The sequence below is a fragment of the Silurus meridionalis genome, chromosome 8 (assembly GCF_014805685.1).
Source record: "Silurus meridionalis isolate SWU-2019-XX chromosome 8, ASM1480568v1, whole genome shotgun sequence".
NCBI classification, from domain to species: Eukaryota; Metazoa; Chordata; class Actinopteri; order Siluriformes; family Siluridae; genus Silurus; species Silurus meridionalis.
The window spans coordinates 22,965,811-23,037,899 of record NC_060891.1 but is presented as its reverse complement, the minus strand read 5'-3'; the positions used below and the strand labels follow the sequence as shown (position 1 = coordinate 23,037,899).

At 36.7% G+C, this 72,089-nt stretch overlaps 3 protein-coding genes across 4 annotated transcripts in view; all 3 read right to left on the bottom strand.

The window, feature by feature from the left end:
* Positions 1–16,205, bottom strand: part of ryr2b (ryanodine receptor 2b (cardiac)) — an 88,621-nt gene extending 72,416 nt beyond the window's left edge. The window contains 27 exon segments of the mRNA XM_046855680.1: positions 249–423; positions 676–884; positions 1,417–1,564; positions 1,680–1,839; positions 2,130–2,213; positions 2,756–2,859; positions 3,446–3,550; positions 3,634–3,853; positions 4,247–4,439; positions 4,940–5,181; positions 5,677–5,810; positions 5,934–6,052; positions 7,105–7,200; positions 7,556–7,691; positions 7,783–7,966; positions 9,210–9,331; positions 9,417–9,584; positions 9,824–9,980; positions 10,815–10,889; positions 11,845–11,941; positions 12,347–12,461; positions 12,613–12,725; positions 12,997–13,075; positions 13,170–13,244; positions 13,706–13,810; positions 14,101–14,217; positions 16,069–16,205. Coding sequence (XP_046711636.1) covers positions 249–423; positions 676–884; positions 1,417–1,564; positions 1,680–1,839; positions 2,130–2,213; positions 2,756–2,859; positions 3,446–3,550; positions 3,634–3,853; positions 4,247–4,439; positions 4,940–5,181; positions 5,677–5,810; positions 5,934–6,052; positions 7,105–7,200; positions 7,556–7,691; positions 7,783–7,966; positions 9,210–9,331; positions 9,417–9,584; positions 9,824–9,980; positions 10,815–10,889; positions 11,845–11,941; positions 12,347–12,461; positions 12,613–12,725; positions 12,997–13,075; positions 13,170–13,244; positions 13,706–13,810; positions 14,101–14,217; positions 16,069–16,119 — 3,583 coding nt within the window. The 5' untranslated portion in view covers positions 16,120–16,205.
* A 4,659-nt stretch (positions 16,206–20,864) lies between these two features.
* Positions 20,865–46,524, bottom strand: actn2b (actinin, alpha 2b). The gene is made up of 21 exons (XM_046855635.1): positions 46,300–46,524; positions 38,813–38,927; positions 38,599–38,718; positions 38,248–38,334; positions 34,214–34,301; positions 33,214–33,292; positions 29,740–29,821; positions 29,439–29,524; positions 29,203–29,295; positions 28,642–28,872; positions 27,722–27,869; positions 27,470–27,620; positions 25,713–25,821; positions 25,433–25,573; positions 25,125–25,307; positions 24,885–25,019; positions 24,229–24,408; positions 23,878–24,024; positions 22,706–22,771; positions 22,337–22,495; positions 20,865–21,666 (listed from the first exon to the last, which is right to left on the bottom strand). Exons 1-21 carry the CDS (start codon positions 46,423–46,425, stop codon positions 21,508–21,510), a joined length of 2,685 nt encoding a protein of 894 aa, XP_046711591.1. The 5' UTR covers positions 46,426–46,524; the 3' UTR covers positions 20,865–21,507.
* A 2,220-nt stretch (positions 46,525–48,744) lies between these two features.
* On the bottom strand, positions 48,745–54,246 carry LOC124389997 (procathepsin L-like). 2 transcript variants are annotated; one of them, XM_046855667.1, is made up of 7 exons: positions 54,096–54,246; positions 52,314–52,456; positions 51,482–51,676; positions 49,803–49,994; positions 49,423–49,585; positions 49,218–49,323; positions 48,745–49,054 (listed from the first exon to the last, which is right to left on the bottom strand). In XM_046855667.1, the coding sequence occupies exons 1-7, from the start codon at positions 54,193–54,195 to the stop codon at positions 48,874–48,876; spliced, it is 1,080 nt and encodes a 359-aa protein (XP_046711623.1). In that variant the 5' UTR covers positions 54,196–54,246; the 3' UTR covers positions 48,745–48,873. The 2 variants fall into 2 exon arrangements, with proteins under 2 accessions (XP_046711623.1, XP_046711624.1); XM_046855668.1 differs by lacking the exon at positions 52,314–52,456 and having other exon boundaries at positions 54,096–54,198.
* Positions 54,247–72,089: the final 17,843 nt, after the last annotated feature.

The window sequence follows — 72,089 nt, the reverse complement described above, 5'->3', positions numbered from 1 at the left end:
TAATTTTTCACAATTATTATAAATATTTAAATAATTAAAAACACAACAATTAACTCTATATTCAATCAAGTAATGCCACACAAAATTTAAGAGCAGTAATAAAAGGTAATAACAGGTTTATTAAATAGCAATAATAATTAAATAATAATGTGTGTAGTCTTTGCATATATATATATATATATATATATATATATATATATATATATATATATATATATATATATATATATATATATATTAAAACTTACCAACAGTTGCATTGAAACCTTTGGAAGCAATTTCACAACCATGAATGTTCAATTGTAGCTTTCCATTTAAAGTAACCATCATAGTTCTTCGATTTAAATCCAACAAACAGCCAGTCACATCCCCTTTCTGCCAAACATGACCAAATGGGATGGTGCAGCCATGCCACCACAGACCCTACACAGAAAAGACCACATATAGTGTCATGAAAATAAGTTGCTATATACAGTATGTATTAAACCTAGAATTACTTATAGAAATGTACTGTAACAAAAACATTCAATTGATTAACCAATTAATTAAAAAATCATCAATTTGCATATATATATATATATATATATATATATATATATATATATATATATATATATATATATATATATATATATATATATATATTAACATAAGAAAAAGTGCTTGTTATAATACCTTTGAGCCATCAAACACGAAGGCCTGCTCGTCTGACCACAACTCCATATCAGGTTGACATCCCACTTGAGCCCAGCCCACTCTCATCTCTCCACCAGTGACTGCCTCAAACTCAAAATACCATTTCCCATCATGCACTGCAAAAGTCTGCTCCACGCGGAATATGCGAAACCTCTGCTCACTCGCAGTCTTCATGTCAGGACCCAGGTCTAGAACCAAAATCATCACGTGAGTAATGCTTTCCAATTGTGTTTACACTTCCTGTTTCCTGTAAGTCAATTTAATTTAGTCATCTAGTTACATATAATTACTCTTGTTCTGTCACATTAATGTTTTTGTAACATATTTTGTTGTGTTTTGTCATTCAATTTTTTTAATTATTTATAGCTCACAATTAGTGTGAGAATAGGATGTCTGTCAACTGTGGACTACTTATTCAACCAGATATTAAATATTAAATAACCTATAAATAGGAATTGTTGGATGATTCATGATCTACTGCTAGCTTCTGCGTACTAACATAGTCTTATCTACAAAGAAATAAGGAACGCACAAATGGACCAAAAAGACCATTAACCCCCAATTTCTCAGTTGTATAAATAAGACAATTGCAAGACCCAATGTATAAAAAGGTCTACCAAATGCCATTAATATAAATAATTATTTTTTGATTGTGTTAACCAACCAGATTATTATTGTTGTTTATCAGTATCTCTGATCCTTTGTGTGTCAGTAACTCACACTGCTGTTGCTCTGATGGTTCAACAGTGTATCCAAAACCAAGCAGAGTTCCTAACATATCCCTCGCTGGCTCTTTAACACAATTTCTGCTTCTCTCATCTAACAGTGAAAATGGCACCAACTGAGGGCTCCTCTTCTCCTTAATGTCCTGGAAAAATGTGAATGTTACTATCAGTAGTGTTTTTCAAAAAAAGGGTTCCTGTTGGATTGAAAAACATAAACATAATATCCATAAATATACACATACTGAATAAAGATAATACCTGCTGTGGTCCGTAGCTCCAGCCCTGCCTAATGTGCTCTCTGGCCCAGATGTTATGCTCGTTCTCAGCCAGCGCTTCTACCAGAGCTTCCTGAGCAGCACTGAGAAAAACGCCAGACTGATCCACCGGAGCTGGCCTATAACCATTCCACAATTCATACCTGCACAGGTGGAAGATTTAGTGTTTGAATGTAGGACCATTTAATGCATCCTGCCTCTTAGTTATTCTGGTCTTAGCTCAGTCATTCCACCCCTCCATCACACGCTGCCTCTCACTTTTTTAAGTATAAAGGTATAAAGTATAAAATTAAGCATAATAAATAAGGTTAAAACAATAAATATAAGTTTAGTGATAGGCTCTTACTTATTCATACTCATATTGTATTCTTTCTTTCTTTCTTTCTTAAAAAAAATAAATGCTTATTTTGAAAGCTTTTTGTTTGAAACGTACTTGTTCGAGAGCTGGAGATACTTCACCTTCACCTCTGCATGTTCTTCAGACAGTCCAATATGAGCTCCAAGAGCTAACATGGATCTACAGCAATACAAAAAACGATGTGACACAGGATATAAGTAGGAAATTGCTGAGACAAGGGAAAAACTATCTTCTCAATATATCTTCCTGTTTGAGTGGCTGTCAAAAGTCTAATATTTAATTGTTTTGAGAGACACAAGGATGTTCCCTTTTTGTTTTTATGCAAAACGGTATGAAGATTTCTTTTGCCCAAACAAAGATATAAATGTACAAATGTAAAAGTTAATTTTGATTAAAAAATCCTTATTTAGCCTAAATAACAGCTATACACACTATTGGTATCCGGACAAGTACTTTTTCAAACATTTAACTGAAATACTTTGCCAAGCCTCTTGTAAAACTTGCCAAAGTTGTTCTACACTAGTTTTACACAGATTTCATTCTGACCTTGCAATCCAGTTCATCCCAGAGAAGTTCAATAGGATTTAGGTGCAGTGACTGGGCAGGTCAGTCCATGATAGATAACACTCCAGTTAACTCTTTGCTCTTTAAATAATGCATACAGAGCTTAGCCATATCCATCAGGTCAAAAAAAACAGTACCTTAGCATGTGTTCCGCAGCCTGGAGTTTGTTGTGTTTCTCCTGATCTGGAAGTCTGGAAAACTCCACCAGTCCAGGGTGAACCTGTTTACTGTCATCTCTCACCTTCACAACACACACACAGAGTCTATTCAATGTGAATACAGGTTCTTTCTATCCATCTATCCATCCATCCCTTTCTCCATCCATCCATCCATCCATCCATCCATCCATCCATCCATCCATCCATCCATCCTTCCTTTTCTTTTCTTACTACACTTAGTCTCTAATTATGTTGTATTTTCTATTTTTGTGCCCTTTTCCTTTTTCTTTCTTTCTTTCTTTCTTTCTTTCTTTCTTTTCTTTCTTTCTTTCTTTCTTTCTTTCTTTCTTTCTTTCTTTCTTTCTTTCTTTCTTTCTTTCTTTCTTTCTTTCTTTCTTTCTTTCTTTCTTTCTTTCTTTCTTTCTTTCTTTTCTTTCTTTCTTTCTTTCTTTCTTGCTTTCTTTCTTAAGTTTTCCTTTCCTTTCTCTTGTTTCTCTTGTTATCTTTCTTTCTTTACTGTGTTAAAAATGTCTTGTTTTACTTAGTATTTTTCACTTTGTCTCATCATTCTTTCTGTTTGTCTGTTCATCTTTTCCCTGTCACGTAGTTAGGTTAGGTTATGGTTAGGTTGTGAGAGTGATGTAATGCTGTAGTTGTGTTTGGACTCACCAGCCCATGTGTCCAGCCATGCTCACTTTTCTCTAACAGCCAGAGCTCATGCAGATTCTCAGCTAATTTCTCTCTGATCAGCTCAAGCTGAGGAGGCAGCATCACCTGATTCAAACACACATACACACAGGTTAGAAATCATGATACTACTAAAAGGTAAAAATTGAGGTATCATCAGTGTGTCTCACCTGATTGGTATCCACTGGTGTAGGGGTAAAGACAACAGGATCACTGGATGCCACAGGGCCTAAAAGTTCACGCCCGCCGTTTCTGTGACCGCGTGTAACCTCCTCACACAGCTCCAGTCTGCAGCGCCCTCTGGGGAGTAAAGCCTCAGCACATGGTGAGAATCCAGCAGGAGGCAAGTATTTAAACTCCCCCTGCTGGCCTCCAAACAGCAAACGTACCCTGCAACAAAACACCACAAAATGCTCAATGATCTGTAATGTCCAGGGCTTATCTTAGTTTCTGAAACAGTTTATACTCGCACAGCATGATCAATACAAGGAATTGATTACATATAAGGCATATTGTAAAGTAATAACAGTTTAAATATTTTTTTTTTTTAATACTGTAAGTATTCATTTTTTTTAATTGTGGAAATAAAACACTGCTCAAAGAAAATTATTATTTAAAGGTTTCTAATATTTGATATCTTATAAATTCAATTTTTAATTCAACAACTATGCATGCAGTAATTTTTTTTCTAGAAAATAAATGAATAATATAAACAACAAAACATTTGAATAAATAATAATTCATCATTTGGAAGATAGTTTAGTTTAAGAAGTTTAATTTCACCTGACTCCAGCGGAGAAACTGACGACAGGAAACATGAGTGCGTCTGTGTTGAAGCTCTCCAGCATCCCCTGCACAGGCTGCCCATTCACTCGGAAAGAAATACATGCCGCACTGAGGTCGAGGCAACAGCTAATGACATCCTCTTCCCTCAGCAGATGCTGATTAGCCGAGCTGACCCTGTGACCTACGCCACCTGCACACGGGTTACAGTACTGCAACTAATGCTTTGGCAATGTCTGATTACTGAACTTGAACCTTTTTCACTATAAAACACTTATTCAAATGAAAAGGAGAGGTAAATACTGTTTAAAATTGTAAAATATATATATATATATATATATATATATATATATATATATATATATATATATATATATATATATATAGTATACATTTTTTATTTCAAAAAGGTACAAAATAAAACAGTAATTCTTTAAAAATATTATTTTAAAAAGTACAAAATTTGGAAAATGTAATTAATTCAATAATTTAAATGTAAATAAAAAAACATTAATGAAAATGATTAACACTACTACTACTAAGAAGGAAAATAGGTTTTGATTTTTTGTCTTGAATGTCAACTGTAAAGTTTACCTTAATATTTATTACTTAATAAAAAAGAAAATCCATAAATCAGTGCAGTTCATTTGTAAAAGATTTTTCGATTTTGTTTACATTTCTGTCTTGTCTCACCTGTCCACAGGTGCAGGCCATCAAATCCATATGAATGCAGATCATCTCCAACTCCATTTGATCCCCAGCCGTAACCTCCTGTTGGAGATGGGTGATAGCCTGCGCTACAGGCCCAACCCACTCTCAAGTGAGTCGGCTCAGGTGTCACAAAAGGCTTTGCCCTCTCAACCACCACCTCATAATACCACTTCCTGTACTGGGAGGAGTCGTCTCCCATGCAGAGGTAGATGTTTGAGCGAACACTGAGACCAAGCAAACAACAACATTTCTGAGCTGAGGAAACAACACTCAACATTCTGCTTCGATATTAAGTTTGAACAATTTGAACATGACTACATAAGGTACTTTGGTGCACACTTAAAGTGCACATGTCTACTGTAAATACTGTGATATATTGTTGGCGATATGTAATCACACAAAATATTTACACAAAAAAATTCATATTAAAACAATCAGGTAAAATAAATAAAAATATAATTCTTGGTTTACGTAAAGATTACTAAAATGTGAAAAAAATTATTGTTGTCTAGATTATAAATAAAATGTAACAAAAATAAATCTAAATAAATCCGCATGCATTTGATGTCAAGAAGTAAAATGTGATATCTTTCTTTAATAAAGTGTTGAAAAATAACTTTATTTTAAGTCTTATTTTTTTGGTTTGTTTGTTCATTTGTTTATTTATATGTTTTTGTTTATTTCTTTTTTATGTAATAAATATCTTTCAAAAAATGTACCTGGTGACATAATTGACCAGGCGGCTCTGCAGTAGTAAATCTCTCTTAGGCAGCAGTGTGTTACAGATCAGGTGCTGATTAGAGCGAACTGCTGTACCGTGACACACACACAATGAACACAGCACCTCCAGGATCTGTACACACACACACACACACACACACACACACACACACACATGCAAGACATCTCAGTGTATGACTAGGTTACACACTATGAGCAACCCCCACACACACACACACACACACACACACGGTACCTTGTGGTTGCGTCCATGTTTGTGTAGGAGTGTGATGATGGAGTGAACATGTCCTTCTTTAATAAAACTTAGTGCTTCTGGACTTTCCATTAACACACAGTGCAGCACTTCAAGAATTCCTGCAGCAGACGGAGGAGCAATTAGCCATTATACTGTTATCACAGCTGATCTCTCTTTGCCCTGTATTTATTTTAACAATTTTATCATCATGCTTTTTAGCATGGTGTGTATTTTATATCACTTTCAATTTAATTATTACGTTGTGTTATTATTTAATTAAAAAAGTAACTATACAAAATTGTACTATACTTAGAAGCAGTAGAGCAGTTCTAATCTCTATACAATCAATATACTGTAGTTCCCTATAATATAAATGTATATTTATAATATGTATAATAAAAGTTTGGACACACCTGCTCATTTAAAGAGTTTTCTTTATTTTCATGACTATGAAAATTGTAGATTCACACTGAAGGCATCAAAACTATGAATTAACACGTGGAATAATATACATAACAAAAAAGTGTGAAACAACTGAAAATATGTCATATTGTAGGTTCTTCAAAGTAGCCACCTTTTGCTTAGATTACTGCTTTGCACACTCTTGGCATTCTCTTGATGCCTACTTTGAAGAACCTACAATATGACATATTTTTAGTTCACTTTTTTGTTATGTATATAATTCCACATGTGTTAATTCATAGTTTTGATGCCTTCAGTGTGACTCTACAATTTTCATAGTCATGAAAATAAAGAAAACTCTTTGAATGAGCAGGTGTGTCCAAACTTTTGGTCTGTACTGTATATGCAATTTTTGATAACATTTATATCTATCTAACATCTCTTCTTTTAAGGGTACACTATATATTATAGAATTTGTTATATTAAATTTATATTGTTTTTTTTAAAAATATTATAAATGGCACAAGTATTGCTTTTATGATATTAGCTTTTTTATGACAGAGCAAAATAATATGTATGACTTGAAATGAAAAAAAATCGCCACATGAAAATATATATTTTTTTTATTTAAAAAATCTCATTCAACGTAACCTTTAAAATTGTGTATGTAATAATAGTTTTTTTTTTTCTTTTAACATAGTATTTATTTATTTTGTTACTTTTACACTAAACTGTGGTTACTAATGAGAATAATTAAAATAAAATTTACCAGTGGAGGCCTCAAGTTTCTCCAGTCTGCTGATTAACCAGTCCAGAGAGCTGGAGAAGTGAGAGCAGTTGTTCTCGTTCCCCCGAATCAGTGCCGCTACAGGGGAAAAAGTCAATAATAATAATAATAATAATAATAATAATAATAATAATAATAATAATAATAACTATAACTATAATAACAATGATAATAATAATAATAATGATAATTATCATTATCATTATTATTATCATCTTTATTATTATTAACTATAACAACATTAAACTAATAGAATTAAAATCAAATTAGTAAAATCAAGTGAAAACAGTCACAGTACAATCTTTGTTTACATTCTTTGTAAAACATAGCATTCTAAACTTTGTATGTTAAAAAAAATAAGAAAGAAAAGTATTACTGATTATCAGAGGTTTTTGCTGCAAAATCATTCCAATAATGCAATTTTCATTTTTACCCAGAAGCTCATAGAAGGCATTTAAAATAGCTTCCCATGCATCCCCAGCCTCTTTCCCAGCACTCTCTGCAAAATGAGCTGCACTGCTATACAGGTGCAGGTGATCAATACAGTCTAGAAGCAAAGTAATTACACCCTGAGAGAGAAAAAGAAATTAGATACATAGATTTGTTTACATATTGCACATACATAAATCATGAACCCATAAGGCTTTGAAGCACTGTTACCTCCTCCTCAAACAGGTTCTGTCTGTTCTTTAGCACTCTGCTGCTGGTCTGTTTGCTCTCATGACTCCAGCGCTCGTCAGGCAGTCGGAAATAACCACTTAGATCGCACAAGCTCAGACGCAGCGTTTCTATTGGAAGATCCATCGCTGGAGTATTGGCTCTGTGATGAAGCTCATCCAGTCTCCTGGATAAAGTTAACAGTGACTCAACAACGACATCCATGAACTTAGCGGTAAGCGACATGACATCTTCAGTAGCTACCAAATCAGTACTGGATATAATGATAGGCGTATATGGCAGTAGAATGTAAAAATTTGCAATATGTGTGAAATCTTCTTAAAATAAAAAAAAAAAGGTTTAGAACTGAACATGTTATGAGAGGATTTTCTATCTTGGATGATGGGAATTTGTTCTTTTAGACACTTATTTTTGTCAAATGCAAATAAATAAAAAATATAATAAGAAGAAGAAAATGTAGATGATTTCAAGCATCAATAATATTTTGCCACAGTGCAATATTTTGCCAATATATTGTTTAATGTACTCCAAATTATCACTTAATTCATTGCAAATTAAGCTTTAATAAATAAAGCATGTATAGATTTTATTTATGTCTGTACTTTGAGAGTCACTAAAAGCTGGAACCAAATACCTTGTGTGTGTCCAATACACTTGACCAATAAACCTGATTTTGATTCTGATTCTGATTCTGATAAAACATGGCTTTCAACATCATTACTGAACAGTTTATAAAATAGCACTGATCCAGTGCTTACTCTTATACAATTGATGTCTCAGTGGTTAAGGCTGTGGTTTGTTGGGCCCTTGAGGAAGGCCCTGAACCCTCTCTACTCCATGATCTTTGTCTTCATTTTTTCCTTGTCACTGGTATGTTTCTCAATTTTGCATGTAAATGTTTTTTATATAATCTTTTTTAGTTTTGTTGCAAAGTCTTGTCAATATTATTGAGCCTTTTTCGGAAATTTTTGATCCTCGATTTTCTCCTTTTTTGAGTATTTCCAGATTGTGGACTGCCACCTTTCTTGCTGTCATGTCACAGCAAACAGACAACTCCATTTTCCAGCAAACACTCAGTTTTACTTAAAAACACAGCCATTAGGGTTGCACAAGCCAGTGCACTCTTAGTGCTGGTCCCAAGCCCGGAAAATGGGGAGGGTTGTGTTAGGAAGGGCATCCAGCGTAAAAACATGTGCCAAATCGAACATGCAGATCACAAATACGGATGATCCGCTGTGGCAACCCCTAATGGGAGTAGCCGAAAGAAAGTTACTCAGTTTTACTTAAACCCCACCCCATGTGTGTTAGTCCCAGGTAACTTCCCATTAGCACTTCATTTCTTTAACTAATTAATCCCCACTGTGAGTAACTTAACACAATATACAGGCTTTAGAATTGATCATTTCTACCATATAAAGCTTGTAAACAGCAGGGTTGAGTTTCGAATGAGACTGGCAGCTTTACATTCCTCCATTTGCGAGCGAGAGAGTGTAAGTCCATCATCCATGTGACCTTCTGAATGTAGAATGGCCTGGAAAAAAATTTGTAATAAAGTCATATTTTTAATGAAGCCAATTGTAAACTGTTTGAAATCTTTCAGGTTTCTTTCTGTTTACTTGTTTATGCAGCTGGGTCTCTTTCCTCTTCGAATTGCAGGTCTGGTAGGTGAGCCATAAACCTGAGCCCACATGCTGGACCAAACAGACTGAGTCACCATATTTGATCTCTGGTGTTCCCATTCCATCTTTCTTCTGGACACAGGGTGGGAATTCTTGACCAGCATCCTACACACAGATGGGGATTAGTATTAGGTTTTCATTATTTTCCCACATCAGGTTTAACTTTCAACATTTGAAAATAGATTTACTTCAGTAAAAGACAAAAGACAAATCTTGGCCACATTAAGTTGTTCTACCAAAATGTTTGATACATTTGATTTGATACAGATATTTACTCAAAAGTTTGCCTTCTTCTAATTCATTTCTAAAATCATTAACAAGACTGTAATTAGTTATTCTATGACCTTGGTTAGGCGAAGACAAAAGGCTGTGGACTTGACATCAGCGTGTTCTCTGTCCAGGAGCAGCAGGCCACGGTCTGGGGTCAGGCCCAGGTATTTTCCGGTGGTCATGTGATACAGACGGAATGGCTCCGCCCAACGTATGTGGCTCCCACTCCAGCTACGCACATACACCATATCACTACACTGTATATAGTATTAGAAGGTTCACCAGCCTTGCAGCTGAATAAAACATTGACATTTAAAATATTATCACACAGTTTTGCTTGCCAAAAATAATTTATCCTTTAGTCTTAGATAATACATAAAATTGTAGTTATATATAAAAAAAAATTATATTAAAGCCACAGTCTGTCATTTTCTAAAAATGTTTTTAAACCCAGTAACAAATATAAATAAAGACCTACCAAAAAAGTGGCAAAACCTATTTTTAAATTAAAAGGTAAATATTATTAATTATTATTATTATATTTAAAAATAGATTGCCTTTCGTTTGTTTTGTTCACTGGATACATTTGCAGGCCTAAAAATGATTTTTGAAAAATGAAATTTTTTTACAAAACAATAAAAATAAACCCCCCCTCAATTTTATTTTGAATTTCTAATTCAGTATTCATTCTCCTTAACCCAATGGATTTCAAACCAAAATGGTCGCTCATAGCATCAACAGTAAGCAAATCTAATAAACAATACTGTAATGTTTCTAATACAGTATTTATTATAGTGAAGAGGTTGCTCAGTGGTTAAGATTTCATCAAAAGTTCAGGAGTTCAAATCCCAGCACCACTAAGCTGCCACTACTGGGCCCTTGAGCAAGGCCCTTGCCCCTTAACTACTCAATTATATGAAATAGATAATTGTAAGTTGCTCTGGATAATGACGTCTGCTAAATACGTTAAATGTAGTACACTTTCTTATTAGTAATTGTTGGATCAATATCTAGAATATTCAATGTTTATTATCTAGAAAAACACGTTCTTGGTAAAGGACTTACCACACACGCAACATCTCAATCCTCCACAGAGAACGAGCTTGGGATGAGACGCCACCAGCTTCAAAATGAACAGTTCTGAAAATAAAGCATGAGTCTGTGATAATTCGTTGGACACAGTAAATGAGAAAATGAACAAGTGTGATTCAATGTCTAGTCATTCTAACACCACATGTCTGATTTAACAGTCATGATTCGAATTGGATAGTCGATGCTAATTAGTGTTCTACATTAGCTGCTATGGCAATGATAGAATTCCTAAATACTTCAGTTTAGGATACACCCAATTTGGGGTCAAAAAGATTTAAACGCAAGGAAATAAAAAAGAAGCAAAAGAAAGGTGTAGAAATAATTGACGCTGTCCAAAAAATTTACACAAATTCAGAGAAAACAAAAAAACAAAGAAACGATAACCTGAAAATTAAGACAATATACATTAAATACAACCATTGGAAGACATACATGAAACAAAGAGTGCTGTGAAATAATTACGATAATATACACAAGTGCTAATTAACCCTCAACATGTATCAGGTGCAGACAGTCACGTGACATCATGAGTGCTGGGATCAGGTGATGTGCAGTGGTGAAGGACTAAGTGAGAATGGGTAGCACAGTGATTAAGATGCTGACATTTTGACTGAAAGGTCATGAGTTCAAGTCCCAGCTGCATCAAGGAGCACCAAGCTGGGCCGTTAAGAAAGGCCATTAATTCTCAAGTGCTCTGTTGTATAACTGAGATAATTGTTCATATTTCTCGATACAGTATTACTGTTGTACCGGGCTGTTATTCTGACATTAAAAGTAGTTCCCAGTTACAGATTTGAACAATGTGTTATATCCATACAAAATCATCCAATATGATGTGACATTCTCTAATAAAACTTAAAAATATTTTTTTTCATGTATAATAAATATATTTACACCTCCTTGTTGATTAATTTAATACTACAAATCTAAATAATTTCTTTTTCCTTTTTACTTAATATGCCATATCATATAGCAGTCATTTCTAAGAGCCTCAGTCACTGACCTGCGCTCGTCCTGTGTGTGTCCAGTAGGCGAAACTGTCAAACACTCATCTGTGTGGCCATGTAGAAAACGTAGACAGTCTCCTCCCCTGAGGTGACCTACAAATCAAATTACACATGTTGTGTTAATGCTAAAGATGTTTCTAGAAATGTCCTTCTTTTCTAGAAGAAAAAGGGGCAGTTGTGTTAAATAAATAAATAACAACCTTCAACACAGACAAACTCTTAAAGACTAAACAACAGAGATAAACCAAATGTAGCTCATTAATTATTGTTTTTTATTACACTCTTTTTTTATATATATTTGGCATAATTGCTGAAAATAAGACAAATCAGCCTTACCAGTGTCCTTTTACGATTTTTGTCCTGAGATAAAAAAACTTACAATAATGCTAGAAATGTTTTCAAACTCAATAAATATGATCATGTTCGATATAAAAAAATATATACATGTACAAAAAATGTAATCAACAAATGAAAAAGAGGTGAGTTATGAGAAGAAACCTTGAGCTTGAGTCGAGAGAGAGGACACAGGAGCCACACTCCATAGAGTCAGCTGGAAAGCTGCATCCACACTTGCATTCATACACTTCTCATTTACATTACCCCATGAGACATGCTGAGAGAGAGCGCACGAGAGAGAGAGAGAGAGAGAGAGAGAGAGAGAAATCATTACATACAAATTTCATTGCCAATTCACATAAAATTGATAGATTTTTTCCCCAGAAAATGAAAGAAAGAGAGGTTTAAAGAATCAAATAAAAATGTACCAAGTATCTCTCAGAGGAAACGCTGACAAAGATGAGGTCATCACCCACTCTAACCTTCTCCCCCTCTGACCTCTGTTTGGAAGCTGGGTGGACCGTCCACCAACACGTCTCACCTAGTGAGAAGTAAAAAAGATTCGGCAGAGAAATAAGTGACTGAAATTCTACAGAATATCAGCATTTACTTGCCTAAGTATTCACCCCTCTAACCTTTGTACATTTTGTTGTGTTACATTTTGAAACTGTAAATGACACTTTAGGGGCAATTTGGTGCAGACACACTGTATATAAACACAATTAAAAGTCAATTTTACTACAAGCTGCAAAGGGGGATAAATACTTAAGCGATTGTTTTCCCATATAGTTATATTTCACGTCATATAGTACCTGCTACATCCTCCTGAAGACCAACATCAAATGCCAGCTTATCAACTGAAAGGCCAGAGGATGTCAGACAGCTTAGATACTAAAAAAAAAGAACAGAATATTCAACTGCTACCAAGCAAAAACAAATCAAAATGTAGTCAAATGACTTGAGCACTTTGATCAGCCTACAGTACCATGTTGCTGTGGGTGTGTCTGAGCAGAAGTGCCTGGCCGTAAAGGAGAGTGCGATGACCTGCGGTCTCAGCCGACTGAAGCAAAGCACATCAGATCAGGAATGACACAATTTAAACATTTTATTCAGTGATACACATTGATTTACAAATAATTAGATGTCTGTGATAGTCGCTTCACATATACAGATTGTAATCTTTTATTTCTTTAATTAGAAATGCATTATGAATTTATAGAAGAAGTCTCCAGCGTCTATTGTAACTATGCTTTCTGACATGTTTAGTTTCTGGGTTCTCTTTTTGGTCTTATTAACTTAAAAAAAAAAAACTTTATAGCTGCTATATTATACAGTAAGTGAGAACAGGAACTAACTTTTCGTTCTGCAACATGAAATGTAAATATAAATTGATGTGCATTTGTCTAGAATTTGTCTAGAATTTTTTCAATAATTAAATGACTGGCGTTATGTCCCTATTAAGATATATATTTATATTTGAATATTTCCCATTCAGAAGGCTATAAGTTCTGATCTTCTTACCCCTGCGTGTGGGTCCTCGTGGTTGGTGAGCATTTCCTGCAGAGCTCGCACTGACACACACCTGTCCAGCATGAAAACACACAGCGACAGGTCTGCTGGAACATTCTAAGAAGGAAAACACACCTTAGAATGCTGTACACTGAATTCTCAAGATATTACAGAACCTTTTATGGTACTGTAATATGGTTTAATATAAGTTTGTAGGTTTTATGTAGATAAACAAATGCTGTGTATTTGTAAAACTTATTCATGGGTCAACACCTGGTAGGTTTGTTAATATTTTTTTATTGCAAAGTGAGTGTGTGTGTGTGTGTGCGTGTGTGTGTGTGCGTGTGTGTGTGTGTGTGTGTGTGTGTGTGTGTGTGTGTGTGTGTGTGTGTGCATGTCTGTTTCACCTTGGAGTTTGAAGTGGATTCGAGGAAACACAGACGGCCCCCGAAACCATTTGCAGCCAAACAGAGCTTCTGCTGGTGGGGGACAGCCAAGGAACAGCGCAATACCAATTCATCCGACTGAGCAGCGGGCACACACACACACACACACACACACACACACACACACACACACACACACACACACACACACATAGTTTTTAATTATTTTTGTAAAAATATATCTCTGAATCTGTGAGTCTCAGTAAAGTAGGTGTGGCCTCTGTATCTGTCAGTCTCAGTAAAGTAGGTGTGGCCTCTGCATTTAACAATCAGAGTAAAATAGGTGTGGCCTATGTATCTGTCAGTCTCAGTAAAGAAGGTGTGGCCTCTGTATCTCTTAGTCCAGGTAAAGGAGGTGGGCCTCTGTGTCTATCAGTTCCATTAAAGGAGGTGTGGCCTCTGCATCCATTAGTCCCAGTAAAGAAGGTATGACTTTTGCCTCTATCAATCCTATTTAAGGTGTGGCCTCTGTATCTGTCAGTCTAAGTAAAGGAGGTGTGGCCTCTGTCTAACAGTGTAACAGTGATGCCTAACAGTTGACACTTTGATTATATTTGTATTATATTCAATATTTGAACTTTCATACACTGGATCATAATTCGAGTTTTTTGAAATTATATTTGGTTTGTACAAACTTTACACTGGCCCACACTTAATTTAAATAATATTAATGTCTAAAGTAGAAAAAAATATACAGAATGCAGAAAATATAAATATTTAAACATTGTCCATGTAGATAAATCGGGTGTGTTTGGCTAAATATGGGCTGAAAGAAAGATTATTATTATTAGACATTCAATACAAGGAAATTCCAACACCTCTCCGCTGTCCCATGTGCCATTACTGGGTCACTGATAACACACACACACACACACACACACACACACACACACACACACTTTTACAGTTAGTACATTCCACTCTTGTTCAACACTGTATATCATTTAAACACCGTGGCTGCTCAGTGGATACAAATTTCTACATAATTATATCATTGTCAACGTAAAATATTGACATCGTTACCATATACAGTGACAAGATTTCTGTTACAGAATGTGACTTTTTTATTACAAAAGTGTGTAGAAGAACAGAATTCTCCCTCGGCTGTCTGTGTGAGAGATAAGAGCCTGAGAGTGGAGAGCTTACACACCCGACACTCGTCCTACTCTTCTGATAACGCTGATTAAAATAGAGCTGAGAATCACAGCTATGTCCAGCATGTACAACACCTAATTTAGAGAAAAGTTATAAATAAGTAAGAGTAAAGTTTTTGTGTGATATAAAAGCTTTTTGGTTTAATAGGTTTAAATACTATATTTTAATAAATACTATGCTTCTATTAATTAAAACTATAATTTTTTTTAGAATATAGTATACTATTTATATAATATACTATATAAAATAATGTAAGACTGCAAAAGTATGTTTTTGCATATATTTTTATATATATACATTTATTATTTGTTTGCTTGTTTTTGGTTTTCTTTTGTGTTCATTCTTAATTGCACATAGAAAATCAATCAAATTAAATCAGAAATATAATTATAATAATTATTATAAACAACAATACAAACAATAATACAATATAATATTTTTTAAGAAATAAAAATCTAGAAAATGGCATTTTTATAATGTTTCAAATCATCATTAATCTTAACAGAATTCTAAACTTTAAATTGTACAAAGGGGACAAAGAATTACCAAAAAACAAAAAAAAGTAAAAACTGAAAATGGTTTTTAAATTATTTTAATAAAAACAAATAAATGGACCTATTTTTTTTTACAGTACAATAAGGAGTGACACTCTTCCCCGTATGAGTTTATCTGTTTATTGAACCTTTCAGATTTTCCTTGCTTTGATACATTTTCTTCAGATAAACTCTTTTTATTTAAGGAAGAAATAAAGATTTCATATGGAAGAAGACTTACTGTACGCAGGAACTGAACTTCATCTTCGCCATCTGTGGAAGCCATCATCATCCGTTGACTGCTACAGGAGAGAAGAGCTCGCAGAATGTTCAGTTGCAGGTGTGTGACAACACTGAGAACATCGCAGAGAGAAAAGACACAGACACGCACACACACACACACACACACACACACACACACACACACACACACATGGTTACTGATAACACCGAAGATCACTAAGCACACAGTCTGTTTGATAACAAGAAAGAAAAAAAAAGAAAGAAAGAAAAAGAAAGAAAGAAAACACACACACACACACACACACACACACACACATATATACACACATATATATATATATATATATATATATATATATATATATATATATATATATATATATATATAACACTTTATTTATAGTTGAATCTAATCTAATCTAATGCGTTGCGTTGCGTTAGGAAGGGCATCCAGCGTAAAAACGTGCCAAATCAAACATGCGAATGAGCCGCTGTGGCAACCCCTGATAGGAGAAGCCGCAAGAAAGTTATAATAAAGTATTTGAACAGGAAAATAAGTATTTAAACACCCTGCTATTTTGCAAGTTCTCCCACTTAGAAATCATGGAGGGGTCTGAAATTGTCATCGTAGGTGCATGTCCACTGTGAGAGACATAATCTAAAAAAAAAAATCCAGAAATCACAATGTATGATTTTTTAACTATTTATTTGTATGATACAGCTGCAAATAAGTATTTGAACACCTGAGAAAGTCAATGTTTATATTTGGTACTGTAGCACTTGTTTGCAATTACAGAGGTCAAACGTTTCCTGTAGTTTTTCACCAGGTTTGCACACACTGCAGGAGGGATTTTGGCCCACTCCTCCACACAGATCTTCTCTAGATCAGTCAGGTTTCTGGCCTGTTGCTGAGAAACACGGAGTTTGAGCTCCCTCCAAAGCTTCTCTATTGGGTTTAGTTCTGGAGACTGGCTAGGCCATGCCAGAACCTTGATATGCTTCTTACAGAGCCACTCCTTGGTTATCCTGGCTGTGTGCTTCGGGTCATTGTCATGTTGGAAGACCCAGCCTCGACCCATCTTCAATGCTCTAACTGAGTGAAGGAGGTTGTTCCCCAAAATCTCGCAATACATGGCTGATCATCCTCTCCTTAATACAGTGCAGTCGCCTGTCCCATGTGCAGAAAAACACCCCAAAGCATGATGCTACCTCCCCCTTGCTTCACAGTAAGGATGGTGTTCTTGGGATGTTACTCATTGTTTTTCTTCCTCCAAACACATTTAGTGGGATTATGACCCAAAAGTTCTATTTTGGTCTTATCTGACCACATGACTTTCTCCCATGACTCCTCTGGATCATCCAAATGGTCACTGGCAAACTTAGTCTTAGTGTATTACCAACAGTAACCTTGGAAACGGTGGTCCCAGCTCTTTTCAGGTCATTGACCAGCTCCTCCCGTGTAGTTCTGGGCTGATTTCTCACCTTCCTTAGGATCATTGAGACCCCACGAGGTGAGATCTTGCATGAAACCCCAGTCCGAGGGAGATTGACAGTCATGTTTAGCTTCTTCCATTTTCTAATGATTGCTCCAACAGTGGACCTTTTTTCACCAAGCTGCTTGGCAATTTCAACGTTGCCCTTTCCAGCCTTGTGGAGGTGTACAATTTTGTCTCTAGTGTCTTTGGACAGCTCTTTGGTCTTGGCCATGTTAGTAGTTGGATTCTTACTGATTGTATGGGGTGGACAGGTGTCTTTATGCAGCTAACGACCTCAAACAGGTGCATCTAATTTAGGATAATAAATGTAGTGGAGGTGGACATTTTAAAGGCAGACTAACAGGTCTTTGAGGGTCAGAATTCTAGCTGATAGACACGTGTTCAAATACTTATTTGCAGCTGTATCATACAAATAAATAGTTTAAAAATCATATATGCAAAAAAATACTTATTTTCCTCACTGTATATATATATATATATATATATATATATATATATATATATATATATATATATATATATACATTCAGTCCCAATTTGCTTTTATAGTTCCCTCCGCTCTTCTGGGACGATGTTCCGATAGATTTTGTAGTGTACCATCTTGAGATAACATCTCAATAAAATGCAAAGCACCCTTTGACAAATGACTATAAATTTTTTTCTCAATCCCTAATACTTACTATGATTTTGTACTAAAGATAGAATAACCCTTTATTATACATCAGGCCGTCGCTAGCTATAGGCATAGCAGGCAATTACATAGGGCCTCAGGCTTGGATGGGGGGCCTCCATAATGTAACAAACCTATACACTGGTTCACCAATCAAGATGGGCAGGCTCTTTATAATTGTATATAAAATAATTGTCACTCACCTGAAGTGGAACCAGTTAATATCACTGTTAACAAAGTCAGGTAGGTCAGTTTCAGCTGTGCGTCTCAAAAGCGGTGGCGAAAAAAACGAACGCATCCCTCGAGGGCTGCTCAGTGAAAAGCTAAACAGGCACCCAAAGAAAGCACAGCTCAAGATGCTATGTGAGCTGTCATCATATATTTTTTATTATAATGTACTACTAAAATAAATTGAGCCTAATTCTGCTGATTCGTGTCAGTTCCATTTGAAGATGAATCATTATTTACAGATGTTCTTTTATTTTTTTATTCTTTATTCGTTCTAAACAATGTGAGCGCCGTGACATGTTTAAACTTTACATTCACGCATGTATGACACGTTGCATCCCAGCTGATCGACAGTACAGTGACATTGTGTCAGGTGCTGACTTTCAAAATACTAAAGAAAAATTAAAGGTTTGTGAATAAAAAGAGCAATCGCAGCTCGGTGGCCATTGCCAAGGAATAATATGAAGAGCTAATCCAGATGATGTTTTTGTTGTTGACAATCATTTAAGTTTAATTAATAGGCACATTTAAGCAAATATATAAAAGTACTGATAACAGGTTTTGTATCAATAAAACGGTTAGAAATTATATCTGTTTCAAGACTTTTTTTTATATTTATTCAGAAAGGTAGTGAGAAGGAGGTCGGGCCTCCAATATAAATTTTGTCTAGCGGCTCCAAATGTGTAGAACCAGCCCTAATTATACAGTAGTTTCTCCAAATTCATCACAGGTGTGAAACTTCCAGGCACATGGATGTCAAATACTAATTAGTCAGAAGGTGTTGATTCATTTTCCAAAACAGCAACTCTGACAGTTGTTCCAAGTATACAAGTTACAGGTTTTGTATTAATGCATTAATATCTAACTTGTTGATATAGTATTTAAATAGGAATTGTTTATATTGTAAATATTATTTCATCTTTATAGAAGAAGTCTCTTGTGTAACTCACATGTAATAATTACCTTATTTACTATAACTGTAACTTTATGTATTCAGACAAAGGAGATTGTTAGTTTGTGTTTTTACTGATAACAAGTTATGTTTTTTGACTTATTAATTTAGATTAGAGAAAGGAATCTTAAACCTAACCTATACCTAAAACCTTACAAAAATATGCAACATATTACTTTAGAAAATGTGGTAAAAATGTAATAAACACTTTGAGTTGTTGCTTTTGGAGAATATTAATTACACAATCCCACAGCTAATTATTTTTCTGAATTAGGATGCCTAATAAAGTCCATTCGAATAAAAAATTCCTTCCCTAGCTACATACAGTATGCAAACCCTCATGTACTTTTCACCACATGGTTCAGCATTATAGCATTCACATTTTCTTCAATCAAGGATTGCCAGTATTTACAAACAATTAAGCATATAGTAGTATTTGAAAGTTTGACAGTCCTTTAGAATTGCAATATTTCTGCATAAATATAATCTCAAACATAGTCAGAATTTTACACTGTCAGGTTTAAGGCACAGAAAGACAAATCCCATCAGCCACTGCACCTTTTATTTTTATTTTACTTGTATTTTTGCATCTGATTTACATTTATGGCTAGTAAGCATTTGTTGTTCTTGGTTCAGGTTGTGGTTCTTGTTTCACTGTCTTGTTATGTAGAGTTTTTTTACTTTTTTTATGCACTGTAAATGGAAAAAAAATCTGCACTTGCATCTTTCTACGCCATATTTACAAAACAACAAGAATAAAATTAAACAAACGAGACCAAAATCTACATTATTGGGTAAAACCTTCAAATATTGCATGCACTGCTTGGGCTAAAGTTTGTAAGCACCTGACCGTAAGATTTTAATGTGCTTTTAAAATATCCCATTCCACATTTATTTTCCATTTGCTCCTATAATAACCTCCATACTTTTGGCAAGATGGTCCACTAGATTTTGGAGGAGGCCTGCGTGCAGTCAGTGTTTCAATTCATGCCAAGGGTCTTTATTAGAGATGAATTCAGAGATGAAGGCCACTCAAGATCTTCCACTCCAACCCATGTTAACCATATCTTCATAGAGCTGTCTTTGTGTACAGGAACATTGTCATGTTGGAACAGGTTTGGGGCTCCTAGTTTAAATAAAGGGAACATTTCATTCGACCACATCCAAGGCAATCCTATACAATTGTGTGCCTCCAACATGGTAACAGATTGAGAATCACATATGGTTGGAGAAAACAGGTGTCCCAATACTTTTGTCTATATATTGTATCCGTAAGTGACAAAAAAAAACCACTATATGGCTCCTTGCTTTGTTTATTTCCTTGTGCAGCAAAAAGAGCAATGAAATGACGTCTGTGAGTGAAATTTGTAATTGATGTTCGATTTCAATTTCAATAGAATGCACTGACCTCAAATCCACTGATGTAGAAATCAAACCAAGCGAGAGCATCACTCTTTAAAGTTTTATTTTATTTCACACTGACAATATGGAGTTCAATTCTTCATAATGATTCTTCATAATGCAACAGTATAGTGTGATGTTATTGGCCTTCTGGTTACAAATGTGCTTCAAAAAGACCATTTTTAATGTTAGTCATGTTTGATTTTTATACTTTATGAAAAATAAAATGAAAAATTTATACTTTGTAATCCCATGTAAACCACACACACATGCCTACTCTCAAAGCTGTATAAAGGTGATGCTTGCGTTTAAGATGTTATTGGAAATCAGATGAAAGAGAACCACATACACACACTTTGACAAAACAAAGACAAATGTAACTTAGATCTATAGCAGTGTATGTGTGGTAAATTCCAAACATGTATTACTGTGGTCAATATTTCCACCAATGGCTATAAAGGATTATTAAATTTTTCTTTTAATCCCCAAAATTATGTGTCCTTAATAATGTGTCAAATACCAAATTCAGGTAAAGATTCCAGCTCAATCTCTTTACAAATATAATAATATTTATCCTTATTTAATGGCATTGGTGCTGTTTACCTTCAAAGATCATGTGTGTGTGTGTGTGTGTGTGTGTGTGTGTGTGTGTGTGTGTGTGTGTGTGTGTGTGTGTATGAGAGAATTATTTTAAAGGTCGCTCTCGCCGTAGAGAGCGGTGGAGAAGGCGCTGTAGTCCAGAGCTCCCGGCACAGAGCCGGGTCCAGTGTAAGATGGCATCCTGGAGATGCAGTACTCAGCCTGGTCATGAGGAAGCTCTCGTCTTAACTCGTCTATCAGGATATATGGCTGGAGGAGACATTCAATTGGAGGAGACATTATGTGTCTTTAGATTATTTGTATATACACTGTGTATTATCTTAGTTATACATATATTCTCACATATATTGTACACACACATTAAATATACACAATATAGAAAAGATATTGGGACACCTGACATTTCCAAACATATTTGGTACTTCCAATACAATGTGCCTCCAATTTTGGTTCTGGATGTGGAAACATAAAATTTTCCCTTTATTTGAACTAGGTTTTAACATGCCCCTGTGCACAAAGCCAGCTCCAAAAACATATGCTTTACATGGGTTGGAGTGGAAGATCTTGAGTGGCAAAATATTAAGCTTTGAGATCAACCCTTCAGAACAAACTTCTCCTTTACAGAATTGAAACACGGACTGCCCTTGAGGCTACTGTATATGAGCACGAATGTCCACACCCACAATCCAGTCTAGTATCTTCCCAGAAGAGTGGATGTTATTATAACAGCAATTAGGAACTGTGGAATAGGGTGTTCATAAAGCACATATGAATCCTTTAGTCAGGTGTCCACAAACATTTGTCAATACAGTGTATATTGTGGTTTGACATGATCTGAAACTGATCAAGAGTTCGTCTTTTTAATGTGTAAATACACTCAGAACCATGATTATAGATACCCACACACACTCACTCTCACCTTGTCTGCAGCAAGGATCCTGAAGGATGCGACCACCTGATCTGCTGTGTCCGTGTCTCCAGTCTCCCTGGTCATAAAGTCGATGAAGGACTGGAAGGTTACCACTCCGGTACCATTCGGGTCAACCAGCAGCATTATTCGTGCAAACTCCACCTCTCCCTGAAACACACACGAAGAAGCAATCAACCCGTGTCCAAAATAGTAAATTGTAATTCAGCTTATTTAATATACACTACAGCTCTTCAGGAAATTCATCTTATTATTCAGTTGTTATAGATGATTTTACATATAGCTTTATATATACATGAATGTGAAACACAACAATGGATATTGTTGAAATTATGACTGTTTTGATTGGGTCATGCCTACCAGGTCATAGCCCATTGAAATGAGACAGGCCCTAAAATCGTCAGTGTCCATCGCACCATTCTTCTTCTGCAATGTCAAAGTTAATAGTAAGAGAAATGACAGACAAACAAAAAAGGAAACAAAAAATCTTGCCAATGTTTACTTTTGTTATTTTCTTATATTTAAATGTGCAATAATCGAAATAAAAAATAGTTTAAAGTAAACAGAGAACTTTACACATGTACAACAAACAAAGATTTTATACTTCCTGTATATCTTGAATGACAGATATCTCGTTCCATTCACAAACTATACCTACTTTTCTCAGTTTGTCTGAATTGTTGTTGTGTATTCAGATTTGTTAATTTGTTTTTGCATTTGTTATTTAGTTTTTTGCATTTGTTATTTTGTTTTCGGATTTGTTCGTGTTTTCTAATTTGTTAATTTGTTTTTCGATTTGTTAATGTGTTTTGCACTTCTCGGCCACCGTAGAGTGTGGGTAAATGTTTACTGATCTGAAAAAATATAACAGGAAGTTAATTGAAGCTGTACCTCAATTGAACACTTAAAACCTGGTCTGAGAACTGTAAAGAAGTCATTAGCTGAAATATTCAGTGAAGGCATAATAATTAACTGATCCGTGATTAATACCAGTCTGAAGTGGACATGAATAAATGACCTGATCTGAGTACAGTATCAGAGTATTAGCTATTGTTTTCAGTGTATGTATTAGAATTAAAGACTGATCTGAGGCCAGTACTATGCTATTTTTCGTTTCATGAATGTATAGTAACTAAAGACTGATCCTAGAACAGTATCAAGGAATGTGCTGAAGTGTTTAATGTATGTGTTATATACAAAGACTGATCTGGGTACAATAACAAAGAATTAGATGATAGTTAGTTAACATGATAATTCCGCCTTGGAGGCCCGCATTCGTGACGGCTCTTTGGTGCAGGTGTTAATGTTTACAAATAGATTAAAGACTGGTCTGGGTACAGTAACAGAGAATTAGCTTTAATGTTTGGTGTATATATTATAATTAAAGACTGATCTGAGTACAGTAACAGAGGATTAGCTTTAGTGTTTAGTGAATGTATTATAATTAAAGACTGATCTGAGTACAGTAACAGAGGATTAGCTTTAGTGTTCAGTGAATGTATTATAATTAAAGACTGATCTAAGTACCATACCCGATCAAAATGTTTGAAGGAGGATCGGAACTCGCTCATTTGCTCCTGGCTGATGCCTTTGGCATCACGGGTCAGAATCTGAGTCTCAATCTCATTAATGGTGCGAGCGATGGTGGTCAAGAGCAGCTCCCAACCAACACGGATATGCTGAAGGCAAAGAGGGAAAACATTTTTTTTTACAAATAAATAAAAGAACTTTCAATAAGAAAAAAGTTTGATATAGTTAAAGTTTATATAGTTAAAATATATTTTTTAATCAGGACATTTGATATGATTTGACTGGCACATTACTTACTAATGATGGTTTTGCCGATGTTTTTAATAGCTTTGTGTGCATGTGTGTATGTATACCTCCATAGTGTAATTGGTGTGTTTGTTGTCAAATATGAGAGACTCTTGAATGAGCTGGTGGTCTCCCTCCAGTTTATCGATGTTGTGTTTATAGCTGACGATCACATGCTCGCATTGCTTTAACTGTGTCATCTGATCCTCCAAAGTTCCTCCCAGTTCCAGGGAGCATCGGCCAATCTCCTATTAGTCAATACACACAATACACACACAAAGACTCATCTCATGATCTTCTTCAAAATTCTATCAATGCTGCAAATGCTCTGAATTAGATACTTTTATTAATTTAATGAGTTATAATTAATTATTAGCATTTAATCTGCAATAAATAAAATATTAGAAATGAGCAAATTTGAAAATACAGTTTAAAAATAATACCAAAATACATATTATATATAAAATATACTGAAAAAACTATTAAGTTTAGCTTGAATTTTTATCTATATTATATATTTATTTAAAGTTTCCTCTTTTTTCCTGATTCAGACCTCAGAATATTCAAAAAGCTACAATTCACATCATTTTCAATAGCATCAAAATACCTTTTTTTAACTCTATCATCTTCAGCTTCAGCTGCTTGTGAATGTGATTTAGCTTCTTATTTAGTCTCTTTTTGCATTTGTATGTAAAAGTTTGTCATAATGCACTAAATGCAGTACCTCCACCCGGCTTTGTATCCAGGGGCCGATGATGTTAGCTTGGGCAGCAAACTGGCGGCGGAGTCTCTCGTTAGCATGCTGTCGTGCTAGTTCCTCCTGCAGAGCACTATCTCTCTGAGGAACCAACTTCTTCACCTACACCCAAAAGCACACCCGCACAACACACACATTTAAATATATCTAATAGGAGTGCCCTAATATTTAGCAGTGTGTGTGTGTGCATGTGGTTTTGTGCCAAACCTTGTCCCACTTGCTCATGATCTCCTCGGTGCTGATGGTGCTGTAGGGGTTGGTGAGGTCACCACGGATACCGTAACTATTGAAGATCTTCTGCACTTCCTGTTGAATGCCAAGGATGGCCTGTCGCTCTGCATCTGCTTCTGGGAGAGTGGCTTTAAATTGTTCATGGGCTGTGATGAGAGTCTACACACACACACACACACACACACACACTCATATTTAAAACATTACAATTTATATGCATTTTTATGTGTGTATTTATATGTATATAAATAAATGCTGAATTCACTGTACATGTGTGCACACACCTGGACTTCCTCAATAGTGTGTACTATGAACATGTCCTGTAGGTCCTCCATGGCTCCCTCCATCCAGTTGTTGAAGGGAGCGGATCTCTTTGCATACTCTAGGAACAGCTGCTCCACTGTCTCTAGAAGCTTCTCAGTCCTCTGAACGCACACACACACACACACACACACACACACACACACACACACACACACACATGCACTATTCAGTATATTTTTCCAAACATTAAATTCTGTTGGTTATAAAAGAAAAATAAACACAGACACATAAACACCATACCTCCAGCGCCTCTCTGCGTTTCTGGGTCAGAGTCCCTAGCTTGTCCCAGACATCACAGATACTCTGACATCTCTGATTCACTGCTGCTACATCATGATAGTCCAACTCACTGACACACACACACACACACACACACACACACACACACACACACAGTGAGCAAAAATAAAAACAATGAAAACCTCAAAAAAATACAAAATTTGACTAAAATCTCAGAGATGCATTAATGCTTGTTTTAGGAAAAACATTAGCAATGCTCTAGTGTGCTGATGATACACAACATGAAGGATATAAAGAGGAAAAAAAAGATTAAATGTAACAATGTAAAAAAAAAGAATCCTGAGGAATGGAATTGGATTTACACTCCTAAATTATATATATATATATATATATATATATATATATATATATATATATATATATATATATATATATATATATATATATATATATATTTTTCTTTTTTCTTTTTAAAATACAAATTCTTTTATTGATTTTTAATCTACAAACAATTGTTCCCGCACAAGCTTTTTCTGTTTGTTTATAAAACGTTTAAGGAAAATGAAAAAAGTACAGTTTGTTACCATCAAAAGTCCAAAGAATATCATGAAACATTCAACTTAATATCTAAATTAAGAGACTCCTTTCATAAAAGTTGGATAAATACACATGCATATATATGTTATTCTCCTCACAGAACTCATCATAACATCAGTGTACTCGTGCCCCTTACAGAGTTTCACATCTAAGAGAAGATGAGCAATGTGCATAAGTAAAGCCTTATAAAGTCACACTCAGGGGCTCGTGTTGTAAAGGACATGCGCTGTTCCTGAAACAATCGTAACTGACAAGCTGCAGCTTTCTGCTTCGATGTACTGTACGAGGTCAAGCAGATTAGCGAGAAAAGCTACAAGGTGAACTAAACCTTTAGCTATGTAATGGAGGGGGAGAATGTTGGTATCATTATCACGTTCTCTGTCTGTCTGTCTGTCACACACACACACACAAACACACACACATTACTTTTGGAAACACACCCAGGCTCATGCTATCTTAGCAGGAGATAGCATGAGGTAAAATATGCTAGAAGTGGCACACAGTGTGTAACATTGGAAGTTATTTTGGGTGAAATATATGTGAATGTGCATCATACAGAAGAATGAAGATATTTATCGTATGGAAGCAGGGTCATATTATTATTTTTTTTGCCTGGAAACCGAATTGATAATACATGATTTAAGCCAGAACATTTGGGTAGAGCTTCTCATCCCATCAACACCTCTGACTGGAATCGATAATCAGTCAGCACAAAAATCTGCTTTGGAAGGCTTATGTTGCATTTGCAGGGTTTACATTTCATGATTTTAAATTTTAACCCCATGATTTCAATCACATCTGCCATTTTCTGCGTAGGTCAAATCCAAAATTACTTTACATTTATTTTCTTTGTGTATGATGCAGGATTTAACAAAACGCTGCCCCTTAGCTCCTTTAGAAGTATTGCTGAGAAACATTTTTTTAATAATTATGGAAAATGAAATGCTGCATGTGTTTATTTCCGCTAAAGATAAAAGTATTGCCACAGTCTTCAGTCTGTTAGTGGCAGTTTGTGCCTCTGTTATTTTCAATGAAAGAAAATTTTAATTAAAGTAGACCAAAGCCACATTTACTTCATTCTACATTCTACATTCTTTATTTGCACAAATCTGTCCAGATGTTATAAGTTTTTAACAGAAGTTAGTGGTCTAAAGTCGTACTTGAGTTCCTGTGCAATGGCAGCGATCTGCTCCACTCTGTCCTGGTGAGCTGAGAGATCGCTCTCGAACGCTTCGTGCTTCCTCAGCATAGCTCGAACTTCCATTAGTGAAGCAGATTCATAGTCTTTCTGAATCAAGAGCTCCTCCTTACCTGTTACACACAATCATACAATTCAAGTGTATGGATGCTATCTATCTGAATAAAATATTTATGTATTAGTTCGATTTTGAAGATTTTTCCAAAACAATCACCTGAGGCCCAGGTCTCATGGGTGGTGGCTTTCTGGCGAAATTTCTCAGCAAGGTGATCGACTCGCAAGAGTTTGCGTATTTCAGTCAGCAGCCACTCCTCATAGCCTTTCTCTGCCTGCTCCAGACCCTGCCAGGCACTTGCTATGTCCTATACACACCCAAACATCTGTCTGAATCTTCAACATTCATCTTAGGAGCATCTAAACTTTAAACATCCATGCAGTGAGTTATCCAGATGACAAAAGATTGGATAATGTGTTTATCGTGAGAGATGAAAATCCTGCATATAACAAAACTGTCTATTTACATCACAATTCACATCAGCATGAGGCGTATGTAAACTCTGGCAGAATACGAATTCACTTAAAGTGAGTTATGAGATTTCTGTCTGTTTCTGCATGTTTCGTTTATGTTTCGCTGTCCTATGAGAGCTGCACCATTTTGTTCCAGTCTTCTGTTAGTAGCTTTTTCTGCAGCTGTCACTGGTCACAATAATAATCACAATGGCGCTGAGAATCACATTTTGCTCACCAGAACTCATGACCAAATAAAAGGTTACAATGTGGTCCATCAAGGTCCATCAGCCTTCTAGATAGTACACATCTTCAACACTAAAATGTTTGGATGAGGTGTAAAATAAGATCTCTCCATGAGCGAGGTTGGTGACAAACATCTTAAAACAGCACCTTCTTTCAAACAGTGACAACATGGCACAAGAATCTTATTATATTTGTGAAGAAAAATAAAATATTTTTATTTACGGCACTTGGCAGATTTTTTCTGTTACTGTTAACTATCATATCAATGAGTAAATGTTTTCTGTATGCTTTATGTTATGGTGTATGCTTCGGATCAGATTTGAGAACTCCTACGTGTTGCGTTATAAACCCTTTCTAATGATGTGAGTGTGTCCCTCTCACCGACACCATCTTCCCCTCAGAGGGCATGAAGGCAGGTCGGTTGCTGATGCGCAGTTTGGTCTGCAGTGTGTTGAAGTTGATCTCCAGCTGACATTTCTCCTGTACTTTGGGAGGCTTGTGAAGGCGACGGTAATCACGGAAATCCTCCAGCTTACGCTGCATCAGAGCCACGGACTTCTCAGTCATGCGGTTCTCCAGCCACGGGGTTGTACGCCTAATCCACTCCAACAACTGAGGAGAAGAAGAGAAAAGATCAGAAGAGCAAAGAGAAGAGAAAAGAAAGCAAGCAAAGCAAAGCAAAGCAGAGCAGAGCAGAGCAAAGAAGAGAAGAGATGAGAAGAGAAGAGAAGAGAAGAAAAGAGAAGAGAAGAGAAGAGGCACAGATTAGAGTTGCAGGTACTGTGTGTGTATATGTGTATGCAGATATGTATATGTGTATGCATATATGTATGTGTGTATGTTTGTGTGTGTATGTTTGCGTGTGTGTATGTTTCTGTGTTTGTGTGAGTGTGTGTGTGTGTGTGTGTGTGTGTGTGTGTGTGTGTGTGTGTGTGTGTTTACCTCACTGGCCAGTCTTTCATAATCCTCCATCAGTTTTTCGTTCTCCTGATTCACCCCCAAAATTTTACAGATCCGGTTAGCAGCCGTCTCAGCCTGCACACAAACACGAAAACATTGTAAATGAATGGTTAGATAGGTAGAAGGATGGTTTGGTGGATAAATAGAAAGATAGATGAAAAAAAATATTATTTTAATCATTGAATCACCCATGTTGCATTCACATTTAAACATTCTACCTGTTCAGCTCCAGCAAAAGCATGGTAGAAACACGACACATAAGTCATTATGGCTCTCTCATCCGGTTTTGGGGTGTTCACAATGTCTAGAGGAGAGAAGCAGAAAGGAAGAAAAACAAGGGATTTATCATTCATTAAATTACACAAAACTGATTTTTCAGATATTGACATCTCTAATTTATTGATTAATCCCTAAAAGAGTAATAAACTTGAAACCACATGATCTTGAGACTTTGTACAGTCTCATCATTGTTTGCCAAAAACATCTGGCACTGTTAAAGCACACACAGGTCATCCTCACCCTCTGCATCCAGCATTTTAGGAATATCCAGGTATTTCTCTGCCACGTCAAAAGCCAAATTAAGATTCCCCAGAGGATCATCCTGTACAAGGCAAACATGTACATATACATTCAGTGAGTAGTGTGTATCAGTCAGATTCTTCAGGAAAATGTTTGATTCAACAGACATTGGAGTATATCTGTCAAATAATTTAATTTTTTGGTTGTCAATTGAATGTAAAATATTGAGTTTACGATTTAAACATGGCTAATATGCTCTAGGGGTTAATTAAAAAGTGTTAAAAAGTTTGTAACATGCACTGAATCGGACAAATATTGCATTTAAAATAATAATAATCTACTACTACTACTACTGCTACTAGTACTAATAATAATAATAGTCTGTCTGTCTGTCATCCATTAATCTATCTATCCATCCATCCATCCATCCATCCATCCATCCATCTATCCATCCATCCATCCATCCATCCATCCATCCATCCATCCATCCATTCATTCATCCATTCATTCATCCATCCATCCTATATAGGCAAAAGTCTGAGAGTCATAATCTGTTAGCTCTGAAATACTGGTTGTTGCCTGGTGTGCAGGTAGAGTTAAAATTCATCCCAGAGGTTGAGGTCAGAGCTCAATATCAGGTCACTCAAGATCTTCTACTCCAACTCTTTGTGCAAAGGGGAATTGTCATGCTGGAACAGGTTTGGGTCTCCTAGTTAATATGGACAAGTTAATGCTCCCACAATCTAAGCCCTCCTATACTTTTGTGTGCCTCCAACTTTGTATAACAGCCACATACAGTCTGTGAACCACATACAGTACAGTCTGGCTGGAGCAGTCAGGTGTCCCAAAACCTCTGCCCATATAATCTATCTGTCTATTTATCTATTTATATGTCTATCTATTATTGTATAAGTGCATTAATTGGGTGTTTTAGCAAATGGTCTTATCATAGAACTAAAACTATTTCACACACACACACACACACACACACACACACACACACACACACACACACACACACACACACACACACACACACTGAAATCCAGGAAGCGCTATTCGAGACTGCTATATTTTGAAGTCAAGTGTTTCAAGTGGGAAATCATGCTGTGTCCTATCTGAATAGTAAGCTTGCTAAACAGAACTACTGAATCTGAAGAACTACATCTAAAAAAAAATCCTTTTTTGTCTGAATGACTCTGTAATGTATCCTTCAAGAGTCTTCTAAAGCACCAATTGCAACCTGAATGAATAAAACGCAGCACATTTGAGGAGCGTATTTACTTTTTAACATTATACCATGAGTTTTTTTCTGCTTGAACTCCTCAGCTGCTCATGTCTCAAGTCCCAAAACTGCTTTTCTATTCTCAGATGGATTCCGAACAGTGGACAACTGATCCCTCATGTGTGCATGAGTCAGATCAGATATCTGAGGTACCTGTGTGTGTGTGTGTGTGTCTGTGTGTCTATTGTTCCCTTTATACTGGTAAATGACTACAGCAGATTCACTGGGACCTTTCTGATGGCACTTTACAAGACCACTGAGCCTGGGACAAAAAGCCGAGGATTACCCTGACCATAGTTTTACCTGGAGCCAAGTGTAACAGCTGTGTGTGTGTGTGTGTGTGTGTGTGTGTGTGTGTGTGTGTGTGTGTGTGTGTGTTCCCTTTTACTGAAGTCTGAACTGAATGCTCTGGTTTGTCTAAATAAAACCTTTGACTTCAAAATTTAATAAAGTCCTTGACCACTCAAACGCACTGTAGAGCGTCTAACATTAGCATACTGCTATAATGCACACTAATGCTACATAACCCATAACTGTGTGTATATTAGCTAGCAATCCCTGTTCAATCATTGAGTGTATTTACATTAGCTAGCTATTATGTCTGTAATTGTGTCTGTATTAGTTAGCTACAGTATTTCTATCTAGTTCATTACATTGTTAGCTAGCTTTTGCTACTCAAAATAAAATTATTAGCTAGCTATTGCTATTACTGTACATTAACATTAGCTAGCTATGGCTATGTAACCCGTAGCTTTGTGTCAGCCTTAGATAGCTATTGATATCTAGTCCATTACAGTGCGTTTATATTAGCTAGCAATCAGAAAGTACCCCACTGCAGTGTACGTTATCTAGTCATTTCTACATAGCCCGTAACTGTCTTAGCAAGCTATTTTGTAGCTAATAATTTCAGTGGGTTTACATCATCTTGCAATTGCTGTGTAGCCTGTAACTTTGTATTTGCTAGCTAAAACCTTGCTAAAAAGCATGCTGATTAACAGAAGGTTCGGGGGTAGGGGTAAGCACTCTTGGCAAATACAGATTAGAAACTGTTCTGTACTTTGCTAATTGCGACTTTTCAACATATGGATACAGTATTTGTTTAATATTCACTATAAGACAATTAAGATTTCATCTATGAATTACTTTCTTTCCACCTGCAGCTACACAGTGATGGGAAGTAATGAAGTACAAATACTTCATTACTGTACTTAAGTAGATTTTTTTCTGGTATCCGTACTTCACTATTTATTCTTTAGACATCTTTTTACTTTCACTCATTAGATTTTTTACAAAAATATCTGTACGTTCTACTTCTTACAATTTCAAACTAGGCTCGTTTCTTTAATCTATGCATTGACATGATCAATATTTTTTCTTCTCATTATAACCTGAGTATCTGTACATCTATTTGAGCGAAGGATGTGTGCACTGATGCGTACTTCTGCAATCTCTGCAGCTACATAAGTTTATGCTTCTATTTCCGAAATGGAATTATATTTTCAACTTTCATAGATTTTTTTACTATTTATATTTCAATGTTGATTTTTTTTGTTGATCACTGTACAGTGCTGCACTCATTCACTACATAGTTACATCCTGTTGTATTAAGAGGATTTTTAATATTTGTATGCTGTGTTTGTAACAATAGATTCAATGACACGGTCCTCTAGTCTCTGAAGCGATTCCCCCTGACACAAAGGGACTAAAATAGCACCAGAAGAACGTTCCCTGTGAACTCTTTATTTGAACCGGATGACCATAACACTGAGTCCGTCAGCAACACTGGCAGTTTATCAAAAGGCATCTGTCGGCTAAATTCCTGCAGCTATTCTGGGGCTGGAAAACTTGGAGTCTCTCTATTGTGTCCAGAAAATAAAGTAGCAATAAACTTTGTTCGCTGCTAATCAAAAGCTAGCCAAAGTTTAGTTTCAGTATATTAACAAAAAATAAGTGTGAAAATTTTCAGAACCTACTGTACACCACAGTACAGGTGGAAAAAGAAAATCAGTATGTGTGGTTAGTCCTATTGACATTCTCTCAAAAAGGTTTTGCATTGTAATGTATCATGATGACATAAATTATTATTGGCACGCCTACATTAGTGTGACCATTTCAAACCATTCCAGTGAGATCAAATCAGTTAATATTAGGAGTTAAAGGTTAGCACGGGGGGATTGCACACAGGACACCTTGTTGAGCTTGGCGTAGTCGATGAGGTCGGGCCTGTGCCTGTGGATGAGGGCGCAGAATGCCAGGCCATCCTTCCAGCTTCACCATGATGATTAAAAGTTCAGAAGATCACCAAAGTTACCAAAAAATATTTCTGGACTAATAATTCACTTCGGCTTATTTAATTAACTTGATTATAATGTTTAGGTCATGTTCAGGTTGAAAAGTTCAAAAAGCTTCAATTTAAATTTAATATCTTTAGCATAACTCTAAAGTCACTGTTATGCAATAGTATTTCTGTTTAGCATCTAAAAATACAGCTGTTACAATAGACTATGTGGAGTTTATCAATTAGATCTAATTATGTGAACTTCAAAATAAAAATACAGTATATGGACAAAAGTATTAACAATTGACTTTTGAAGCCATATGTGGTTCTTCCACACAATTGTACATAATGTTTTTGTATGTTGTAGCATTAATCTTTTTCCTTCACTTGGACTATGAGACCCAAACCTGCTCCAGCATGTCAATACCTCTGTACTCAAAGCCAGTTCCATGAAATATGGTTTTTATGGGTTGGAGTGGAAGATCATGAGCAGCTTTCTATAGAGCTTTAACCATAACCCTATTGAACACCTTTGGGATGAATCAGATCACTCACCCAACATCAGTACCTGATTTTGATTATGGCTGAATGAGCACAAATCTCCACAACTACAATCCATAAGCAAGTGAAACGTCTTCCCAGAAGAATAAGAGGGTATTATAAGAGCAATTGGGAACTAAATGTAAAATGAATTGTTCAAAAAGCAAATATGACTTGTGTTGTCTGCAAACGTTTGTCCATATAGTGTATCTAAATGGAAAAAAGGACAATAGACATAGCATGCCTAAATATGGAACAATTGTTCTTTTTTTTAATTGCCACTGTTCTGTTTATGAATGTGTGTTCAAAACCTTGTGACTGGTGTTCTCACTCTGCTCTTATGAATTTATGTACAGCATTATTTGACTCACCTGACATGAAAGTTCTGTATGTTAACATTCCTGTATGGAGCTGTCTTCCTCTGACACCACAAGAGCAGGCCTTCTTTAGCTGAGGTTTCTGAAAGAAAATGTAAGCATGTAGGTTTCTGAACTTGATGTTGGGTCTCTGACTTTGTTTGGAAAGATTAGGGTTCAAACCCCAGTATTGCCAAGCTGCCACTGTTAAGCAAAGCCCTTAACCCTCTTCGCTCCAGGGGTGCTGCATCATGGCTGACCATGTGCTCTGATCCCAGCTTTCTAATGAGCTGGTATATGTAAAGAAAGATTTTAACTGTGCTATAGTATATATGTAACAAGGAAAAGCCTCTAAAGTAAAAAAAAAAATGCCCTAAAACCCAGTGCACAAGGAGCAGAATGCTACATGAATCAGCCAGTTAGTCAGTTAATAAGCCAGCTATGTAGCTAATGTATTCACATAAAATGGTATTGTCAAGGACTATGTGTGCTTTATACACTTTTACTGCGTGACACTGAGATAAACAAGGGCCTGGAGTGAAGCGGAGTGCATTCAAATGGAAATCGTTTTCCATGTCCATATTATCATTCAGATAATCCATGTAAGGCGTTACGCCTTACATGGATTATCTGAATGATAATATGGACATGTACTATTAACAAGTTACAATGGCCATTGATGTTTGCTGTGCTCAATGAATAAAATAATAATATATATGTATGGGTCCTAACATCTAGGATTGTGCTCTACTAATACAGAGAGATAAAGTGGTGCCATAAAATTATAATTATTTAGAATAGTTATTTGAGAGAGAGAGAGAGAGAGAGAGAGAGAGAGAGAGAGAGAGAGAGAGAGATAGAGAGAGAGAGAGAGAGAGCGAGAGAGAGAGAGAGAGAGAGAGAGAGAGAGAGAGAGAGAGAGAGAGATTGTGCTCTACTAATAATAAAGCTGTTGGTGTTAACTTCTTGTAGCATTTTTTGTTATATTTCTCATTTAAACATTTTCCTGTCCTGTTCATCAACTTCATCTTATGCCTAATATTTACTATATAATTTCAATGCCAAACAAAACCCTACAAGGCCATTAGGGAATGTTTGCAATAGCTGTTTTACTCTATATGGAACTCTAACTGTATATTACTGCTCATTAGACTGAACACAAACTACCTGCCTGTTAAATATTCTGATCTCACACCTTTCTTTCAGCCAGTCACAATGTATTATTCACGCTGTTTGGAAAAAAAACAGATTGTTATAAGATTGTTATAAGAGAAAAAAAAATCTCTTATGGTGTGTATAATTTTACTACATACCTTATTAAGTTATTCCCTTTTAAAAATCTGTTTTCCAACAATTACAATATTTCCATTTTAATTTTAAATGCATAGTTACAAGTTAGTTTTACTGTTTTCTCTTACAATATAGCAGACATGAACACTGCTTTTCTTCTTTCTCAAAATTAATGACAAAAAAAATAAAAACTACAGACTTCCATTTAGTCATTCCATAAACAAAAATTCAATTTTGAAAGAGTTTATTGTTAGGCTTTTTTATTATCACAGCTTATTGTTACCATAGAAACGATATCACGTTAGAACTATTGCATAACCGTAAATCAGTGATTTTAATTTTTTAAAGCAATATCGCATTTTAAAAACAGAACTACAGTTTTGCTAATGGAAAACAACTGTAAAAATAATTTAACATTCATCCTCTAAGAGCAGACTTTGAAAACAAATTTGTGAAGGTCTCAATAACAGACAAAATGAAGGTGATTGGTATAAGAACGATTAAAAATTGAATTTTAAGCAGAAAATAAACGTTTTAATGTTTAATCTTCCACATTGACATTCTGATCCTGTCTTTCGTTTGCTATTGAAATTAAAAGATAATGTTGACAGAGCTCTCTTACATCAGAGTTCCCAAGTTAGCACCCTGATAGCGCCACTTACGCCTGTCAATCTCCTCACACTCGCATTCCTTAAATAACACAAAGCAAACCAGACAGCCTCTGTTTCCCGAAGTGACAAAGGAATCCAGTCGCCATTGCTCATGAGCAAACAGTGTCGAACCATCTGTGTTTTCTTTCTTGACCTTAACAAATATATAACCACTTTTATGTAGGAGTTGTTTTCAACCTTCCTACAGTAGGTTCACCCCCTTGCTTTGCTCCTTGCCCTGGCTTTTTGAAACTACTCGCATCAGATAAACACTTTGCCGGCAAGCATCAACCAAAAACAGACCAGCACTTGTCTCACCTGCACTGAATCACATTGCCTACAAGTTTAAACAATGCTCGACTGGTCTCAACATCTCTCAGGGTACAAAGAAGACATGCGTCAAGACACTTCTATGTTCTGGTACCAAGATGTTGGAAGAAAATTCTGCTTGAGTCACTTGCAGCCTTCAAATGATGTCTAAAGACCTACCTCTTACAGAAGTACTATTCAAATTTCTCATAAGACCTTTAGACTGATGTGAATCTTAGCTTATGTCCTAATAAAAAAAAAAATAAACCAGCATTAGCATGTATTTACTCACAAAGACCTCAAAGTAACGCTGCATAAAGGCATCAGGCAAATGTTAAAAATGTAACTTATTCAACTTTACCTTATTTCTCACTTATATAAGTTTAAAAAAATAATCCAGTACATGAGCAAAGGGTTAAAATCAATCTAGATATACATCTAAACCAACTCATTACACATAAAAAAAGGGAAATGGTTTATCCTCTATACATTATATAAGCTTACATTTCTGCTGAAGGAAAGATGTGCTTTGTACCTACTACTTAATTTACTAACACATACATTACAGCTATCCTGAAGTACACTCTTGTGTTTCAGCCTGATTTTATAACATCAGATCAAAAAGCATGAAGGTATTTACAATCTGGTTTCTCTTTAATGCTTGACTAAGTGTGCACTTACATGTATTAGAACTCCCCAAAATAAATTAACCACTCATCTTTTTCCACAATGAAATCAGAGTCTAATTCAGGACATGGCCGTTGTAACCAAGTGCACCGCTAAACACTGATGTCAGCACTGATATGCCCTGAAGATAACAATTTACATTACATTACATTTTTTTATATACTAATTCATTTTTTTTGGAAGTTAGTTTCCATTCTTAGTTACATCCGTAAAAAGACAATCCTACCTTCACCAGCATCTCTCTTTTCTCTCTTTTCATTGTTATAGTAAATCGGATATCTCCCTCACTTTTACCCTCTTCCTGTCTCAGTAAATAAGTGAGTGAATAAATGCAGCTTGCCCTACAGTAAACTCCTTATTCCTGAATATGCAAGCAATGGGATTGTTCCAAAGTGCTTTACGTTAAATTAATATCTCCAAATTAATGTTTATTTTCAGATCTATTAATGCAGACTGCCCACCTGTGCTGTTACATGAAAACTTCTGACCAACTAGACTCCAGACTGTTTTAACTTGCCCAGCCGTTTCAACTTGCCTGGAAACTCATGACCTTCTCTCTAGTCATTTCCGAACTTCCCAACAACCATCACGACTCCCAAACACGGCTGCCACAGACTACAGTTCCCACTTACAATTACCAAGCTACAAATTAACTGCAGCTGATCCTTTGTTTTCATCAGAACACTGCAGTTTCACAAAGCCATTTGTATCTGCTGTTTCTCTCATTGTTGACTGATTGTCGATCCATCATTCATGTTTTTGTCCCTTGAGTTTTCTTTGTAGTAAAAAAAATTTACTGAACATTAAACAATGGTTCAGTCTGCTGGTGAATTGCACCAGATCATATTATAGCACACTTTATAACACAAACACTAACACCGCACTTTCAACACACGCTCGCAAACAGCAGTGTGTCATGTGTGGTAAAAAGAAAGCTGGCCTTAGAGTTCACTTGTGTGTATAATATTGTGTGTAGTAAACAATATACAATTTAGTTCTGAATATTTGATATAATCCATGTCTCCTATTTCACATTAGTTTATGGTACAGTCTAACTACGTAGGAAATAGATTATTTCATTATTACAAATATTCTTATTATTATTATTTGTACCTTCTACGGAGATGTCCTGAATGGCGAATCTCAAGATGATGGTCCAGATCATTCCAAGAGTCATCTTCACGTTCCCGTCCACGATTTCTGCACACACAGCACATCAATATACAGTCAGTGTGTCGACAAATGAGCTAGAGTTGTGTGAAAAGTCAAATACAACGAATCATACACTGTATAATATGTATGTTATCTACCTATATTGTATTATCAAAACAGCTACAACTAATATTGTGCCAGACACTGTGAAGAAAAAGGGAGGTGGAAAGAAAGGAAGTCAACGGGTGAGCTCTGAGATACTAAAAAAAAAATCAGATCATTGAACACTGATTTTGATTGATGAAGACGCACCTTCTGCTCCGATGGACACGAGCTTGACTCCTTTGCTGGTGATGTACTCGAGAGCTTTGTTGACGTTGGCGATTTTGTGAAATCGCATTTTCCCTCTGTCAGGTTTGGGTAATCTCTCACCTGTAACAGAAAAGAAAAAATATAGCAAATTGATAAGAGGGTGACTGGGAATGATATTTTTTTTTGTATATGTGCATGTGAATATACAGTATACCTGAGATAACTTCAAGCAGGAGCATGAGTTTGAGGCCATTCCTGAAGTCCTCCTCGATGTTCTCGATCTGTGTACCAGCCTTTCGCAGGTGGGAGTTACACCACGCAGTGAACGTCTAAGGGACACACACACATACACGCATGCAAATTTCAGACTATGTATCAATAACACTTATAGATTCTTTGGTTGACCATTGGGATGAACCTCTAAAAGGTTCTTATGGGTTATAAACAGTCATTTCCTTCACCAGACTTTTTTTTAACTTTCTTATAAAGTTAACAAAACAAGCTTTTGCAGGTTACCAAAACACTGATTTCTCTGTAAGTTAAAAGTCTACATTTGAGACTCCTTCCGTGAATGTTTTTATAGAAAATCAAGTCATTCTGTGGAATTAGAATGGAGAAATCAACATCTTTACGTTTAAATACTTGAAACAACAAATGCTATATTGCTTGCTATATTCCAAAGGTTGTCTGGGTGAATGTGTTACTCCTAAGGTATAAGATTACGGTTTAGCCAACGCCATCATCTCTGTGAGTCACACACCTGCCGGGTGGAGGATCACACACCATAAATCACCCTCAGACTTTCCTCTGACATGATGCCTGGGATTTCTTTGAGCAATTCCAGGAACAAGTCCATCTCTCTGACCTGAACTGATCTCCAGTAATATCTGACCTTCTCCTCACTTAGATACTGTAGAAGCCTTGTCATGTATAGATGGGGTTCATGTTTGGTATTCATACACTATGATCTCCGAATACTTATCCCTGGGCCACACACACACACACACACACACACACACACACACACACACACACACACACACACATACTCAATCGTATGTGAATAGATTGTGCAGAGCCAGAGATAACTGTAAGTCCAAAATTAACAATGTCAAGGCCTTAACAATGTAAACTGAATAAAATGTATTTTTAAGTTTTTGTATTTTTTTTTTTAGTTGTCATCAGATACTCCACTAAATTCATACACAGTTTACACCATTCATACAGCACCCACAAGCTACCACTTGGAGACCACTGACTTAGAGACCAAAATTCAGTTCCAGCATGACAATGCAGCTGTACACAAAACAAGATTGATGAAGACAGTGTGTAAAGGTTGCAATGAAAGAACTCGAGTGTCGTTTACAGAGCCTCTATCTTCACACTGAACACCTTTGGGATAAACTGGAACACTGACTAAAGTCTAGAACTCTGCATCTGCTTAATCTCACTAAGGCTCTTAAAGGTGAAAAGGTCTTTATACTTGTCACATGTCCTTTACAGCACAGTAAAATTCTTTCTTCACATATACAAGTGATATAAGGAAGTCTGGGTCAGAGTGCAGGGTCAGCCATGATATAGTGCCCCTGGAGCACAGAGGGTTAAGGGCCTAGCTCAAGGGTCCAAGAGTTTTAGCTTGAAGATACTGGGGCTTAAACCCCTGACCTTTGGATCAGTAACCCAGAGCTATAACAACTTACATGGAAGAGTGCAGGAGGTTATTATAACAGTGAAGGATAGGAACCAATTTCCGATCAATTGCTTTTTAAATGGTCAGGTGTCCACATACATTTGGCCATGGATACACCTTTTTCTTTAATTAAACTTAGATAGTTTATGATAACTTTTATTGTGTGAAAAGATAGAAAGTGGTTTAAACTGTAATTCTTCATTCTAAAATCAGTCAAACTTGGTAAATATCAAGTTTTACTCGTTAATGAGTCAATTAGAATTTTGTATGGTACCAAAGGCATGGAATTGGCACGGATTTATTACTCCACATTCCACTGACATCTCTCTAAAATGTGTCCCATAATAGACCCTCTCACAAGACCTCCTACCGTTTATCTCCACGATAATCAACAGGTCCTTATCTAGTCATGTGCCAACTACCTTTAAGCGAGCGAGGGTTATTCCTATTTCGTATTCCTATTCCTATTTTGAAACTACAACTACAGATCGGTATCACTTCTCTCTTTTCTTTCTAAGACTCTGGAACACATTGTTTTTAACCTGAACACATTATTTCTGTCTATCTATCACAGTACAAAGTCCAAGACCCAAACCAGTCAGCCTACAAAGCAACACATTCCACAGCTCTTTTGGTTGTCTCTGAAAAACTACATGCTGCTTGATCAGCCAAGCTGTCATCTGTACTCATCCTTCTTGTCCTTTCAGCAGCATTTGACAGAGTCAACCATAAGTCTCTTGTCTACCCTCAGGAGCCTCGGTATCTGCGGAGAAGCATGGTAATGTTTCCTACCTGGAAGGCAGCTCATACCAGGTAACTTGGAGGGGGACCACATCTGCTCCACACAGACTCCCCACTGGTGTCCCACAAGGCTCAATACATGGTCCTCTCCTTTTCTCCCCCTATACTCACTATCTTGATCAAGTCATATCCTCACATGGGTTTTCTTACCTGTGCTATGCTAATGACACTCAACTCATATTCTTCCTTCTCTCAGATAACACAGATTCCACTCAAATCCCGGAATGCCTGGCAGTCATTTCTTTGTGGATGAGTGCTCATCGACTAAATCTCAACCCCAGCAAAACCGAACTGCTGGTCATCCCAGGTAATTAATCTCCAGGTCAGGATCTCAGAATAACTTTTTATTAATCTCTATATAACTCTCTTCCCTTCAGCCACCACTCACAACCATGGGATAACTATGAACAATCAACTCTCCTTTTCCTCACATGTTGCTAATGTGACCCGTTCTTGCCGGTTCCTTCTCTACAACATCAGAAGGATTTGCCCATTTCTGTCCACACAGGCTGCTCAGGTGCTTGTTCAGTCTCTTCTCATTTCGAGACTGGACTACTGCAACTTTCTGCTGGCACGTCTGCCTCTAAACACTATTCGTCCACTGCAAATGATCCAAAACGTAGCTGCGGGACTTGTGTTCAACCTGCCCAAGTTCATTCACACCACTTCACTGCTACGCTCCCTCCACTGGCCTCTTTCACGCATCAGATGCAATACTGGTACTTGCCTATGAATCGAAAAATAGACCAGCAGCCCCTTACCTCAGAGACCTCATCACTTCTTTCACTGTACTACACTGTCTGAGATCATTTAGTGCTGCTCGACTGGTACCACCTTCTCTCAGGGTAAGAGGTAGGTATACCTCAAGGCTCTTCTCTGTTCTGGCACCGAGGTGGTAGAATGAACTTCCCCCAGATGTCCCAACAGCAGAGTCACTGTCTATCTTCATGCAACAGGTGAAGACATACCTCTTCCTGAACCACTTAGACTAGCACAATTCCAGGTTTGCTTTGTCTTTTACAAAAAAGAGAAGTTGCTAAAGACCAGGGACCTACTAATTTTAGCATAGAGTACTATAATTTGGGACACAGTATTCTTATATTCAAATTCTTATATCTGTTTTAGTAGAGATAGCATTATGGTTGAACTAGCTCCTTTCACAACATGATCTTTGGAGGAAACAGTATTATAGTGTACAGTATAAAACAATACTATATACAGTATGTGTATTTTATATATATATATATATATATATATATATATATATATATATATATATATAATTATACATTTTAAGTTTTTTACATATGTGGTTTTTAACAACAATCTACTTTTAAACAAAACAGATTTGTAGTCTTAGCACCATTCCTTAGATTTTCATTTGTTTAGCAGCTACTAAGTAATAGAACAACTCATAGATTATAGTTACCGGTTTCTGGCATCACACACTAACCAACTGTCGCAAATTCCTAGTGCTATTACCAGTGTGCGAATCCTGCTTTAATGTCACATGCTTTTGCCTATGTTCCCATGCCTTTATTCTGTTGTAGTACTGTCTCTATCCCTGACCTGTCATTGGTTAGTTGCTCTATTCTATTGTTTTCACCTGTTGTGTGTTTAGTTGATGGTAAGTTTAGTCTATTTATATCCTGTGCTGTCATAATATGGTCACAAAGTCAATACGTCTGACCTTTGTTTTCTAGCTAACACATTTGTTCAGGTTTTTAGACTCGTATTTTGTCTTGACTTATTGATGTTGCCTGGTCTTGGACTGCTCTAAATAAGGCATAAGTTGAGTTAGTGACCTTTCCTCACTTGCTACATGTCACAGTCATGTCATAAAATATTAGAAAAAGTTTTACACGCCTACAACCTGAACATTTATACATAAAATTGTCTTATGAATATCAGTCTATGCTAATACAAGCTTTTATAACTTAATTTGTATACATGGGTTTAAATCCCAGCACCACTAAGCTGCCACTGCTGGGCACTGCCCTTATCCCTCAATTGCTCAGCTGTATAACTGAGATAGCTGTAACTTACTCTCGATAAGGGCATCAAAATACTGTAAATGTAAATGACAAAACAAAGTCATGTAGACACACTTTTTTTTATGATATTCAGTGACATAAGGTCTTTAGTTGTTCTAATATGTATAATCAAATAAGGTCTAAATGATATTATCTAATACAGTATGCTTTAATTAACCTAGTTACCCATGCACATTAAAATCAACATCCTTAGAAATAAACAAAACTGAACAAAGGAAATGGTGTTTGAGAGAGAGTAAGATTGTAACCCGAATCATAACTGAGCCCAGCTTTAAGCCATTAAAAGCAGGACTGAACCTAGTGTTGTCATCACAAAGATCAAAGCTTTAACGGTGCAGTCCAGAGCGCATTCTTGCCGAGGTAAGGTGGTAAAATTAGCTTGTTGGCAGGGTATGCTGTGATAAGAGAGAGAGCGATGGATTCGAGTACGTGGGATGGGCATGAAGATGTGGAAGCTGGCCGTGACCCAAAGACTAGGATTGGATGGGAAAGAATTTCATTCATCCGTGGGGAGAGTGCGTGTCAGTTTGCTGGAGAGTGAACGATGTGGTGTGGTGTGGTGTGGTGTGATGGACAAGTATTGAATTATACAATGGAAAATGCTAGTTTATGATTGGCTGGTTACAATAACAGCACATCCTAAAGTGTAAAGGAACAATGTATAAACTTGTGATGTGCCTTGAATTCAGTTCAAACAGCAATCAGAGCTACTGTTATAGAAAACCAACGCCTTTTGCTCAATCAGAATCAAGAATTTTTATCAAAGTGTGCTGTAATTAGAAGAGGAGAATGTATGGAGAGTTTGTGTGCTAAAGATGAATAGATGTCCTAGTTATAGCAATGCCCCGCCACTTCACAGCTACTCAGCTATTGTTCCAAACAAAGGAATTCCATGTCAAGGACATCGGATTAAACCACATACAGCCTTTTGGTCCTGGAGGTTAAAATTAGCCTCAGCATCCTCGCTAATCCTGAGCACGTCATCATGTGTCAGAAGCCATCTGTCGACAGCAAGCACATACCGAGCCTCTCAGGCTGTCCAAGTGCCGCTATTGTTAGCGATGATGCAGGATTGGGTGGTTTTCTGCATTATAACAACTATATAGCTAGTAATTTTTACTCACTAAAAGAAGGAATGGAAGTCCTGACATTTCCATTCCATTCAATTTTCCCCATCATGTAAAGTAGGAAACCCAAACCTGTTTCAACATCACAATGCCTCTGTTAGTGTCATGAACAGATGGTTTACTTTGGTTTGAGGGGTGGACAATCTTGAGTGGCCTGTTATAGAGCGCTGACCTCAACCCTATTGAACACCTATGGGATGAATTGGAATGCTGACTGCACCCCAGGCCTCGTTAGCTCACCTACATCGGTACCTGACTTTTCTAACACCCTTATGGATACAATGGGCACAAATCTCCAGAAGCACACGCATTTTTATATACAGTGAAACCTCGATACTCGCGAACTTGACACTCGCAACCTCGATAGTTGTACTTAAAAATGACATAAAAATGTTTGAAAATCTATGTTATTACTCTATTATTCATATAAAGTAGAAAATAAAACATTTAGGACAAGTAATTCACAATGTTTGTTGAGTTTACAGTACAGTACATGTACAATTCTCCTTGAAAAAGGACCCATCAAAAGGAGAGAGTCAAAACCTCGCCATATTTTGTTACTCGCGACGGGTCATAGAACGTAACCCCCGCGTGTATCGAGGTTGCACTGTGTATCAAATAGTAGCAGCAGCAGCTCTGTGTGTCAACAGTGATATTATGCATCTACTATGTGATACTATGCGATTGCATCCTGAACGTCATCCTTTAAACCATCAATCCCATGTGATGAATTGTTCAGTGTCTCAGAGTCTCTTGTCTGTCATTTTGCATGCAGTGCGAAACAGTTTTTTGTTTTTTTTTAATTAACAACTGACTGTTGTTAAAACAAAAGCTAAAAAAAAAGTCATAGCTACATCTTGAAAAAAAAATTAAATGACTAAAGGTGGATATGTACATTAGAGGTGATGATACAGTGCACAATATAACCTTTTCAAAAGTTTATAAAACAAAATAGAGATAAATAGTGAGCTTTCTTGGGATGTAGTTCACAAAGTTCTAACTTACCTGTGCAGTACCTGCTTGTTCTGTAAATTCTGTAAAGCTGCTTTGAGACAATGTCCGTTGTGAAAAGCGATTTAGAAATCGACTTGACTTGTAGTCTTAAAAGTAAAAATTGCCCTATTATTGAACATTATTTAAACAGGAGAGTTGTTTCAGGCTGAAAAGAAATCTGCCAGCAACTACTAAAAGTATAGTTTAGAAACTTTCAAGGAATTCTGAAGTACTCTTCCAAGAGTGTGTATTTGGAAAAATAGAAGCAGAGACTAAGCATACAGTTGTACATTTATTTTGGACTGAAATGCTTTTTTTAAATTTGCATTTAATAAAGAATGACATCACAACATTTCATCTATTTTTAGGTTAACAGTTTATCCAAGCGTCTCTCTCTCTCTCTCTCTCTCTCTCTTCTGTTCTTAAAGTGTCTTAATTAAAAAGATTGTGTTGAATTATGTAATAACTTTTGGGATGTTTTGTTTAATGTCATTTTGACTGAAACACTCCTTCAAGGGTATTCTAGGAACTAAAGGTCATGCTAAACTGCGAAACAATGACATTCGTCCTGGGCTTTAATGAAGGAGTGTTGAACTGACATTTCAGTGTCTGAAATTATCCACTTAAACATAGATGCACACTTTTTTCAATCAATAAATATATGAAAATGACTACGTGGAATTTTTGCACAATTTTCTTAGTATCCACTAATACAGACTTCACAAAGATCAGTTCAAGCAAAACTTCATGATCTGCTCCGAGTTGATCTCGTGCTTAAACAGACCAGATTCTCAAAACACAGCAAATTCTTTTTAGAGATTTTTTTCTTTCTTTTTGTTGTGCAAAACAGTGCACATGAATCAACATCGTGTATTTGTATATGTAAGCTGAAATGCTGAAATGCATAATTATGACTATTAAACATGAAATATATGGAACATGTCGTTTCATATTTCTCAATGATGATTTTTTTTTTGTTTGTTTTAAACCAGATTTTCATTGTGGATACGCGCGCGCGTGTGTGTGTGTGTGTGACCTTGCGCTGTTGTTTCTCCCAGGCCGGGTCCAGCAGAAGGTCTCTGTCCCACTCATCCTCCTGCAACATGTACTCTTCCTGATAGAAGCCGTTATCGTACGGTACCGAGTTCTCCATCTCAATCATGTCGTTCTCCTCCGGGGCCGCGCGCGCGCTCACGTCTTTATTTTATTTTTTTGCTCAAAGGGACAGTTTTTTCTTTATTTTGTTCTCGCGGTTTTCTTTTCTTTTAAACCCTCGAGTGTATTTCGATCTTCTTCCTTTTTTCTTCTCCTGCTGTCCACCCGACCTGCTGGCCACGCGCGCACCGGCGCAGCTGTCAATTAATACTGGCAGGTCACGTGATCTCTCTCTCTCTCTCTCTCTCTCTCTCTCTCTCTCTCTCTCTCTCTCTCTCTCTCTTTCTCACACACACACACACACACACACACGTTCTCTCTCTCTCTCTCTCTCCTCTCTCTCTCTCTCTCTCACACACACACACACACACACGTTCTCTCTCTCTCTCTCTCTCTCTCTCTCTCTCTCTCACACACACACACACACACACACGTTCTCTCTCTCTCACACACACACGTTCTCTCTCTCTTTGCTTTATTGGCATGTAAGAAATAAACATTCGTATTGCCCTCTACTAGAGAAAGAGAAATCCGATTTCGTTTACGAATCAAATCCTTTTGTCTGAATCACTTAGTGAACGAATCCAAGCCTTATGAGTCCTTTGAGTCAATTGAGTCAGTAGGGATTCTGCTTGCTTTCCCCATGGAATTCCACTAGAGGGCACTCGCCGAATTCTTAGAATTTTCCGAATCCGTGGACTCATTAATCCCACTCACAAATCCCTCTGATCCGCCTGATCCGCTGAATCCCACTGTTCAGGTGGATCAGCCAAGACACGTATAGGACCCCTGAAACTAAATCTTTTGTGTTTCTGACCATGCAGGAAGTTTTCTAAACAACTTTAATCATCTACTTTGTTGCTACAGTTTCTTGCTAACAACCACTTCGAACAACTGTGGTGGTCAAGGTTGGTCAAGAATAGGTAAAAACAACAACATGGCTTTTTAATTGTAACTTCCACTATGTAAATTGCATTTAAAGATGGAATGTAGGCTGTATTAAAATAACTGTTTTTATTTACAAATAACAAAATTAGTTTAAAATCATTAAATACAATCAAATTTAATAAAAGTAGTGGGCTACATTAATTATATAAGATATTTCTTTTTTTTCCTTTTTTTTTTTTTTTTAAACAGCTGGGGTCTTAGCTGGGGTGATAAACGGCTATATCAAGATGTCAAAGAACAAGAATAAAAAGTGTGTGATTGCCACAACAGCCGTCTATTTGCTAGTTTAAAGAGACATGTATTAATGGTTAAGTGATGAATATACAGTATAATATAATATAATATAATATAATATAATATAATATAATATAATATAATATAATATATTCCTTCAATGAGTGAACCTTTTGATACTTTTCTACAGGTGGGTAGAAAGCAGGGCCAGCGCTAGCTATAGGCAGAGCAGCCAATTGCATAGGGCCCTAGGCTTGGATGGGGGCCACCATAATGTAACAAACCTATACACTAGTTAACCAATCAAGACGGGCAGCGTAAGACACAGTTTTAAGCACAGCCACACTGCACTGATGCTTTTTTTTTTTTTTTACACTTTCTATCACTATTTTCCTTTAACTTTAGCTGCTCTTTTATATTAAATCCCATATATTTTTCCTCTGGACTTTTCTATTCACTCCTTTTTTTTATTAAAATTTATTTATTGAAAAACTTTTTTTTCCAATTTTCTAAAATGTTAATCTAGGAACTGTATGTTTTGTAACTTTGGAAACATCCATACCTATTTTGCATAGAATAGTGAAGTCATTACTGGTCATTGTATTTTCCCAAACATTCCATTCACATATCTTACATGCCTGTATCTTTGCCATTGCTTTATTTACTAATGTTAAATCTGTAGCTGGTTTTCTTTTATTTTTATATCTCCATGAGATATGTCTATAGATAACAAGAAGAAGAACAACAACAACATCTACAACAAATATGTTTATTATCAAGAATTTATTGTGTAAGGTAAAATTATCCCATTATCTCAACAGTATATAGTGAGATTAGTGGAATGGAGATTTAGTGGAGATAAAAAATCTTGTGCAGTATTGTTGGTGACAATGATGCATCCTCAGTGAGTCCTTATTGCTTAATTATTGGTTGTTGTTTTTTTTTTTAATCTTATGTTGTTGAGTTTTTTTAATTATAAATAACATTTACTTAGATATTTGACAGTTACAAAAATCTAACACTTGAAACTTAACACAATAGCGTTACTGTATGTATGTATGTATATATATATATATATATATATATATATATATATATATATATATATATATATATATATAATATACTGTATGTTATCACTTTTTACAAAAATTGATTCATGAAAAATGAAAAGATGTTCATAACCAGTACCTATAAGCATTAGTAACCACGAGGCAGCAGACAATTCCAAATTCATGCACTATTTTATATGTACGCAATGCTCTCCACACACTCAGTACAAAATATTTAGCAACATGCATCCCAGTACAAAGATCGTAGAGCAAGTCTCACACCGAACAACCTGACTTTCATTGTCAACCAAAGGATAGCTGGTTTGAGAGGCAATACCACACAGGTTACCTTTGTTTCTGGAAATCTTCATATAGCCTTTATCACCCCAGCCAAGGCCCCAGCTGTGAAATACAATTTTAGAATAAGGTAGAAATTAATGTTGGATTTGAACTATTTGTTCACCAAAAAAAACACTTAAAATAATCTCATGATGTCCACTTAATTTTGAGATGTTAACATTCTAGAAAACTGGGCAACTGCATTTATCATGTAAATATTTTTTACCTGTTCTTGACCAGCCAGTAATCTGTTCCATTACCAGTGCCGTAGCCAACAACAAGGACAGCATGGTTCAATTGTGAGTTGTTACAGGCAGGGTCATCATAGACACCTAAATCCATTGCAAAGATACACTTTGTAATTACTGAATCTATTGTTTGAAGAAAATTCTACAGTAAAAATCTAATGTCAAAGACTCTTTGAAACAAACCTGATGAATACAGTTTGAAGGAATCCAGGCCTACAAATATTGTGACAGAAATGGGTCCAATAGTGGCCACTGCTTCCTGCAGAGCTCCCTCAGATGGGGATATACTCTTATAGCCAGTGCACTTGGCCCCAACAGTGGCTGGATTAAATCTACAAACCCCATCCTATGGTGGGAAGATCGAAAAGAATTCAGTATTGCTTAAGATCAAACAAAACAAATCTGATTTTTTTTTTATTACAATTTTTATTTAACCAGCAGACATTTGCAATTTATTTTACACCTTATCATTGTTGTTAATTTTTCTTTAACAAAATGCCACCAAGTGTTTTTTTTCTTACATAAACTTTTATAAATATAACAGTTGCTGTCTGTTGCCTCACCTGATTCTCATAGGGGTAGGAGTCCTCTGTGTCAAGTCCTCCATTTTCTTGTACATATAAAAATGCTTTCTCCATAAAGCCACCTTGACAGCCATTGTTTCCATATTTTCCAGAGCAGTCTACCAGCTGCTGTTCACTGAGTGACACCAGTTTCCCAGTTTTCCTAAATGTCTGACCCTCCAGTGCTCCTGTCTTAGAGGATAAATATACAGTAGTAAAATAGAAAACAAATGATTGTCTTGTTAAGGCTCGTATACATTTTATGCATGTAATATATCATACAATGCTTTGGGAACGCTTCCACATGACCACACTTTAAATCACGTGTGTAATTTGTCCAAAGAAATGGCGCAACCTCACCGGCGGGGTGACGTCATGACCAGGACATGCAGTGGAGACGGTGTTAGCTACTGTTTGTTCAGGAAGCACTCTGTGTATGTCTGTTATACGAAAGGTAAGGTGCGGTTAAAATATATTTATGAATAGATAGCAAGCAATCCTTCTGGCGTGCTGCTTGCTTGGAAGCGGAGCATCCTCAGTCGGCTCTTGAGGGAGCCTGCTGCTTACATTGCCATAGGCTATCATAGGGCACTCTTCGAGGAGGGCACTCCTTGTGGTTCTGGCCCCGCTTTACGTTGCTGCCTCCATGCCATGATCTGCCCCTTTTTTCCCCAGACTTGCACAATGAAGTGACCAGGTCATGGAACAATGCTTATTTGGCCTGCCTCTTCATCCCCAATGTTTCTCTCTACACTAATGTATTAGGGCTGCAGGAATGCGTTTGTAGAACGATGCCCCGGGTTGAAGAGACGCTGGCTGGCTATCTCGCTTGACTGGTCTATGTCTGCCCTAGTCTTTACGGAGAGACACCTTTGGCTCACCCTGACAGGGATAGAGCTGTTCTGCTGGACACCCCTGTGGTACAGACTTGCCTGTTCAGCAAAGCCCCTGCCCCAACCCCAGCCCTATTGTGAAATTCGGAGACGGAGTGTCGCCACTCGCACTCCCCCAGAATCTAGGTACCCTGGGAGGTGCTCCAGGCTAAGGACCGTCAATAGAAGGGCTTCGGCTAAAAGATCTTGACAGCTGGGAGTTTTTGGGGTCACCCAGAAGTGGTGGAGCAAATATGGAAAGATGGAGCAAAATATTTTACGGAGCACATGTGGACCTGTTTGCAACTCAAGAGACATTGCACTGTCTCCTCTGGTTCTCCCTTACTCATCCAGCCCCTAATTATCTAAGCTCTGCCTGTACGCTTTCCCCCTGTCTGTATGGGACCGGGTCGTTGTTCTGGACGCATTGTTTAAGCCTTCCCTCAAGCCACGGGTAGTGCCTTCCTCTACCCTGGACTAGGGTTTGTTCCCAACATGCCCTTGGTCTCCAGGCATTCTATCCTCCTTCTTTTCAGGCCCCCGACCAGGAGAAGCTTAACCGAGTGTGCCCATATGTCCACAGAACTGCATGTGGAGAAAGTTCGACCAGCTGTCTGCTGCAACGGTCCGTATATATATATATATATATATATATATATATATATATATATATATATATATATATATATATATATATATGTATGATTAAGAGCGTGGTCATGTGGAAGTGTTGTTGACGCAGCGTCTTGTTCCCTCAGGGAACCAGGGTTACATGCATAACCTAGAGACCTTCCTATTCTTTCTTACCGTACTAAAGGCCCAGCAGGAGCCACAGCTAAACTGGTCTTTAATGTCAGTCACATAGCCCTTCTCTCTCCAGTCCACAGTAGTAGGCAAATCAGCTCTTTCTGACTGTTGGACAAATGTATCTGCATTGTGTTTCATGACACTGTTGAGAGATGCCTGGCAGCCCATAAACATGGTCCTGTACTCTTGATTAACCTGTTTGACAAAAGAATGACAAAGGAGATTACTGCAGCTACTTTCACTTTCTTTTTTTGTCAATTCTAAGGATTGATTGTGTTTTATGCTGTACAGTTAATGCCTGCAAGTGAAATGGCAATTTGTGTGAAATGAAATAAAAATGAAATGTGTGTGTTTCTTCAAAACTTAGAACATATTTACAGTATATTTATATACTTTACACTGACCAACTATACAAACCACCTGCCTAATATTGTGTAGGTCCCCTTTGTACCACCAGCAGCTCTCATTAAGGCATGGACTACAAAACACGTCTAATGGTGTGCGGTGGTATCTGGCACCAAGGGGTTAGAAGCAGATTTATGTCTTTGTTGTTTTAAAGTTGTGACCCCATAGTCAAGCCATCATAATTTTGCTCTTGTCAAGTCCCTAAAAATATCAACTTCAAGAATTGACTGTTCAGTTGCTGCCTACTATATACCACCCCTTGACAGGTGCCACAGTTATAAAATAATTAATGCTATTCACTTTACCTGGATATATGTATCTGAAGGATATGGTTAGTTACCAGGCCATGCAAATTTTTAATTAAGGCTTACAAATATGCAAAAAATATACAAAAATGTACAACTTAAAAAATAAATAAATAAATCACCAGATCCGCAATTGAAGTCATGCCAAGTCTGTAGCTCTCAATGCCTTGGTCAGCGAGGAGGTTGTGTGCCAGAACTAATTTGCGATTTTCCAGCCATGCCATCTTACGTTGAGATTCCTCCTCTAGAGACGAATAGATCTTACCTATGAGAAGACCACACTACAACTGAAAAAATTTATACATTTAAATTACAGTTTAAAAAGGTTGACTGAGAGCAAGTACCACTTACATTGTTGCTATTTTCAAACAAGCCTAGACATTGCAACCACAAATTCTGTATGGCTGGTAAAGGTATAGGCACAACTACTGTAATTTCCAGACTATTAAGCACCCAAATATAAGCCGCACTGAATTTTACAAAGATTTTTATTTTGAACATAAATACGCCGCACCTGTCTATAAGCTGCAGGTGCCTACATTGAAACTAATGAACTTTACACCGGCTTTAACGAAAAACAGTAACTGTTACACGGCTTGTATCTAAACAGTGGCCTACCATGAAAGTCATTGTTCACTGTCTTCCTCCTTCCTTTTACACCAATTTCTCTCGAGAGTTTTTCTTTTGGCATCGTCGTGCGTTTAAAAATCACCACCGGTGAAGCTTTTCTCCCGATGCCGTGCAGCTCAGAACACAGGTGAAGTGTGTTTTTTCATGCCCGGTTGTTTTCAGCGTGACGAATGATTCGCATTTCCTGTTGACAGTCCGAGTGAGCGGCAGGTCAAACGTCAGAGGAACCTCATCCATATTTATGATGTGGTGTGGCCCGATTCAGTGAGAGCACATCTGATTTAATATAGAGTTTCATTGGTTCACCTGAACCCGTTCGGCAATTTCATTGGTCTAATGTTATGGGGCTTAGTTTTTTGGCATGACGTTTGAGAAACCGGGAAAAACCCAGGAAAAATCCATAAATTAGCCGCTTCATTGTTTAAGCCGCAGGGTTCAAAGCGTGGGAAAAAAGTAGCGGCTTATAGTGCGGAAAATACGGTATATTCAATAAAGGTATGTTTACCCATATAAGCACGTCATTAAATAAAATGGATCTATTCTGAAATAAAATTGTTACAACAACTAAAATGAAGTAAATTTTACTCCCTACTTATTTGTCTGGTATCATCTTAATTTAAAGAGATATTATAAAGTCCATAATATGTAAATCTTAAACAAGTACATCAGCATGATGATGTATTAATTAACAGTTACATATAAAATAAATACAGAAACCTGCACAGATCTGCATATATGCATACACATACACACAAACTGTGGCATGTACTTATACCATCAAATTACATAAAGGTTTTTATCCACTTTAACCTACTGTAACAATTGCTATGTCCAAATTTTCACTAATAAATTGTGTACATTTCCTGTAGATAAACTTTCTGTGCAGCTTCAATGTTACTATTATATTGTTACTAGTGTAATTATTATAATTACTATGTATAGTAATTATTATTATATCCTAGATTTAGTATAATTACTAGTAAATAGTAAATACGTTAAGATTAACAAAGAATTGAGATTAGAATTTAGTAGTAACAGATTAAATGCAACATGTGTTTACACTAGAAAATAATACTGACTGAACAGAAATTAAGCCCAGCTTCAATAGGATATTTGCAAGCATTGATAAAAATTTCAATAATTAAAATATGGTTTAATCTATTTGTTAATTCTTTACACATCATGACTTAAAAGTGTTAGATTTTTTTTTTCATTATCAATAAATACAAAATTAATACATTTTATACCCAATATTAAAAAAGAAGATTTCTTACCAAATTTATTTTTCCAGGCCTCAAACTCCACATCTTCTGGAGAGACATTGGTCTGACAAGCCAGAGTAACCAGAGCACTGACAACAAGCAAAACCTTCATTCTGCAAAGACTGGAAAGAGATCTGGCCTGTGTTTTATCGAGTAAATAAACATTAAAAACCAGTAGCTTTTAAAATTCTTCTTAAACATTACTCCTCCCCTCAACTCTCCCTCTGCCACATGTTACTGCTTTCACTTTACTAAGAAATTAACACACTGGAAATCTAAATGTGAAACCAATTGTTGGGTTTTTTCTAGAGTTGTTTTGTACAGCAAAAACTAAACATTTATAGACTTGCTCCCACTTAGCATACTGTGTGTGTAGAAGTGTAGGGGTTATATTTTCCATTTTAGATTGGCTGGAATATAATACACACCTAGAGCACCCCTTATGTATAATAATTAATCATTACATTACATTTTTGGATGGATCACCATGGATCATTGTTCTTGCCCCATTACAGCCATATTGCTACTAATTCATTTCACTAATTCAGATTGTGCAAAATATGGATGCATAAAATTATTCACAAAATATTTTATCACAGTTTCAAATAACCTCATTACAACCTACTTGTACCCCTTTCTAAAAAAATCAATTTGGGTTTACTAGTTTTGGCTATGAGCTACTGATCAGAAGTTCAAGGGTTGGGGTTCATGCCCTAGCACTGCCAAGAAGCCACTATTGGGCCCTTGAGTAAGGCCCTTAATTCTATCTGCTCCTAGGGTGGCACATTATATCTGACCCTGTGCTCTGCACCCAAATTCTTCATAAGCTAATAAAAAAGCTCACTAGAAAATGTTATTATACTGTAATGAAGATTCAAGATAACAATAGAAAATCCAAAAGTGAAACCAACTGGTTTTGTTTTTTTAATTCCAGACATACTGTACTGACAGATAACACAAAAAGTCTTGTGCTCACGCCTAGCATAATGAATGGCGATTGAAATGTGTTTTTCAATTGTGTGTGTGTGTGTGTGTGTGTGTGAGTGTGTGAATGTAATTTTAAACCCTAGCTATTGGTTCATTCATACTTCAGTTAATGATATATATTATTTAGTTAATGATATATATATATATACAGTGGAACCCGGTTATGTCGATGTCCTAGGGGGTTGCCAAAAAGCATCGAGATAACCGATGATCGAGCTAAACGAAAATCAATATGGCGGCAATATATTAACGTGCTTGAAATTTCTTTATGTACATGATGTGCGTTAATAAATGAGAATGTGCATGCATGTGTTTTTGGAGGGGTTTTTACACAACAGCGTTGCCGCGATTTGTTTAATGAAGGCATGCTATAAAAATGTACATACAGTACATGTTTGTTAACTGTCAGGAAACCACCTGCCACGCCCTCTTCAGCGTGTCAGGTGCTTTCTCGGCCGCTTTCTCTGAAGCTACCGGCTTCAATCGCGCACATATAGTGCTCGTTTAGCATCATCACCAGCTCCTATTTAAACTTCCACACTCTCATCGTCCATTATTGTTGGTATATGTTGGTTCACGGCGGTTGTTGTTATCGCTTATGCGTATCCCGGTACGTGCCTTCCCACTAGCACTAACTAACAGCAGAGATTCACCAGTATACAACACCTGTAGCATCTGTAAGGCTTGATTTTTCTGCCACTTTCGCGAGTTCTTCTGCGGCTGCACAGTACCGATCGACATAACTGACGTTAAATGGCAAATTTTTTTCCCCCTTGTGCTCGAGATATTAGGGTTCGGAGACATAAAAAGTCGACATAACCGATTAAAAAATGCTTAGACAAAGCGAGAATTTGCCGGTTCCACTTCAAAAACGTCGACTTATATACATATATATGATTTGTTTCAATGTATTGAAATGACACTGACACATGCAAGGATCCCTGCCATAAGTGTATTTCAGGCATATCATTGTAATAGTAGATTAATTGTTAATTTGCTAAACCTTTACCATTTGTTTGTCTTACCAACTGAATAAGGTTAGAAGTTTATTCAGATGCTTTTGTTTGTGCATCTTTTGGGGTTTCGTACACAATAGTATTAAGTTTTGGATAATTCTTTCTTTGATGTTAATGTTAGGTAATGTAAAACATTAATGCATTAATGCAAGGCTTTGACATTTATAATGGTTTTATTTGATTAAACTCTATAAATAATAATTAATAAATCAATCTGGCCTATTTACTGTATGTTCAGCCAAAATGTTCTGTAAAAAAATATCTCCAAGCCTTAGCTTATCACCTGCATGACATTAGCTTGAATTTTTAAATGCCTGCAATTGTAGTGCATTTTTAGTCCATTTTTAATCATCTGATTTTGTGGGATATTTTTCACATATAACATAAGTAGTTAATATTTAGTTTATGTTTAAAAATCTAAAAGTAACATTCACTTAGTGCTACAGTGAAGTATCTGCTAGACCTAACCACAATTCATCTACTGCACATTCAGGTTTCTCTTTCACTAGCACATATTTTGACTAAAATATGAACAGAAGACATTATGAATATGATTTTGTCTCGATACCACCAAATTTACACCGGTGAAGAATTTCCAACTCCACCTTCCATTCACACTGCCACGTTACCACTCCCCCCTTTAACAATACACCTCAACATTTTGTGAATGCTGCGGCATCTTAATGAACAAATTCAAAAAGAATGATTGACATGTTTACCAACCCTTTGTGGCAGAATCTTGATGTCAGTTACCAGAACTTGTTTATCTTTCAGTCTCATCAACTATTTTGACATGAAAAAAAATGTTTACCTTATTTCTTTTCTGCTACCTTTCAGACTTTCTACACTGTACAAAATCAAACTTGCAAACTGTTAACTCAGTTTAAAAGTATAAGTTAGGTGGACAGATTTCTGAACACAGTGTTGTGTTTACTTATAACAAAGATTTAACTGCATGTTTACTTTTATTTTGTCCAATATTAATTAACAATTAAGTTGGGAAAACCTAATATTTTGATGATGACCACCTAGACCACCAGGGATGGTTCAGGTACGCTTTCTTTTAGATTTATTATAAAATAACCGAAAATAACCTAAATATATTACACAAATGCTTAACGTAAAATGTAACATTGTGTCTTGGGAAGACTATTTTAAGGAATATAATGATGTTTTCCAATGAGTTCAGACAGCAAACGTGCATTTGAAGGACATGTTCAGTTTACTTTGTAAAATTTAAATGAAAGGTATCAAAATACACGATTTTATTGTGTAAGTTATAGTTATTACAATAAACTGTATTTAAATGGATTGTGTGTTGTGGATGGAGTTAATAGAATCTCTAGTATTTAAGTCATCAAAGAAGCATACAAAAGCCATATGATACACAGTAAACTTTCTTTCGGCTTCTCCCATTATGGGTCGCCACAGCAGATCATCCATATTCATGATCCGCATGTTCAATTTGGCACGAACCCAGGCCGCAGCAGTAAGAGCGCCGCATCCTAACCACTAGACCACCAGGGATGGTTGAACTTAGAAAATTAGGTTAATTTGGATTTGGATTTATTTCTATAAAAATGTACATTCTACTGCTTCTGTAGACATATTTGAATATGTAAATAACTAAGTGTAATGGATATAAACTTATAAGTTTTGTACTGGCCATGCCCCCACCAGACCCACACTGGTCAGCTTTTGCAAAGTAAGGAGTCTTGTCCAGTTGCATGTGCTTTATATTTATTTATTTTTTTTGTTTTTAGTTTTTGGTGAGTAGTTAGATTACATATGTTTCAGTATGTTTTTGTTTTTATTTCCCAAGAGTCTGTTTGTGAGTACTCAAAAACTTTTCAAAATTTCAAGTAGTGTTTTACTGTTTTTGCTAATGCGTGGGTCCCACTTGAACATCTAACGACAAATTCAGCAGAAATTGTTTGTCACGACACCATTTGTTAATTTAGTTTATTTTATTTTACTTCATCAAAAAAAAATGTGAACAGTGAAAAACAATTAACAATTAAAAAAATTTATTTTGTTCACCTGCAAGATTTTGAGCTCTCGTGCGACCGACACAATCGCACTTGAATGGCTGAGTTCCACGGTTATTTAAAAGTCTTTTTATTGTTCTGGTTATTTTTTTCATCAAGGGACTGGTTGCGAACATAGACAATTTGGTTGACAAAACAGCATTAAATAACTGGCATTATAATGTCATCTTGTCTATCTGTTTCTTTCTTTGTTAGGATGTCATTAACATGGACTCGTATCAACAAATTCCAGTAGGAATCCTTTGTTTTGACCCAGAAAGTTCACACTAAAGCCTTCCTGACTGTGCATCTCCCTCAGGCCTTCAGTCTTCTTACTGGACTAATTTATGCTCTGTGATAGAACTATCCAAAGTGTTTGAAAAATTATTTACATTTTGCCCAGCAGGTATTTCTTTACCTTGGAAAGGTTGACTCTTCTTTTTTAAAGATGTAAAAAAACTTTAAACTTGTTTGTATTTTAAAATGAACAGTTAAGTAGAAATAAGAGAAAGAAATGTACTTTGTTGTTTGCTTGCTTTAGTATGTAATTTAATGTTAGCAAAACGTTAAGTGGAGTAATTTGACAGAACAAGATACTTAAAAGCATGTAGTCTATTCAACTAAAACTAATTGTTAGAAAAACTTAAAATTTAAAGTTATGTCTACTCAAGTTCAACATAAGTAAACCTCAACTTTATCAATTAACCATTACTTAATTTCTTTAGGGCAACCATTTTCATCAAATAAAAAAAAATTACCTGAACTCATCCCGGCTTAGAGTATAGTACAATACCCAACTTCCTCTTTAACTCTGCGATTTTATATAAGGATGTTGCACAGTTATGCTTATCCATAGGATTTTAAATTTATAAAATGTATCACTCAGGATTTTTGCCTCATCATAGAACAGAAATAGCACTAGTTAAAGTGATAAATTACCACTAGTCACTGATAAGTTATATATTTTTGCTTGGATTGTTGTATCTTAGTGCAGCTTTGGACACCATTTATCATAAATCATCATGGCTCAGGAAGTTTACTAAAATTAAACCACACATATGGGCGGCTGATAAAAACACTCAGATGGGACTAAATAAATGCATAGCCAGTTTCTAATTAAATGCTGTTTATTAAAATAAAAGCATTTAAATCTGACAAAAGGCATCATTAAAAAGGCATTGTACACACATTCTTCCTTGTTTGTGCAACCATGAGCAACCTTTCTGGCGGTACAGGAGACCAATTGTGCTGTGATTAAACTAAATGATATATTCACAGCCATGCTTCAATATTAATTGAAAGCATAAGATTGTTTTTTTTTTAGGAAGAAAAATTGAAAGCCACACTACTCAATGCTATTCATAGTGATATACACCGATTAACATACTTATCATGTACGTATGTAAAAATGGCTTTTTTATTTTGCTAAAAGTTTTCAATTGATTGTAATTGATGGTAATGGTAGCTCAGTCTTAGGCTCAGTAGTTGAGATGTTGGACTGGGTTATTTGAGTTCAAATCTTAGCACTATCAAGTGTGATGGATAATTATTTTCATAAGTAACAAATTCAATAACAAAATTAAAATGGAAAGCAAAATAAACAAACAAAGTTCTGGATGCAGGTTTGTGGTGTCAAAGAAGACTTTATTATGCTTAAAGTTAAAACGCACCATACAAGCTGCTGCTCCTGGGCCATTAAGCAAGGACTTTATCCGTCAACTGTACTGCTGAAAATTATATTGTTACGTTTCCACTGTAGCTAAGCCTAGGGAGAATGCAGGAGCAATTATAATGGTTTAATTGTCGCAGGCTGTTTGGAGGTTAGAGAATGGTTATTGCTTATAATGACAAACTAAATATGAGGAGACATAAAATAACATTTTAAGTGTGGCAAGGAAACTAGACTCACAGAGGATGGGGAATATAGAGAGTGCTATAGGGTTAGGGTAAGACAGCATGGCACCAAAGACAGGATAACAAAAGGGTGCCAGATACAGCCAAACAAAAAGTGGGGTGGGGGGCTGTTACGTGCAGAACAGCTAGAATGCAGCTTGGTATAGAGAAAGAAGATAAGATAACATACCTTATTATGCCTACATAATGCCTACACAGGCATATCACAATCAACGGGTCATTTGAAGTTTTTTACATGAAATATTCTTTTACCTTTACAGTACAAACAAACACATATGCTGTGTTGTACAGTTAGCTGTTGTGGCCCTTCACAAACATATGGATAAAAAAAAATTTTCTAACTGTGAAATCCTGGGATGTAATAACTCCTTAATCTTTAAATTTTGTTTTTTAATGTAAAACATGAAATTGCTTGTATTTTTTTATTTATTAGTCATGAACAATTAAACAGTTTACATTAAAATAATAATAATAATAATAATAATAATAATAATAATAATAATAATAATAATAATAAATACAATGCTTGTTTGGTTAAATTATATAAAATATATATTTCTTATATAAAATATAACAGAATAAATAAAAATAATGCAATACACTTTTTTATTATATAAAATTAAGTGATCAATAAAATTGCACAAATTAAGCTGATTAAATAAAAACAAATAAATAAGAAAATTTGATTAATTAGTTTACATTGGTTACACATTGTTATACATGTAATATTTACTGAATTTCTTCTTTCAAGAGAAATTATTGAATCTGGACACAAAAATCCATAGCGCTACTGTTTGATGCTAGATACCTCCTGGTTAATGGCTAATGCTAGCACTGTGGATTCTTTAGAGTACCCCTTCAGGAACTCGAGCTGCGTCGAAACGCTATGGGAACGCCCCTGCGTGACCGCGCCCTGAACCACGTGTGTAATCTGACCAATAGGCGTTTGGGACGTGACGTCATCAGCGGGCGACATCGCATAAACAGGAACCTACAAATGGCTGCGAGATGGACCAGACGCTAGCTTTCTGCTCGTTCAGGTAAGCGCTGTTTCGCTGTGTTTTTTCTGATCGAGTGATGGCTGGCAGACAGAGTTTCCGTAAGTGCGTTCATCCGTGTCCGCGTTTCATTACCGGTAAGGATTCGCATGATCGGTGCGTTGTTTGCCTGGGAGTGGAGCATGCACAGTCAGCTCTCGAGGGAGTCGATTGCTCGCATTCTAGCCGCATGGCTATGCGCACGCTTCGCTCCCGGAGAGTGCTCTTTGAGAGGAGCTCTCTCCCTCGCGGCTCTGGTCCCGCTCTCGCCGAGGCAAAGTCCTCTCAGCCTGTGCTGTATGAGGAACTCCTCGAGGTCGTGACACGAGCCGTTGCTAAGCTGGATCTAGCTTGGCCGGTGGAGCAGCAGAGACAGCGCGCACCCAGTAAGCTGGATGAGCGCTTTCTGCGTCCTGTGTCGCTTCCTCGGCGCCGGGGCCTGCCGTTTTTCCCTGATCTGCACGCCGAGGTGTGCCCTTCGAGCCTTGGATGTCTGGAAGGACCGGACATTCCTGTCCCGTGGCCCAGTGTTGGGGGCTCCGTGTCGTTGCGTGACGCTAATGACGGACGCTTCCCTCACGGGGTGGGGAGCGGTCATGAGTGGCCACTCCACCCAGGGTTTGTGGAGCGGCCCACGTCTCTCGTGGCACATAAATTGGCTGGAGATGATGGCAGTGTTTTTAGGGTTAAAACACTTTCTCCCGGACCTGAGAGATCGCCATGTGTTGGTCCGCACAGACAATACAGCGTCTCCTACATCAACCACCAGGGGGTCGCCGATCTGGCCCCTTGTACAAGCTAGCATGGGCGGTCCTCTTGTGGTCTCAGGACAGGTTCCTGTCCCTGAGGGCCATTTACATCCCGGGTCGGTTGAATGTCAGAGCAGACGCCCTGTCGAGGCAGGGGCCGAGGCCTGGGGAATGGCGTCTCCACCCCGAGGTGGTGGAGCTCGTATGGCGGAGGTTCTACAGAGCCCAAGTGGATCTTTTTGCGACCCAGGAGACCTCGCACTGTCCCCTCTGGTTCTCTCTCTCTCACCCAGCCCCGTTAGGGCTGGATGCCATGGTGCAGTCATGGCCGAGGCTATGTCTGTACGCCTTTCCCCCGATCGCTCTGCTCCCTGGAGTTCTGGAGAGAGTTCGCCGGGAGGGAGTCCGTCTCCTCCTGGTGGCGCCTCGATGGCCGTGCAAGCTGTGGTTTGCGGATCTGGTGTCCCTACTCGCATATGGCTCCCCGCCTGCGGGGCAGTCGCTGGGTAGGCACCCACTGGTGACACGTTTCCTCCGTGGCACCCGGAGGCTGAGGCCCGGGACGCGACCCAGAGTGCCTGTCTGGGATCTGGCCGTTGTGCTGGCGGCTCTCTCTGAGCCCCCCTTCGAGCTGTTAGCCGATGTGGCCCTTAGGTTTCTGTCGATTAAGACCACATTTCTGTTGGCGATTTCCTCCCTGAAGAGGATCGGGGATCTGCAGGCTCTGTCTGTGGCCCCGTCTCGCCTGGAATTTGCCCCTGGCATGGCCAAGGTGTTTCTCTATCCAAAACCGGGGTACGTGCCTAAGGTCCCTCACGTCCTGTCGCAATTTGCCCTCCTCCGTTTACTGCCCCCGACCAGGAGCGACAGCACCGACTGTGTCCGGTGCGAGCGCTGGATGCTTACCTCCGCAGGACGAGTCCTTGGAGGAAGTCGGAGCAGCTGCTAGTCTGCCATGGCCCTAATAGGAAAGGTTTCCCGGCCAATAAGCAGACTTTGAGCAGATGGGTTGTGGATGCGATTGTGTTGGCTCACGAGTCCTCTGGCCTCCCCGCACCGCTTGGGGTTCGAGCTCACTCCACCCGGAGTCCCGCTTCAGGACATCTGTGACGCGGCGGGTTGGTCCACCCCGCTGACCTTCGTCAGGTTCTATGACCTTGACCTCAGAGCCACCCCGGGCTCCTCTGTCCTGCATGCTGGTGCCGAGGCCCTCACTCTCTAGGCAGGGTCTGGTCAGTGTGGCGTGATTGGACACTCGTTCCCATATCGTTTCGACGCAGCTCGAGTTCCTGAAGGGGAACGTCTCTAGGTTACGACCGTAACCCTAGTTCCCCGAGGGAACGAGACGCTGCGTCTCCGTGCCACACTCCCTGCATCCCTGCGGCGCTTACCTTCTCTCGCAGGAGCTGGTCCATCTCGCAGCCATTTGTAGCTTCCTGTTTACGCGACGTCGCCCGCTGATGACGTCACGTCCCAAACGCCTATTGGTCAGATTACACACGTGGTTCAGAGCGCGGTCACGCAGGGGCGTTCCCATAGCGTTTCGACGCAGCGTCTCGTTCCTTTGGGGAACTAGGGTTATGGTCGTAACCTAGAGACGTTTTCATGCAAGCATAAAAAAAAAATTTGTTTTGAGCATGCAAAAAGTTTTTTTCAACCCCTGGCATTGTTATATATGTTTTCAAGTTTGTTAATAATAATAATAATAATAATAATAATAATAATAATAATAATAATTTAATATCTTATTATGTATATTATTATTAATAATAATTATTTCGTTTCTAAAAAACTCAGATTTTAACCATGTTCCGCACATACTGTAAGAAGGATTACATTTGGTAAACTAGGGTACCAAAACTGAAAGCCCTGTACTGTAATATATTTTGCATGTTGAACTTTATATAATAAGCTTAGATAGTTTATAAAGTTTAATATATTTTAAAACTTATATGATTAGCTTTGTATATCCAGCTTTGAATATACAGATGCATCTTAATTAATTAGAATATCATTAAAAAGATTTGTTTTAGTAATTGCATAAAAAAAGTGAAACTTTTATATTATATAGATTCATCATACACTAGAGGTGGCAAAAGTACACACATCCTTTACTTAAGTAGAAGTACAGATACTCATGTTTTAAAATACTCGGGTAAAAGTTGAAGTACTAATTAAACTTTTTTACTCAAGTGAAAATAAAGAAGTCTTGGCTCCGACATGTAATTAAGTAAAAAGTAGTTATTACTTCCACCTGTTTTAGTGTCACACTGGTAACTGGACCTCACATCATATGATAGATAGATAGATAGATAGATAGATAGATAGATAGATAGATAGATAGATAGATAGATAGATAGATAGATAGATAGATAGATAGATGATAGATAGATAGATAGATAGATAGATAGATAGATAGATAGATAGATAGATAGATAGATAGATAGATAGATAGACATGGTGAAATATGGATGCAACATAGAGCATGAAGACAAAACAATTCTTGTAAATGTTCTAAAGTAATAATGGTGGTTTAAATTACGTAAATCATCAGGACACCAAACGGAACCTTTGCTATGTTTCCACACAGACAGTTAATGAGTTGATACAGGAGAAACTGCACCTCTTCAAGTCAAGAAGCTTTTATATATATATATATATATATATATATATATATATATATATATATATATATATATATATATATATATATATATATATATATATATATATATAATTATAGACATTTTACAGATTTGAATGATGTATTGTTTTTATCTGTATGATTAATAAAGACAGTAATTTTAGTTCGTTTCGCCACCCAGAGGGTTAATTGTGTGAATCATGGCGGATTTGGTGTTTGATTTGAGACTTAAATAAAACAAGTTTACTGATTAAAAATATTTTTCGGTGAAGTTTATTAAATTCTTTATTTTATATCTAAGTAAAAAAAAGGCATTGTGAATAAATGTATGTTGTGCTGAAGGTTTTAATTCCGCCTCTTTTATATTTATTTATTTATTTATTTATTTATTTATTTATGTATTTATATTTTTTAGAAAAATGGTAAAAACAGAAATGCGCGCTGAATTGATAGCGTTCTAATACAATTTAGTGCCGTTTAAAAGAATTTTTATTTTGACAGCCAAATATATATATATATATATATATATATATATATATATATATATATATATATATATATATATATATATATATTAATACAAAATGAATTCAAAATGTTGTTACCTAATGAATGTGTTCAGAAGATTCACATATAGAACACAAGCAGAGAAAAGATGATGATGATGATGATGATGATGATCAGGAATGTCTCTGTTCTCAGTCATGTTTACATCACTGACTCCCTCTGTCTCATCCACATTAACTTTACTTTTGTTGCTTTCTGCCCTGCTGATTCTTAGCTTCGTAAACTAGTCTACATCTGTGGTGAGTGAGAGCAGGACATTATACACCAGTGGATTGAAAAAGACGCGCAATGACAGGAAATCAGTTGATTGGCTGAAATCAGCGTGCAGTGAAAATAAAAAATTTCACCAAATGAATTAATTAAAACTAAAGTACCGAGACTGTTTTGAAAATGTAAGAAGTAAAAAGTACAGATATTTGTGTAAACATGTAATGAGTAAAAGTAAAAAGTTGTCTGAAAAATAAATAGTGGAGTGAAATACTGATACCAAAAAAATCTACTTAAGTACAGTAACGAAGTATTTGTACTTCATTACTTCCCACCTCTGTCATACACAGACTGATATATTTAAAGTGTTTATTTTTTCAGTTTTATTGATTATGGCTTACAGCTAATGCAAAACCAAAATTCAGTATCAGAAAATTAGAATATTGTGAAAACGTTTAATAATGGAGACTCATGGTGTCACACTCTAATCAGCTAATTAAATCCAAACACCTGCAAAGGTTTCCTGAGCCTTTAAATAACGTCTCAGTCTGGTTCAGGCTACACAACCATGGGGAAAGACTGCTGACTTGACAATTGTCCAGAAGATGATTACTGACACCCTGCACATGGAGGGTAAGACACAAAAGTTCATCGCTAAAAAAGCTGACTGTTCACAGATTGCTGTATCCAAGCACAATAATGGAAAGTTGAATGGAAGGAAAAAATGTGGTAGAAAAAAGGTTAAATGAAGCCCATTCAAGAATTTGGGGGGATTCATATAGAGTGGACTGCAGCTGGAGTCAGTGTTTCAAGAGCCTCCACGCACAGACATATCCATGGGCTACAATTGACGCATTCCTTGTGTCAAGCCACTCCTGAACCAGAGACAATGTCATAGGTGTCTTACCTGGGCAAAGGACACAAAGGACTGGACTGTTGTGCAGTGGGCCAAAGTCATCTTTTCAGATCAAAGGAAAGAAAATTGAGCATTTCATTTGGAAATAAAGGTCCCAGAGTCTGGAAGAAGAGAGGAGATGCAAAGAATCCAAGTTGTAATTAAAGAAAAAGGAGCCCCTACCAAGTATTAAGTACGTATACAGTAAATTAACATACTGTCCAGAAGGCCAACAATTCACTCAAAATGTTTTTGTCAAAATCATCAAAATTGAAAGAAATAAACACTTGAAATATATCAGTCTGTGTGTGATGAATCTATATATTATAAGTTTCACTTTTTGTATTTAATTACACCATTGAATACAATCAACTTTTTAATGATATTTTAATTTATTGAGATGCACCTGTATAGTTACCTGATTTATGTTTAGTGTTACTTTTTATGCAATCAAGATAAGTTTTGTACTGGTAAATTGTGTTTTGGGATCTTGGATAATTGTGTATACAGTATCTCTCTGTTGAAATTCCTATTTACATTACAATATTTTTTTTTCCTATTCAGGATTTCAGGTATATAAAATGCAAATGCAAATTATGTTTACAGCAGAGCAGAAATGTCCTGATTTTTTTTCCTGTGATTTTAAGATAACATGTTTTTCTTAAGAACACGATAATGACTCACAAGACCCAGAACTGATCTCAAGATACAAAAAGATTACTTGATTTTGTAACTTTTTTGACAGCCAGTTATTTTCCAAGATCATGTAATATTAGTTTTAGTAGTAGTAGTAGTAATTATAGTAGTAATAATATATAGTAAAAGCAGTGGTATCAAAAAGTTTTGACACTAACTCGCACATGCCACTCAAAACACCTCAGATGACTTATTGCAGAATCGCCGTATAATTTTTAGGACAAATGGAATTATTATAACCTGATTTCATCGACTATAACACATTTTGTCAGATAGCATGATGTGATTTATTTGATCTTGAATGTATTTTGTTAGAAAGCACTTTTATTTAGCTACCATACATGGAAGCCCAGATATGCGAAAGTTATGGGAGAATGTTGTCTCATGCAGAGGGTTATCTGTTCCCTCAGCTTTGTATACTTGTAAGCAAACACACAATACGTTCCATGAAGTCTGCATATCTGCCAATCTCATCACAAGAGACAAAACAGCTAGGGGTAGTCAAAACAATAACAGGCCTGGACAGAAAGTGCTTTTAGATACTTTCAGATACCATTTATTATTTTAACAATGTGCAGCATACTGTATATCACAAACGAGGCTCACATTCCTGTACAGAAAGTGATACTGAAATAAGTTAATGTTACACTATGTTTGGTCAAGATTAAAACAAATATATATGTATTTGGCAAATAGAGTGCAGGCCTGCAATAGAGAAAAAAAATTTTCTGGCATTGTCTTCTTTTTGTAGTGCTAATGTGATCTTGAACTGCCAAAACCAGCATGATTATTGTTGACCAAATTTTAGCAGGATGTGGTGCATCCAGTGGCGGGCCATGCATTTGGTACCTGGGCCTTCAGTGAGGACTTACCCAACTTAATCCACCTCTTAATACCACCACTATCACGTCGCAATTATAGAAAACAACAAAAACGCAATATAACAACACGTGGCATTACAGAGAGAGACATTTCTCATATGAAGGGGGTATACCATTTTACTAAAGCAAGTACCCCAGTTAAGAAACCTCTACACTACAACCGCAACTGTGCACCCAGTGTCAGCACCAGAGAATACAGAATGAGGGGGCATCATGTTTAACTGGGGGGCCTATCTCGTTTACATACTATTACTATTATTATTATTATTATTATTATTATTCAATAAACATAAAGTATCGATTTCTCTGTATTTGATCTTCATTCAGTAGTGTCGAGATTTATTTACCCTTTTCTGTCCGACTTACTTTTTCTCTCCACATACTGTAACAAGTTAAATGTTCTTTGGATGTTTCATGTCTGTTGAACCCTCTATTTGTTTCCATGGTGTGTTTTCAGTCATGGAAGCCTTTAAGTTATAAAAGCCGGATCAAGTCTAGTCCCCTGGCTGATCTGCACTGCAGTTTGGGCACAAAATTTTCTGCAAGGGGAGCAAAAAGCTGCATCTGCCTTAACTGAATTCTCAAGCCAGTCTCTTTTCTGAAACCACGCCTGCAAAAATGACCTCTTTTTAGTACCAAACAGGCGTGTTGGATACGTACTTAGTACGACTTGCATAGGTCCATCTATCCCCAAATCATCTGGGCAGGTGGCATCATTTCGGTCGGAACCAGTAGCTCTGCCGTCACTGAGTCCTATCACTGGGGCGTCGACATTCTCATCAGTGGTGTTTGTCATACTTGAACTGAGCCGATGAACAGTTTTCTCTGTTGAGGTGGCAAACCATTTTCTTATATCCATTGTTAAAGATTTTTTAATAAAAAAAGTGTTTTGGTAAATGTTTTAGACGAACTTCAGAATAACGATTTCACTGACCATTTAGCCTACTGATTAACATTACTGACGTAGTGGCAGCATGCATGTAATTTGCTGACTATGTTAGTACTGCATTATGAGTTAGTAATTTTTTTATTTAATTTACTTATACTCTTCATTCTTTAACCAGTATTCATGCTATAATACAATCAATTTGTAAAAAAAAATGTTTAATTATTAAGTTTGTTATTATTTTGAGAAGTAAGGGGGCACAGTGACTGCATACTAATAATTTGCACCGCTCCTCAGAGGCTGTAATCAGTGGTACTGCTCGTATTCACTGGTCTGAAAGCTAACAAACCCTTTCCCAGGCTGAGACAAGCTAGCTAGCTTCGGGGTTGACCGACCTCCTCACGATGTCTAGCTTTTCTGGAAAATGTATTTTTAAGTATGTCCAAGACCAAATCAATTTCTCTTCCTCCGTAGGCATAAAAAAGTCTAACTTCGATGTATTCATGTGTGCAGAGTGTGACACACGTGTTTTGCCAGTCAAACTTGGCTGTAACAGTTTCCCTCTGACCAACCAATCAGAGGACGGAAAAATGCTGACGCTATTCTGTAAGGTGAATTTGAAATCTGATTGGTTAAAACAGACCCGTTGGTAATATTCTCAATGGTAAAAAGCCAGCACTAAAGACTTTGAAGGCCCTGGGCAGATTAGATTGACATGTCAGCACATAGAGGCTGAAATCTAATTGGACAAAAAATCTGACATCCACATACATGTACTGGAAGCAGTGCAGCCAAGAGAAATGCTATGAAAAGAAGAGAATAAACTGTTGGGAATAAATTAATACAATTTCATGAAACAAATATTAAAATTTAGGTTGTAAATGTGGGTCAGTGCTTCTGATAGTGTTTGGGCCAGCAGAGAAGGCTTTGCTAGCCCTGACCGCACGCCACTGGGTGCAACAAAGTAAATGGGAAATGAAAGTGAGTGCAAGGAAATACAGTTACACTGGGGCCTTTTAAAGCATACACTGCTGCTGGGTGAGATCAACAGTTGAGAAAACTGGTAGCTGTGCTATCAACTTAACAACCATTATTTTGTGCACTGGCAAGTCCCAGTTTTGTTTTACAGTGGTTCTAGTTACTGGTCAGATTTTGAAAGAAAAAGGCTTACACTTGGAATCCTTTGCTGCAAAGCTCTGGCATTTTAAAAACCAAAGATTGCTGTACATCACCAAGTTTGCCTTAGTTTTTCACTAGTTTTACAAATTCCAACATTGCTGGAAACATAAAAAAAGTCATTACATCACTGATAACAGGATTTCTCCAGCATTTTCAAGACTTTGTGGCTTTTGATACTGTTTATATTGGTCATACTGATTTCCCACAAACGTCTGATGTGCTGCAGGTATATTTAAAGTACAAGGTTGTGTCAAGTTTTATCTATTTTCACAGCACAAGTGGTTGAGCCTTAACACAAAACAAAACATTTAATATATAAGTTTTCTGGTAAATACATTGGCTAATGCATTCTTCTGGCAAATTACAAACAAAACAAACCTTCACAAAGTACAGAGAAGAAAAGCAAAGGCATGCAGATGAACATAACATTCTGAATGCAAACAAACACTATTTAAATGATAAAAATTAAATAAGTATGAGCGAGTAATTGCGAGTTAACCAGCACAGACAGGAAAGCAGCAGGACCAGATGGCATCACAGATCGGGTTCTGAAAGCCTGCACTGACTAACTATCACCAGTGTTCACCAAGATATTCAACCTCTCCCTGGAACAGACTCTTGTCCTCTCATGCTTCAAACAGTTTATCTTTGTTCCTGTCCCAAAGAAACTCTAGCCCACCTGCCTCAACGACTACTGCCCTGTAGCCCTGACCTAAGCAGTGATGAAGTGCTTTAAAAGGCTGGTCAGAGACTTCATCACTGCATCACTAATGATGCTATCGCATATCTACACACAACGATTAACCACCTGGACTGCAGAGAAGGGAATTATGCAAAATGCTGTTTGTGGACTACAGTTCAGCGTTTAACACCATAATTCCCTTTATGCATTACCTCTAAGTTGAAGGTCCTGGAAACTTCCTGTGTCAATGGATTTCCAACTTCCTGACAGACAGACCACAAGCCGTACAGCTCTTCAGAGTTGTGTTCTGAGCCCTCTGCTGTACTCAATGTACACTGACTCTGTGGCCACTTCCAACTCCAATACCTTCATAAAGTTTGCTGATGACACTGTTGTGGTGGGCCTGATCTCCAACAACGACGAGACTGCATACCAACAGAAGATAAAAAAACGTGAGAGATGGTGCCTGGAGAACAAATCTTCACCTGAACAGGAGTTCATAGTGAAATTCAGCACAAAGCAGGAGCGGTATATATATACATATTATTGTATATCGTGAAATTGTAGCTAGCTAGTTAAATAGTGTTGCAATAAGCATATATATATATATATATATATATATATATATATATATATATATATATATATATATATATATATATATATATATACGTATACGTACATCATTCCATAACATATGACATAGTGTATCATGCCCAAAGCCGTCCTCTTCTCTATATAAAGTCTCAGACAGCACTCTGTTCATAGAAGGATTTATCAAAGGAGGTATGTACCATGTGAACCCAGACTTGTGTGTAATTTTACACGTGTTGAAGACACAGGGTAAGTGGCTGGGCTAAGTGGCTGATCACTTACCACCATTACTGTTCTGTTAAAAAAAAAAATAGACAAAAAATAAACTGTTGCATCTTTATCTATAATTTATAAGATAATTGTGAGTTGGTATTTAAATCAAAGAATTTGTGGGATTTTTTTTAGTTCTTTTAATAAACCTAAGAACAAGTATTGTCTGAGCTCCTCAGTTACTTTGGTCTGTATCTGTAAATGAACTGTCAAGAAACTAACTTAATCAGATATTATAGAACTATTGTAGAAAGCACAACTCTGATCTCTGAGACTATATGTGCATATGTTTTATATGTCTGGTGGGCTTATTATGAAAATGTGAAAATTAAAATAATAGTTAATTATTTCTTATTTGAAATAATCTTCAGCTAATACATCAAAATAATCTAATAGTTTATTATAATGATCCCATGGAGGTCAAAATACTTCAAAGTAGAAAGTGATTTTACACAACAGATTTTAAGAAAGATTTAGAGCAAGTTCAAATCATTCTGGAGGACCGATGATGGCTAGCACGTGACGCTAACAGACCAACAAAAAAGTTTTTTCTTGAAAATGTAATAATCTGAGCAGAGTCTAAGAGAACCACCTAGTGACAGAAAAGAACATTATACATTACATGACAAGTTTCATCCAACAAAAAAAATTGTTGTTTAAAGAACAGTTATGTTTAAAATGTAATAAAAATTCAAACAACAAGGATTAAAAACATTTTATACAAAAAGATAAAGAAAGTGAATATTCTCATTATTTGCAGAATGAGGGTTTTGGT

What these genes read in the sequence shown, in the direction of transcription:
- LOC124389997 (XM_046855667.1), bottom strand. Translation starts at nt 54,195, where the DNA reads ATGAAGGTTTTGCTTGTTGTCAGTGCTCTGGTTACTCTGGCTTGTCAG. An exon ending in GGCCTGGAAAAATAAATTTG is followed by an intron (nt 52,457 to 54,095) that starts GTAAGAAATCTT and finishes GTCTTCTCATAG; the next exon opens with GTAAGATCTATTCGTCTCTA. An exon ending in CCTGCTGGGCCTTTAGTACG is followed by an intron (nt 49,995 to 51,481) that starts GTAAGAAAGAAT and finishes TTATCCTCTAAG; the next exon opens with ACAGGAGCACTGGAGGGTCA.
- actn2b (XM_046855635.1), bottom strand. Translation starts at nt 46,425, where the DNA reads ATGATTGAGATGGAGAACTCGGTACCGTACGATAACGGCTTCTATCAG. An exon ending in ACTACGCCAAGCTCAACAAG is followed by an intron (nt 29,822 to 33,213) that starts GTGTCCTGTGTG and finishes TGCCTTGTACAG; the next exon opens with GATGATCCTCTGGGGAATCT. An exon ending in ATGAAAGACTGGCCAGTGAG is followed by an intron (nt 28,873 to 29,202) that starts GTAAACACACAC and finishes TCTTCTCCTCAG; the next exon opens with TTGTTGGAGTGGATTAGGCG.